Genomic DNA, 65,883 nt, shown 5'->3' with positions numbered 1-65,883 from the left:
CAGTAGAGAAGATGATCCCATCAGCCACAATGTCTTTGCAGGAGGCCTTGGTCAGGCTCCACAGCTGGAAAGCGTTAACAGTTTACTCTTGCTGCATTTCTGCAGCCCAAGTGAAGAGGAAGAATCACCCTGCTTGGTCCTGGCATCAGCTCATATATGTGCAGACCCAAGGAACATAAGGGCCGCTGCTCTGGTGTAAACACTGCTGCCCAGCAACTACCGGCCCCTGTCTGAAACCCTCAGGCAATAGGGCCCTGCCGGCTCATCAGGGAGCTGGGTTCCTTTCTTCCCAAAGGAATGAGCCCTGAGTGAAGCAGACACGGCCCCCGGGGAGCACACTGGAGTCACGTCTAGACATCCCCAGCCTGTCCTGTCTGCAGGAGACAGGTATGACGAAGACTATAGCCTCAGGGAAAGCCAGCATTCGGAGTGGGGAAAATACTAGTACCCAAATAAGCACAGGCAGATGAGAGTCTGAGGCAGGAGTGGGAGGGGGAGGGGTCCTTAGAGAGAGGCAGCAACCTGAGGTGGTAGCTACAGAACACGGACATCACAGGGTGACTGAGCGCGAGGACTGGCTCTGGTCCCTGTGACAGACAGTCAGTGAGTTTTTCATGATACCAATCTGATCAGGTCATGGCTCTGCTCAGGTACCCTTTGGTGGCTCCGCATTGCTTTCAAGATAAAGAACAAAACCTTAATATGGTCTACAAAACCCTATGTGCCCCAGTTCCTGCTGGCCTTCTGAACCTGGCCCCATACCACTCTCTCTCCCAAGCTCCTTGCTCTGGCCACACTGCTCTTCCGTCTGTTCCTCATTCCTGCCACACCCCTTCCCACCTCGGAGTCTTTGCACATGCTGTTCCCTTTGCCTGAAATGCTCTCACTCCCTCTCTGCCTGGTCAATTTCCACTCAAGGACCACTTCCTCAGGGGAGCCTTCCTGGACTTCCCTGACTGTCATGACTTTTTCCTAGTTTTTCATGGGACTCTATTTCTTTTTGTAGAGCTGGTCACCATTGCAATTTTCCATTTGTTGGTGTGATCGATGGGGGTCCCCTCCCTCACTAAACTGTAAGTTCTGTGAAGGTGAGGTCTGTGTGTTGCTCACTCTTGGGTCCCTAGCACCTAGCAAAGGTTTGGCTTAGGGGGCACTCAATAATATAAGTGAGTGCAGGCATAAATGAGTGACTAAAAGGATGCTGTTGTGATCTTGTGCAAGGCAGTTGTGTCCTCTGGGCCTGATACCTTCAATGATGATTGTAGAGTATCCCATGCCCGGTGCTGGGAGAGCACAGAGTTGCCTGACTAGAGGGAGACAGGTGTGTAGAGAAACCGTAATAGCACAGCAGGGCGAGGTTATGCTCGGGGGACAGGCCGGCCTAAGGAAGCTTGTAGCAGAAGCATTTGGTGACAGTTGGGACCGGGGCTGGGGTGGACTTCCCTGAGATGGAAACTAGAGCCCGGTCAGAAGGCTGAGAGAGAGTTAACAGGCAAAGATGGAGACAGGGTGTCCTGGTAGAGGGCAGAGCAGGGCCAAGCTATAGCAGGGAGGAGCGTAGGAAGGCTGTGCTGTTGTGAGGCCAGGAGCTGCACTGGGGAAGTGGGAACAAACCAGCCAGACGGGCCTCATTGGACTTGATCGTGAAGGCGCTGGCGCCACTGTGGGGTTTCAGGCAGAGGGGGCGACAGAGGAATGTCCTTCTGGATAAAAGGAGAGTCTGGGGCCTCTCCTGCTCAGGCGCCTGGGGGTATGAAACCCATGGGGCAGAGGAACGCAGGCTAGGTTAGGAAGGTTCCAGACTGTTGCCAGCAGAAGCCTCAAGGGACTGGTTTCCTCCCTGACGTCAACTTAAAGGTCACACGGATCCCAGGTTTGCTCTCAGGAGCCATTTAGGGCTCCACATTTTATGCTTCTACTCAGATCCCTTTGGGATCCAATGACATTCCCAGGCTGCACCACCTCATGGGGTAACCCGTCCCTTGAGCCTCAGAGGCACTGTAAGAGGCAGGACTTCCTTTAATTTGTCCTAAACTTACCTCGCTCAAGTTTCAAAGGAGGAGGGGAATATCTTAGTGTTTGGGGAGTGAGTGGAGAAGGAAATGCACCAGGAGCTGCCGCAGTGGGAAGGGGAACTCAGGACACCTTTGGCTCCAGGGTCTGTGCATCACATTAGCCCACGAGCTGGATTCTCATCACAACCGCAGACAGGCTGTCCCTTCCTCCCCGCTAAGCCAGGTCCGGCTCAGTGCTTGACCAGCACAGGCACGAACTGATGAGTGAGAGGTGAAAGTAGGCCATTCGACTGACTGCTCACTCCTGCAAAAAGATGCCGCAGCTGGGGGCGTGTCCATTACAGCAGAGGTCCTCAACCCCGGGTCTTGGACCGGTACTGGTCCGTGGGCCATTTGGTACCGGTCCACAGAGAAATAATAAATAACTTACATTATTTCCGTTTTATTTATATTTAAGTCTGAACGATGTTTTATTTTTTAAAAATGACCAGATTCCCTCTGTTACATCCATCTAAGACTCACTCTTGATGCTTGTCTTGGTACGTGATACATTTATCCGTCCCACCCTAAAGGCTGGTCTGTGAAAATATTTTCTGACATTAAACCGGTCCGTGGCCCAAAAAAGGTTGAGGACCTCTGCATTACAAGACCTCGAAGTAACCAGGCTCCTTCAGTGCTGCTGACTGTCCCCCCAGTCTCTTCGTCCAGTCCTGTCTCCATCCGGCCAGGAACCTGCTCCAGCCAGCGCCTGGGCTTGAAGCCGTTCTCCAGAACCAGCACCTGAGAGCCAGGACCAGGCTAGGGCTCCAGGTAAAAAGCTCTAAGTCCTACTTACTTGGCTTCTCTCTGTCTCTCTTCCCTATAAGCAATCCATCAGCAAGGCCAGTTTCACTTCCCAAACATGTCCCAAGTGTGTCAGCACAGCCTCTCCCCTGAACAGCCACCACTGGCTCTTCTCTCCCTGCCTCTGTCCCCCACCCACCCTCAACCTGGCAACCCATTCTCAGCCTGCACCAAGACGAATGGAAATGTAACCTGAGCATGTGCCTTTCCCTTTAAAGCTCCCCAGTAGCTTCCTGGTTCAGTGATGACAAAATTTACTAACCCTACAGGCCAGAGTCACACAGGCGCCACAGAGCAGGCCCTGTGGCCTCTCTCCTCTCTCCCTCTCCTTCATCCACCAGGCCACTCTGACCTTCTTCCTGTTCTCCAAACACACCAAGCTCATTCCCACCTCAGGGCCTCTGCGCCCTCCTGCTCACTGGAACATTCATGCTCCATCCTCCGTTTTAATTATTTAATTAATTAATTTAGTAAATACTTCATGGTGCTTGATTTTATGCCAGGCTCAACTTTTAAAGTTCTAAATAATTTGTTGACTCTTTGCATGGTTGGCTCCCTCCTGCCAGTTCAAATATTTCCTTCTCATGGAGACCTTTCCTGACCATCAGATGATGGGGTACCACTGCTGCCCCATCAACACTGCTGCCCAGGCCCAACAGAAAGTTCCTTTTATTTTTGTCATACCGATCCACACTAGACTGCAAGCTCCAGGAGGGCAGGGCCTGTCTGTCAAATCGAAGCTTATTTTCCCACAGCCCAGCAGGCTGCCTGACCATGAGAATGAATTTATGATGGGCCACCTGGCCAGAGAGGCTTTGAACACGGCCATGCCCTCTGAACCCCGCTGCTGACATGTACAAATTGCAGGATATAAGGGGTGAAATGAATCCCATGGACACTGTTTAGAGGCTCAATCAGGGGATGGGCTTATAGAAGGGGGTTTTAGGTCTTGTCCGTAAATATGAAAATAACAACTGGCATGTTTGTAGCAAAAGGCAATCCACTTTAGAGCTTTCAAAGGAGCTTCACACACATGAACTCAATGGCCTCTCCCAGCTACTCAGTGAGGCTGTCATAGACCCATTTTACAGATGTAGAAGCTGAGGTCCAGAAAGTCAGGACGACACAGTGTGCACATGAGCCAGGGCTTGCCATCATCTTCCATTGCTGTTCTGAAGCCTTTACAAAGGCCTGTATCCAACTGAGCACCTGTGCTCTGTACAATGACATCTATTTCTTAATTGATAGGTTCTTGGAACTGTGGTGAGATGACCTATTACAAAATCAGCTGAGGCTCAGAGAAGTTAAGACACTTGCCTATTATAACACAGTTGGATCCTGAAACTCAGCCAGCAGAAAATCCTGCCACTTAGTAGACACTTCCTAAAATGGCTAGGTAACCCTGAAAGAGCCTCTTGCTGTCTTTGCATCTTAGACTCCGTCTGTAAAGCCTGAGCTCTTACTAGATCCTGTCTAGGTCTGTCTGGCTCTGACACAAGCAAGGGAGAGAAGAGAGTAAATGTGTGGCTGCTGTTCTCTCCTGTGGCCTCTTGCAACATGAGGAAAGGGCTGCCTGGATGCCTTGGAGATGGCAGACCCCACACTGCCCAGGGCAGCATGGACGGAATGTAACCAGTCCAGGGGCACCCAATCCACAGGGCCCTGGCCTCCAGTGTGACCATGGTTGCACTGAAATAAAGAATGACTGGAAGACCTTAGAGTGTCCCCAGGCCAAGAAAGTGACTCATATCCACATGGGGGTTTTAAGGTGGGAAAATGCTATGAGTAACACCCAGCCCCACAATAGGGCTGCTAAAATGAACAGTAGAAATGGATTTCTAGCCTGCATTTCTTTTGGATAATAAAATCTAGTCCCTTCTCTGTATGTCCATGTCTCTCTCTCTCTTGCTTTCTCTCCCTTTCTTTCTTTTCTTTTCTTTCTTTCTTTCTTTCTTTCTTTCTTTCTTTCTTTCTTTCTTTCTTTCTTTCTTTCTTTCTTTCTCTTTTCTCTCTCTCTCTTTCTTCTATCATCCCTTCCTCTCTCCCTCCATCTTTCCCTCCCTCCTTCCCTTCTTCTCTCCCTCCCTTCTTTTCTCCCTCTTTTTCTTCCTTCCTTCCTTCCTTCCTTCCTTCCTTCCTTCCTTCCTTCCTTCCTTCCTTCCTTCCTTCCTTCCTTTCCTTCTTCCCTTTCTCTTTCTTTCTTTCTTGCAAAATCTTTGAGACTGTTGTTCTACAGAAACACGATACTGCTATATAGGTGTCCATTCCATAAGGGGGATGGGCACAGAGGATGGAAGAAAAGTGAGAGTCAAGGCCAGTCCTGAACTCCCAGGGAACACCCCCCCCCCCACACACACACACAGATGAGGAGAGGGAGGGGGAGAAGCTCACGCTTCCCTCCACGCCCAGAAGATCAGGTCTGACTCCATCCCCAGATATAGCTGTGAGGTGGGTGGTGGCTTCAGGGGCCAATCAGTTTTAGGGATGTGGCAGTATCTTCTGTTCTGTCAGGAAGGACAGGCTGTCTCACGGACAGATGACTCCGGAACCAGTCACTCAGCCTGGCTGAGCTCCTCACTGCAGGAGGCATCAGGCTGACACTGGCCACTGGGCTGTTTAACATCCTCTGCTTTGCCTCAGTGTCCGTCCACAGAACTCCTGCCTCCCTGTGACCACAGTAGTGGCTCTGGGACCCCTTTTTGGGGACAAGATGTAATGGGAAGAACCCAGCCATTCTCCATCTGCTGTGCCGGTTGGAACAAGTTATTCTTTTCCTCTTAGAGCCTCAGTTTCCCCAATGGCAGAACAAACAGATTGGCTAGTACCAGAAGATTTTACACTTTGTTCCTAGAGTCAGGGGACACCAGCGGGACACACCCTGGGCCCCGAGAGTCTCTCCCCAATCCACATGAGGACTCTGCTTTTATTTATTTATTTTTTATTTATTTTTTAGAAATCACTCTTTTTTTTTAAATTTTTTTTTAATTTATTCATTTTAGAGAGGAGAGAGAGAGGGAGAGAGACACAGGGAGGGAGGAGCTGAAAGCATCAACTCCCATATGTGCCTTGACCAGGCAAGCCCAGGGTTTCGAACCGGCGACCTCAGTATTTCCAGGTCGACGCTTTATCCACTGCGCCACCACAGGTCAGGCGAGGGGTCTGCTTTTACATTTGCATGAGTTATTTGTTGGACTGCAGGAAGATTCCCTTTGAAGAAAGGTTTGCTCTGCCCTGCCCTGTCCAAGGTGGTCTGGGATGTCCCCTTGGTGTTGCAGTCTGGATTTGGCACCTATAAGGAAGAGGCATGTGTCCCTTTGCCCCTGCAGGACTGGGATTAAGGAGGCTGAAACTCCTTCCTCATTTCTGGCCAGGATGCAGAATTGGGCCAGCATCCCACACAGGCTCCTCACTCTCTCTCTCTTAATGCCTAGCATATTCCTCCTGCTCCTTCCTCTGCGAGGCGGAGGACGCCTGGCAGATGCTGGCATTATAATTATAAGGAATGGGAGCTGGATTCTTCTAGAGTTGGAGAGACTTTCCAAAGTCAAGTTCTATCTCATGCTTGATGGAAAAGGAACAAAGGGCTGAAGTAAGAATGAGAAATGAATGATCTGTATCTGCAAAAAATTAGGCATGGTGGGCACTATAAAAACATGCAACCTCAATTAAGCAAAAGAAAACTCTTTTATCCAGAATGCCACATTTTTAGGAGAAAGGGGCATGTGACTTCAAAAGAGTAACAAAACAGCCCTGTGGTGGCGCAGTGGATAAAGCGTCGACCTGGAAATGCTGAGGTCGCCGGTTCAAAACCCTGGGCTTGCCTGGTCAAGGCACATATGGGAGTTGATGCTTCCAGCTCCTCCCCACCTTCTCTCTCTCCTCTCTCTCTCCCTCTCCCCTTCTCTCTCCTCTCTAAAATGAATTAAAAAAAAAAAGAGTAATAAAACAGAGATTTAAGAAGATTTCTGTGGACTTCCTTTGTTGTTTCTCAGAGCCAATGCACATTCAGTCCAGTGACCCTCCACCCCTTAGTCATCTCCGCGCTCTGAGGAAAAAACAGCATCGCGCACGGGTCAGCACCTCTGAGGGCCAACCAGCAAAGAGCAACGCAGCCAGGGTGATGTTGTCAAGTTCTTGGCACTAGAAGGATGCAGAGACCCACCGATCAGAAACAACAGCAGCCACGACTAATGGGTCAGAGCGCCATGGAATGTGGAATGAGGAGGCGGCCCACCGTGCCCAGACTCAGGAGCCCCGTGAGGAAAAGGCAATGCTTCACTAGAGAAGGACCGGCACCAGGTCCGAAGCTTACAGGGAACTTAAGAGGACACTCCTGGGCATTCTGGAACCTGAGGTGCAGCCTGAAGAGCCATCTGTGCCAGCACTTGGGCAGGGCCGGGAACACATGGCCACTCTGCCCTGTCCACGCTGCCCTCAGGAGGTCTGTGACTATCACAATGTACAAGACCCTCTGTCTAGTATTTGGGACGCTGGAGTCCACTGACAACTGGCCGCCTGCGGGCATGTCCTACTGCTTCAAGCTGGGTCGGCTCACGGCACTGCCTCCCCACGTGGACCAGTGGAAGTGGCAGGCAGGGCTGCTGGAGCCTCTGCCCAACCTCGCCCCTGATGCCAGCCTCTAGGAGCCTCCCTGGGCCTCCACTGGACCGAGGAGCTGGTCTGCTTAGCCATCTCCGTCTCTTTTTGTCGCACCAGAGACATTCCCACAATGCCTTCCCTGCCATACCTGTCACACAGACAGATGGCCAAGGCTGGAGGGGGTGGGAGGAAGCATCAGGCTGAAAAGGAGTTTGTGAAGTGAGCTGAAAGGAATGACAGGCAGGCCTTGAGCCAGCCCGGCTGCCACTCAGCTGCTGGAACATCTGACCCTTCTGTAATGGCTTGCCTTCCCCCATCTGCCCTGCCTCACCCACCTTGGCCAATCCCATTGCCCCATGCAGAGCCACTGCCTCTGCATGGAGCCCTCTGCTGCTTGTCTCTCTGATCCCTGAGCTGGTGCCTTAGGTACAAAAGGTGCAGGCCATCGACATTAGTGTGGTTCTTGACCGGTGTCCCCATCTTGGTCCCTGCCTTGACTGTGGCCCACCTCGCAGGAGCTAGGATCTCTGGGGTTGGGGCACCAGGACTGCATCTGGACCACCTCATGCAAGGCACCTGCCTGCCACCAGCTGCAGGCCCGCCCCACCTGAGTTCTTGGTCTCTGCTGCAGCCACTGCTTTACCTGTGGATCCCTTTACCTGGACTGTGAGTTCCTCCTGGTTTCTTGAGGACAGGACATGGCACAGAGCCAGTGCCTAAGAGCTGTTTGTTGGGTTAGTAAGTTAGTGAAAGAGACAGAGACAAAGGGACAGAGTGAGTCTCCCTTCTGACGCTGCTCTGGTTTACTCCAAGTCAGACCACTTGGTTTAAATAAATCTGGCTCCAGCACCCACTAGCTCTATGACCTTGGCCACATGACATAACCTTTTTGGGCCTCAGTCTTCTGATATATAAAATGAAGATAATAATAGTACCTTCCACATAAAGTAATTATGAGCATTAAATGAGATAATGCAATAAAGTGTTTATACCAGTGCCTGGCACAGAGTGAGCCCTCATTATGTGTTGTTGTTATTATCACTATTAATTAATGTCTTCCGGTCTTATTTGACACCACCTCCTCGGACAATACGGCCACTGCCAAGTCCTTCCCCTCCAAGCTCCGGAGCACCTCCCATTCATGTGGGATCTACGTCAGCAGGACAGAGTTCCTAAGGTGTCTTCTGATGCCTCAGAGCTGGTGTTCAGTCCCAACCCTGCCACTCCCTAACTCTGCATCCTTGAGTGAAGCACTCTGAGTTCCAGGGTCCTTGTCTGGAAAGTGCAGCAATGTGAGTCTTCATCTCAGAGAGATGTTGGCAGAATGAGATGAGATCTGCAAGGTGCAGAGTAGGCAATCGTGCCAGCTGCTGTCAGAGATCATCCAAGCTCCCCTGAGGGTGGAATAGGAACCTATCAGGGAGTAGCTGAAGTTGTGACCAGGAGTGGAGCAGCCAGTGAGAAAGTGGGTGGCTGAGGTGACTGCAGGAGGAGCTGGGAGCTGTGTCCCTATGCTTAGAGCTCCACCTTCAAGGCCCTTATAAGGGACATGGGCCCTTCCTGTTTACTGTTCCCTTCCTCCAAGTAGCACTCATTGTTTCTTTAGCACCAAGGTGGTGGAACTTCCTTTTGGGACCCTGAGGGTAGAATGGGTAGAGACTAGACCAGGGATTCCTTTTCTGAGTCTGAAACAGGGACCCCGTCCCTCACCCTCGGCAGCCTGGGTCAAGCCCTTAGCTCCGCAGCCCATAAGGGAGAGGCGGGGACTCCTGGGCATAAAGTCTCCAGCCTGCCTGCCTCTGGAGACTCCAGCATGGTGTGCCCTGCCCTCTCTCTGCCCTGAGCAGTGAGCTCAGCAACCAGCCAGCTCCAGGGAAGGTTTCCTTCTCCAGGGACAGTGTCAGAACTTCCTTCTCCCCACTCCCCCTTCCAGGGTCCTCAGCACTTCCACAAGGACATCCTGCAACCTGCCCACCCAACCCCTAGCTTGTCCACGGCAGGACCCTACATCCTTCCTCTTCGCCCTACTCCCATTGGCTCTGTCCCTGAGGGCTCTGTGCTGACACTCCAAGCCTGGGGCTTGAGTCCTGGCTCTGTCTCTTAGCCATAGACCTTGGCCTATCTTTGAACATCTCTGAGCCTCAGTTTCCTCATCTTTGAAATGAAGATAATCACAGCCCTACATCACAGTATGCTTGATGGGAATATAAGCAATACTGTATGCAAAGTATGCGGATGATGCCATCTCTTAATATAAGTACAAGCCGTGATCACCCCTTTCGGTCCTCCTGCAGCCATCAGGTAAGCTGCTAATTAGGACACCCAGGAGCTATGGAGGAAGAAGCGCTCTGATGTGATGTGCTTTCTCCTCAGGGTGCGCTGCTGGCAGTTCCGCCAACTCTCTGCGCTCTAGTCGCCCAACCAAACTTGGCCCAGTGAAGCACACAGGCTGGGATACAGGCCAAGCAAGGTTATATCATGTATGAGATTTGTGTGTGCGGTGGTGGCTGCCAACACCCAGTTCCTTAGGGTGTGACCTACAGCCAGTCTGTCCCTTGTGGGTTAACCAGCTACGTTTGCCGGAGTCCCTCAGTCTAATGCCGAGTAGCAGGCTGATGTCACTGTGGGGCTCTGAGAGTCCTGAATTCCCACTGGGTGGTGAGGATTCAGTGTACAAATTCTTTGAGGTTACCCTCACTGATCATTCCGTAAGCCATCAGAGGGAATGCTGACCCCCGATGGATCACTATGCGAGTCCGCAAGCACAGGGAGACGCGAGGGCTGATGTCTGTAGGCCTCAAGACCAAGTCCCACCACAGTGCTGGCGGTCCCTGCTGTGCGGCTCAGAGAAGGCACAGTAAATACTCTCCAGTTCCACCGTTACCACTCATATAATACTTGTAAAATTCTTACCAAATAAACAATTTAGGACAGTCATGGCTGCTTAAATAAACACATGCTAAGATCATGGTCGTTCACCTGAGCTCACAGGCTCGTCATTGCCTTGACTTCTCCTTTGCCCTCACCTACCAGGTGGCCAACATTTGCCAATTTTACCTCTGCAGTTATCCCCTCAGCCCCTTCCACAGGCCACTTTATGTCTCTTCTCAGCAGAGCTGTTGCAGTCTCCTTCTGGCTCCTCTACTGGACTCCCAATTCACCCTCTACGTGGCACTATGCACAGCTGGATGCTGTCACACCCTTCCAGAGAAACCTTCCACGGCATCTTCAGGGCGGTGGTCAACTCTCCACCCCCGACTTTTCATTCCAGACTTATCTCTGACATCCCTCCATGTGAGCCTGCTATTGCCATTCTAGATTATTTCTTCTTTCCCAGAGTGGGGGGGGGGGGGGGGGGAGTAAGAAAGCGCATTCCTTGGGTCTCTGTACTGTTTTCCTTACTACACTGTTTCCTGTGCTTACAATGTCCTTATATACATACCCAGTTCCTGATGTCTAACTTGTTTTCAAGGTCTGCTTCACATGCCACTTCCATGAAGCCTTTCCTGCTTCCTCCCTTCTAAAGTAATCACTTCTTTTCTTGCTTCTGCTTCTGCTTAGCTCTTACCTAGCCCTGGATAGAGGGAACTATTGTCTGGTTCACCTTGTACCCCCACGACCCTGAACATGAGCTGCTGTTAATGCATGGTGGGCCCAAGTCACATGACAACATAGAGTGCAGGCTCCCTGGGGCCCTGAAGAGCACACAGCCAGCCCAGAGGCAGGGCACTGGTCCCGGCCTGTCTTGTCTCGGTTGCAATTAAGGGGCTGGAAAGTGGGAGTTCACTTTGGCCATAGTTTCTGCCTCATGGGGCAGGTTCTAAAGAAAAGGCTTTGACAGGTAAGCATGTAATACATATGTATGGGATTGTCGAGAGTGGATGATCCTCCTGGGACCTGAGGAGTCTGCTCTTTCCCCTGATCCCTTGTGCCGGCCTCTCTGGAAGCTGGACTAACAGAGTGAAACCCACAGTAAGTGCGGCCGTCTACTGCTGGCCTTGCTGTTTAGAGTTAGTTCCTGCAAAATTCAGTTCCTCTCAGCCTCACCAACAGCTGATACAAACATAGCTCCTTCCCCTCGCAAGACACAGAGCAAGGCCCGTTGCCTGCCTCAGCCTGGATGCAGGGCACAAACGTGACCTAAATAAAAGCCCCACTGCCCACGACTCCTACACCAGCTCATAGCTAGAGACAGTGGAGTACAGGGAGGGTGAGTCTTTCTTCCTAAACCAGGTGTCGGGCCCTCTGACCCTAAGTATCAGCAGTACTCTCAAGCATCCCCCCAAGGAGCCAACCATCAACCCGCGTGTGATTTAACACGCCCTCTGCAGCATCCAGGCCCTTTCTTGATATCACAGCACCCCACACAGCCTGCCTCCTATCATGTAACTGGACTGTGGGCAAGTCTCTTTCCTCCTTTCTAGCTTTCATTTGTGTGGTACCCCACAGTTGACCAAGAACTTTTATAATGACCCTGTACAATAGTTATTTATATGCAAATAGACAAAAGTAGGTTTAGTTGTTCATATGGAAAATAATACAAGAATTAATAAATAATAATAATACAAGAATAAACTCTATTTTGCATACTCACAACTTTAAACCTACTTTTGCCCCACCCTGTATGTAAGAGATGGGCTAATCGGAAACTCAGAGTGTAAGCGGCTTTTCCAATGTTGAACACCACACAGAGAGCTGAGATTTTAATGGAGGGCTCTCACTCCACAGCAAATGCTTCAAGGGCAGGCAGGTATCTAACCTACTTTCATCTCTTGCTGTGCAGTGCATTGCATTGTATCCTATAAGTCGATTTGGAATGACTCAGTCTCCAACAGGGCAGAGAAGGAAGTGAGATCAAGCCAACACCCTCTACAGCCTAAGCTACGTCCCCCATTGTATTTGGTGGCATGATGTGTCATCTCTTCAGGATCTTGTAGGCTGGATGCAACTGGATGAAGGCTATAACTTCTCATAGCCCCATTTTGACAGAAGCTCCTTTCCACTCAACATAATTATCATCATTATGGCAATTGACAAATCATTTTGAGCCAAGTATGTGTCAGGTCCAATGAGGTGGACACCGTTATTATCCCTCATTTCACATGAGGCCAGGAGAGTAACTCGTTTACAGTCCCATGACTAATAAGGAGTAGAATGGGATTCCTGGGATCTGACCCAGGATTGTTGGGAGTCAGACTTGTAACTTCTGGGCTAGCCAGACTCTCTGGGTGGGTCAGGTGGACACCATGGCTACTGAAGTTGGGCAGTCACACCTCTCCAGAGAGCCCAGCCCTGAACAGGACCACTGGCCTATAGTGGGAACTCAGAGACATAAAAGCGGATCCTAAACAAGACAAGGACTATGAACAGTAGACATGGAACTCATTTCATTGAATCCTCATCTCTGGTCCCTGGGTGGGCGCCAGCTCCTTCAGCTCACAGTGGTGGAGACAGATACTCAGGAAAGTTAAGGACCTTGCAGGGCTGTCAGCTCTCAGTATCTGGCTGCTGCTCCCTCACCATGGGGCCAAACAGCCCTTGGAGCACACCTCTGAGGGAGCTCAGAAGGAAGGACCACCAGCCGTGCCTGAGAGTCATGGGAGTCATTGCCGGGGTGGTGACACTGACCAGGGCAGAGGAAGGGAAAAGAAGCAACACAGCCTTAGGAAGGGGTTGGGTGTTGGAGCCCAGGGAGCAGGGTTGGGACCAGGGGTCCTGGTAGGGCTGGTACTCTAGCTGGCAACCCAGAGGTGACTGAAGACCCCACACTTAGGATGTAAGCTCCAAGCAATGACCCATCCTGGATGCTTGTGAGGAGTGCCAATCAGGCACTGCAGAGTCAGGCTTGAAGGGCTGTCCAACAGCATCCTCTAATCAACATGCTCTGTCCAACAGCATCCTCTAATCAACTTTAGAACAACAACAAAAAATGTTTTATATATAGTATATATACAGTATTATTTGGTAATAAAAAAAGAATGAAGTACTGGTACATGCTACGATATGGGTGAAGCTGAAAACATTTCACTAAATCCATAGAAACAGAGAGATTAGTGGCTGCCTGGGGTTGGGGGTGTTGGGGAAATGGAGGCTGACTGCTTTTTGGGATGGTGAAATGCTTTGATTTTGATGATGGTTACACAACTCTTGGGATATACTAGAAATCATCAAATTGTATACTTTAAATGGATGAACTATATATGGAATTATATCTCAGTAAAGTTGTTACCAAAAATATAATGAATCTGGCACACACACCATCCAGCTTAATAGTTAGCAATATAGCCAACCCCTTAGGGACCCGTCTCTACCACATCCCCGCTCCGTACTCCATGCATTTCTTTATATCCTGTTTATTCTGCATACATTCCCTGAACAATGTACTGTGTTGTTTCATGTGCTTCTAACTTTATACAAATAAATTGCATTGTAAAAATTCTTGGTAATTTGCTTTGTTCCCTTAATAGGATGAGATTCACCCACAGTATCGCCCGGTCTGGGGATCAAGTTCATCTGTGCCGACGGCATACGACATTTCATTTATGGAGGTACCTCGGTTTAATACCCACATGTCTCCACTCTTCCGCTGACAAGTATTCAGGCTTCCCTTTCCTTTCTTAGTAACACACACACCGCCGCAGTGAACACACTGGGCTCTTGTGCGTGCTGAGTGTTTCTCTAATACACACACCACCACAGTGAACACACTGGGCTCGTGTGCATGGCTGAGTGTTTCTCTAATACACACACCACCACAGTGAACACACTGGGCTCGTGTGCGTGCTGAGTGTTTCTCTAACACACACACCGCCACAGTGAACACACTGGGCTCGTGTGCATGACTGAGTGTTTCTCTAACACACACACCGCCGCAGTGAACACACTGGGCTCGTGTGCATGCTGAGTGTTTCTCTAACACACACACCGCCACAGTGAACACACTGGGCTCGTGTGCATGGCTGAGTGTTTCTCTAATACACACACCGCCACAGTGAACACACTGGGCTCGTGTGCATGACTGAGTGTTTCTCTAACACACACACCGCCGCAGTGAACACACTGGGCTCGTGTGCATGGCTGAGTGTTTCTCTAACACACACACCGCCACAGTGAACACACTGGGCTCGTGTGCATGACTGAGTGTTTCTCTAATACACACACCGCCGCAGTGAACACACTGGGCTCGTGTGCATGGCTGAGTGTTTCTCTAATACACACACCGGCACAGTGAACACACTGAGCTCTTGTGCGTGCTGAGTGTTTCTCTAATACACACACCGCCGCAGTGAACACACTGGGCTTGTGTGCATGCTGAGTGTTTCTCTAATACACACACCGCCACAGTGAACACACTGGGCTCGTGTGCGTGCTGAGTGTTTCTCTAATACACACACCGCCACAGTGAACACACTGGGCTCGTGTGCATGCTGAGTGTTTCTCTAATACACACACCGCCACAGTGAACACACTGGGCTTGTGTGCGTGCTGAGTGTTTCTCTAATACACACACCGCCACAGTGAACACACTGGGCTCTTGTGCATGCTGAGTGTTTCTCTAACACACACACGGCCACAGTGAACACACTGGGCTCTTGTGCATGACTGAGTGTTTCTCTAATACACACACCGCCACAGTGAACACACTGGGCTCGTGTGCGTGCTGAGTGTTTCTCTAACACACACACCGCCGCAGTGAACACACTGGGCTCGTGTGCATGGCTGAGTGTTTCTCTAACACACACACTGCCGCAGTGAACACACTGGGCTCGTGTGCATGGCTGAGTGTTTCTCTAACACACACACCGCCACAGTGAACACACTGGGCTCGTGTGCATGGCTGAGTGTTTCTCTAATACACACACCGGCACAGTGAACACACTGAGCTCTTGTGCGTGCTGAGTGTTTCTCTAATACACACACCGCCGCAGTGAACACACTGGGCTTGTGTGCATGACTGAGTGTTTCTCTAATACACACACCGCCACAGTGAACACACTGGGCTCGTGTGCATGCTGAGTGTTTCTCTAATACACACACCGCCACAGTGAACACACTGGGCTCTCCACAGTGAACACACTGGGCTCGTGTGCATGGCTGAGTGTTTCTCTAATACACACACCGCCACAGTGAACACACTGGGCTCGTGTGCATGCTGAGTGTTTCTCTAATACACACACCGCCACAGTGAACACACTGGGCTCTCCACAGTGAACACACTGGGCTCGTGTGCATGGCTGAGTGTTTCTCTAATACACACACCACCACAGTGAACACACTGGGCTCTCCACAGTGAACACACTGGGCTCGTGTGCATGCTGAGTGTTTCTCTAACACACACACCGCCGCAGTGAACACACTGGGCTCGTGTGCATGGCTGAGTGTTTCTCTAACACACACACCGCCGCAGTGAACACACTGGGCTCGTGTGCATGGCTGAGTGTTTCTCTAACACACACACCGCCACAGTGAACACACTGGGCTCGTGTGCATGGCTGAGTGTTTCTCTAATACACACACCGGCACAGTGAACACACTGAGCTCTTGTGCGTGCTGAGTGTTTCTCTAATACACACACCGCCGCAGTGAACACACTGGGCTTGTGTGCATGCTGAGTGTTTCTCTAATACACACACCGCCACAGTGAACACACTGGGCTCGTGTGCGTGCTGAGTGTTTCTCTAATACACACACCGCCACAGTGAACACACTGGGCTCGTGTGCATGCTGAGTGTTTCTCTAATACACACACCGCCACAGTGAACACACTGGGCTCGTGTGCGTGCTGAGTGTTTCTCTAATACACACACCGCCACAGTGAACACACTGGGCTCTTGTGCATGCTGAGTGTTTCTCTAACACACACACGGCCACAGTGAACACACTGGGCTCTTGTGCATGACTGAGTGTTTCTCTAATACACACACCGCCACAGTGAACACACTGGGCTCGTGTGCGTGCTGAGTGTTTCTCTAATACACACACCGCCACAGTGAACACACTGGGCTCGTGTGCATGGCTGAGTGTTTCTCTAATACACACACCACCACAGTGAACACACTGGGCTCTCCACAGTGAACACACTGGGCTCGTGTGCATGGCTGAGTGTTTCTCTAATACACACACCACCACAGTGAACACACTGGGCTCTCCACAGTGAACACACTGGGCTCGTGTGCATGCTGAGTGTTTCTCTAACACACACACCGCCGCAGTGAACACACTGGGCTCTTGTTCATGGCTGAGTGTTCTCTAGAACGTGCTCGGGAGAGGGGTGGCTTTGTTGGGGGCCATTCCATTCTTTACCAGGTCCTTCCATATTGTTCTTTAAAGTCATTTGTCTCTACAAGTGAGAAAACTGAGGCCCAGAGAGGGAACAGTGACCTGCTCAGACTCCCGCAGGGTCTGGGACCGATCCCCAGTCCCCGCGTCTGGCCCCAGCACACGGCCTTTCCGGAACCGTCCATTTCCTTATTTTTATTTCTCTACAAATCCCAGTGACCACCCGGGCGGGTGTTATCAGAGCTGATCTAGGAGAAACACATTATCAGCAACGTCCAGGAGGGCTGGGGATCTGGAATTGCTTTTGGGAGGAAATAGGGAAGAAATTATTAACTTTAGAGAATTCCCCAGGAGGCACTCAAGTGCAGAGCAGAGGGCCTTGAGAGAAGAGGCAGTGCCAAGGGTAGGCGGGGGCGTTTGGGGGCAGCTGTGGTCTCTGCTGCCCTGCTTGCCCTGGCTCCTGCCCCTCTTGCCCATGAGGGCTGGGTGCTTCCTTATGTCCAGGGCCCTCTCCAGGGTACGAGCCAGCCCTCCTCTGTGGCAAGCACGTTGCCTGAAATAGGACCACAAAGGCCACAGGGTGTGCCTTCATTTGGAACCCAGGATCTGAACCTTACTGGCTGTGATTTCTAAAGCACACCACCCCCACGCTGGTTCGGCTGTCGCTTCCTTCCCCTACAGGCTCTCTGCTCCGATCACTGCCTTCAGCACACAGGCGGCACTAGGCATCCCAGGTGTCACTTGGCACGCAGAAGGGACACCTGGCAGGAGGGGAGGACTGAAGTGGCAGTATGCCACTTTATCCTAAGTGTGATGAAAAGCACTAAAGCGCTTTAACTGGAGTTATGCATTAATTTTAAAAAAACCGTTCTGCCTCCTGGGTGAAGAAGGGATTGTAGGAGGCTGGTGGGGGGGCTCCTGCAGTGAATAAGGTGGGAGATGGTGGCAGCCTGAACAAGGGTGACCATGGTGAAGACGATGGGGATCAGCGGGGGTGGGTACCGGTGGGCGCGGTGACTGATGGGAGGTGAGCGGAAAGGCAGTGTCCAGGCTCCCTCCCAGGTCCCAGCCCAGGCGCTGGGCCTCTGTAGGGATGGTGCCACCCCCAAGACGGGAATGCTGGGAAAGGGCCAGGTGTGGGGAAAAGATGCTGGCTTCCGCCGTGTGCCCTTGGAGGCTGGGCAGCCTGTGACACATCCAGGTGGAGGCCTCAAGGATGCTGCCCAGGGTGGGTGTAGGTGGGAAGGTTCTCCCCGGCTGGAAACCCACACAAGCTCCTCTCTGTGTGAGAGCCTCATACTGGGCTTTGCTGTCAAGCGCCTGTAGAATTGAAATCAAATGGTTTATGTTCGTGGCCAAGGAGAAACCGTCGCAGGTGTATACATTTTGGTCTGTTTTCCCTTCTCATTTGAAGACAAATTACTTGTCCCAGTAGGTGGTTTTGCCTGGATTATACATCGAGCACACACCAAGCATTATGTTAACATCATAACCAAGCAGCAGAACTAATGGGAAAGGCCATGGTGGGAGAGGAGGGTGGAGGTGGCTGCAAGGGCGTGTAGCAGCCTGGGGGGGGGGGTAGTGAAGAGATCATCAGGTAGAAACAAAGAACAGGTATCAGAAAGCATGAGCGAGGTGCACAGGTGAGACGCTAGGGTGTGGGTGTGGGTGGGGCAGCTGAGCAGCCCAGTTTTACTGAGAAGAGTATGGCATAGGGGCAGGTCGGTCAGAGACCAGACTAGTGAGACAAAAGTGGGCTTATTATTGGGGTGGGGATGTGTCTGAACACTAGGGAGTCACGGATGGTGTTTGAGCAGGAGTGGACTTGACAGGACCCAACAGCAGATGGAGTGCAGTGGCTGAGGGAGAAGGAGGCACTGATGCGACCACTATGGGTGGGTGCTGGGTGTCTGGGAGGTCAGATGGGCTAAGAGTCAGGACTGCACAGTCAGGAAGAGGCAGTGGGGATGGAAGGGGGGATGGAGCTGACGCAGCATGTGAAAGCCCATCCCTTTGGCTGAAGCAAACCAGGGAGATTCTGAACTGAAAAAGAGAGTCTCTTCCGAGGCTGCCCTCAGGGAAGCAGTTTAAGGAATAGCCAGGAATGACTCAGAAGTACCCCATGATTATTTGCATGCGGAATTTCTCAGGCACCTTAAAACAGTATTTCTTTAGTTTACATGTTCTCCCTAAAACAACCATCAGCTCTGCAATCCCTGTCTTTATTAATGGCACCAAGGGATACTTTGTTCTGAATTCTCCCCTTTCTGGGTTAGCTGAGTCTAAAGTAAGGAGAACCACAAAGAAGGGGGGCTGTGGGTCTGTTCTGCTGTAGCCCAGGGGATGAGAGAGGGCCCAGGTGGGGACAGAAACTCTGGCCATAGGCCCTGTCCATGTAAATGCAATGAGTGTGGGGGGCAAAAGCTGATGCCAGGGCCCCAGGGCAAGGCTGGACAAAGAAAGGGCTTCGGGATGTGTGGACACCAGCTCTCACTATCTATGAAAAATAAGCAAACCCCAAGAGGCAGTGCAATAGGAACATAAATAGAAACACATGGGAAAACAGAGCCCTTCTCATAGAATCTCAGACTTCTGTTGCTGCATGGGGCTTTCTTTCTCCAAGCCATTGTCCACATCGCTGCTAGTGATAGCTCTAGACTACAGACTGGATCTGGTCCCATCCCTCCTCCCTGAACCTCCTCTGATGCAACGTCATCTCCTGTGGGCTGACAAAGCCAGAGGCTTTGCTGCCGACCACTAGGAATCCATGCAGACATCAGTAAGTGGTTGCCATATCTTTTGCTACCCTTGGATGCAGCCTCAGAATCAGACTCAGCACAGCCGTCCAGGGAGCCATTACCAATCCATCCCTCCCAGGGTGAAAACCCCTTGCCTCCCTTTGAACAGAGAGAGCTGAGCCGGACTCCTCAGCCTGGCTGTTGGCCGTCCTCTCCCACCCTTATTTCCCATCATGGCTTTGGTGCTCCAGGTCCCTTCAGCTGCTCGCCATTCTCAAGGAGACCTACCCTTTGCTCACTCTCAGAGCCTCTGTCCGTGCTAGTGCCTCAACCTGGAATGCTCTCTCTGCAGACTGTTAGTTGTTCCTAGGTCTCTGCTCTCCCACTTCCCACCCAGCAAGAAACACTGCGTGGCCTGCCTTGGCTTGCGTGGCCTGCCTTGTGTCTGCGTAACCATGTGACTCAGCGCTGGCCAATTGGAAATGAGCAGAAGTGATGTGTCAGGTTGTTTTTCTTCTAGTTTTGCTCTTGAGGGCTTGGACACGTGCTCTCCGGGGCCTCCTCTTTTCTCGTGCTGACCAGCGGGATGCTGAGAATGAGGCAGAAGACAGGAGCCCAGAGGGGAAGCCATCTGATGACAATGGCAGGGCCACCCTCCTGTCCTGGACCACTGTCCTCCAGCCTGCCAAGGAAGACGCCTCCCTTCTCCCTTATTGGAAGCTCTCCCACTAACCTGGCTGAAGGCCACTTGTCTCCCCTCACCCACCCTCTGTACCAGAGCTGGCTGCAGTACTCATGCACACACCTGGACGGACCACCTATGTCCCGCTCCTGCAGTCCAGCCTCTCGGCCTGGCGCTCAGTGCATGACTCTGTCTAGCCTTCCCCTTGAAGATGGTGCCAAGACCGTGAAGAAATTTGCTCCAGCAGCTCAGTGGGTCCTGGCTCCCGCCGTGTACACAACCATGTCCCATCTCTCACACTGCTGGACCCACCCAGCCCCAGTGCGGCAGCCCTGAAGTAGCTGTTTCCTTGCTGACTGGAGCCTATATTGTCCTGCTCTTCATTTGTTCCTAAGAACAGAAAAAGAGACTGGGAGAGTTTCCCTGATCTCTGTGTTCTTTTCAAGTGGCCTAGGAAGTCTCACGGTCTGTATCTCTGTTCCCAACACCCGTCTCCTGTCCCACCAGGCCCTAGGCTTTGTGAACGGCCCACACTTCTTCCTCTGAACTCCTGGCCACCAGGACCCTCCTAATGGAGGCCCAGCCTTTGGCATCCTGCGCCAGACTACAGCCCATCACTCCCCTGACAAAGAGCGCATGCAGCCCAGAAGCAGGATACAGCCAAATTTCAGCCAGTACGTGGCTATTTTGGGACAGGGAGGATCCTGGGAGGATGCTGGCAAGGTCAGGGTAGGAAGGGAAGGAGGTGGGTTTTCTGCCCTGCCCACGATTATGTGTCCCAAGCTCTTTGGATGCTGCCCAGGACCCAAGGCTGCCACAAGGAAGAACACACCCACCACAGGACTCCCACCTCAGCCCAGCGGCCTCAGAACCACACTGGGGGCAGGCACGGGTTTGGGGCTCTGGAGTCCAAACTCAACAACCACAGTGGGCAGGAAGACTATATGTTTATTTGCTGTGTCCCAACAGCTGTGACTTCAGTGTCAGGCAAAATTTAGAATAGTCTTGAAGTGGGGGAGGTGTCAGAAACAAACCGGAGGGAAGATGAAGAACATAAGAAAGAATCCCATCACCCAGAACGATCAGTTATAGAACATTCCTTGAGCATCTTCTGTGTACGGGGCCCAATATGAGATGCTGTCAAGACAAAAGGGATTAATGCTTTGACTCTGTATGTGGCACTTACAATTGTCTAAGTCTTTCTGTAAGTATCGGGAGCTGCAAGTGGTTTGTAAACTCTGAAATATTCGAAGGTGCATGATTTAGGTATAAGAGTGAGTGTGGTGTTTTACTCACGAGTTTGGAGATTTGCAACATTTCAGAATGTCGAAGCTCTACTCTGCCTGTTCGGAGAAGGTCACCCATCACTGTGAAGTGCTCAACACTATGCCCAGCACATAGTAGGTACTCAATTAGGGGCAGTGGCAATAACTGCTATTACTCATAACAGGTTGGCAGCCACATGGCCTGCAGGCTTCAGTGTGAAGGAGATAACTTTACTGTGGGCGAGAAGCCTCAGGTGGTACAGCGTGGGCAGGCCCAGGGACACTGCAGGACCTAGTCCATTTTAGCAGATGCATTTACTCTGTAGTTCCATTGTCGGAAACAGTCTCTGCCCTTCCAGTCCTTCTCCACTAACTCCAAAAAGCTGGGAAAGCATCCCAGTCTCCTTCCTCTTTTGCCTCAATTTGGGATCTTCTCTTTTAATTCTCTTGGTGTTAACTCCCTGGCTCTGACCTATACACTGCCCTCTGGGGAACTCCCTAACACACTGAACACCCCTCCCTGCAGCCTGGCCGACTCAGAGCCTGCTGGTGATCCCTGTCACAGAGGACCTACATCAAGCCCTCCTTTTCCCCACCCCTCCCTTCACCCCGATGTGTCCCTCTCCCCCGCTATCTCTGAGCTGCTCACACTGCCTCCCGTCTGTCTCCTCCCCATCCAGGACCCCTGGGTCCCACACAGACTCCCAGAAGGCGGGGAGAGATGAAGCACCCTTCACCCTGATGTGTCCCTCTCCCCTGCTATCTCTGAGCTGCTCACACTGCCTCACGTCTGTCTCTTCCCCATGCAGGATCCCTGGGCGCCACACAGACTCCCAGAAGGCGGGGAGAGATGAAGCACCCTTCACCCCGATGTGTCCCTCTCCCCCGCTATCTCTGAGCTGCTCACACTGCCTCACGTCTGTCTCCTCCCCATCCAGGACCCCTGGGTCCCACACAGACTCCCAGAAGGTGGGGAGAGATGAAGCACTCTTTCGTCCCCCTTCCTGCCACATCTTTCCCAGCACCCAGCCTCCCAGGACCCCAGAGCCAGACTCTCCCAAGCACAAAATTGACACCAATTGGTTGGGCACCCATTTCGATGGTGGGCAGGGAATGTGAAGCCCAATCAGGCAGGAAAGAGAGAAGGGTGAGCCTCTGTCTTGCCACAGATGTACAGCCTACATTGCATCAGGACACAGTGCTTATTGAGGATTTGTAAGCATTTTTTTTGACATTTTAAAATTTTTGAAATTAAATTTGATGGGGTGACATTGATCAATAAGAGTATATAGGTTTCAGGTAAACATCTCTATAGCATTTGAACTGTTGATTGCATCGTGTGCCCATCACTCAAAGTCAGATTTCTGAGCATCTTTAAAGTGCAAGAGGAATTGGGGGTGGGGATAATTGCTTACTAGGAATCAGGAAAGGTGGTAAGTACTTCCCACAATTATCTCACTGAATCGTCATCATATATCAGCAAGAGGGGTTTTATCCTCATTTTTCACATGAGGCAACTAAGGCAGAGAGAAGTTAAAGAATTCTTTGAAGGTCACACAGCTGAATGTCAAACCCCTGCCTTCCATGGCTCCAAATCTCCTGCCCTTCACCAGCATTCTGTACTTTGAGTAAAGAAACCAACTACAATTGACCAGAGTTATGGAGACCACAGCCATTATTATCTGAAATGCAGACTGATGCTGCCTACAGTTGCTCTGCCCAGCCCTGGCACCCCACCCTTTCCTTCATCTCATCTCATTAATCTTGGCATTTTTCTCTCAAATGCTTTCCCAGATCCCAGGGCTCAATCTCCTGGGCCCCAAGAAAGGGAGGAAGCTTCCCAGGGCTTCTGTATACCCTTCTAATTAACCTGGACGACCCTCTTCCAACTGGGCCAGCTGAATCCCATCATGATGTCACCATCTCCCACAGCAGCCCCCTGAACTGTGACTCCCACCTTAGCCCACTCATGCTCCAATAAATGCAGTCTCTTCGTTTCCCATATGCTCAACATCTGTCGGCCTCTCTTCCCTGGCTTGGGTACCATGGTTGAGAGCTACTAGGGCCCTTTGACGCCTATGTCCATGGAAGGCCTGCCAGAGAGCCCAGTGTCTTGCCAATGCTACCTGTGCCCACGACGGGTATCAAGGGACCACACTCTGAGCTGGCAGAGGTCCAAGCAGGGCAAAACCCTCTGCAATTACTTGATTATTTTCTCCCTCAACCCTTTTCTGGAGCTTCCTTTCTTATTCCCCTAAAAGTACTATATATTTCAGTTACCATGAAAACAAGTAAACTTGCTCATCTGTCATTCTTATGCCTTAATAACGGTCAGCAATCTAGAGAAGTCCACATTGACTGATTTATCATTATTATTAACTGTGAACAATGAAATTGAGCCCAACATGCAGCATGGTGCCTAGCAGAGAGCAGGCACTCAGTATATAGTTGTGACCAGATGAGCAGACCCACTGAGGAGCAGGTCATGAGATACAGAGGAAATAACGCTGGAAAAGGTACACTTGGAGGCGATCTGCCCACACAGGGCTAGTCAACGGCAAAAATAGAATCTGAATCCAGATTGGACTGGTTAACTTTGTTAAACCACATCACCTTCCAACCTTGAGCTTATATGCAAGGGGACATTTGGACAGGTAGTCTAGATACCATACAACACAAAGCACCCAAGCCACCTAGCAAGGGCAGGAAAGTTTTACAATAATGAGGCAATTCATTCATTCCATTAACAAACACTTCTGTACACTTACTACGTGTCCAGAGCTGGAGACACAATAGTGACCATGATGATGAGCCTGGTCCCTGCCCTCTTGGGCTTATCCTCTCTTCAATGCTGTATAACACTTTAGAATTGGCAAAACCTAGCCATGCCCATTATCTTGTCTAGTTTCACAACCTGGGGCATATAGTGAAGGCCCATAGAAGAGTTTCTGAATGAATGAATGCTTGAATAAATAAATGATGGATAGGGGGTGGTTAGGCCAACCAATGAGTAGATGAAAATGTCACAGATATTGTCATTTCCCACCTTTCCAATGAAAAGTGATTCCCTGAGCAGGGTATGGCCAGAGCACAACCACAGAGAGGCCTCTAGTGTGTGTCCCCGTCCCAGCCACCTGTTCACTGGGCTCCTTACCTGGTGGGCAGTGACATCCTGGAGACATCTTTGGGGCCTCCCGGCGCCTCCGAGAGTGGAGCTTCCATTTCTGCACAAGGAAACAGAGGAGAGGAGTCACTGGGAGACCTGGTGGTCAAGCCTTGAAAATCGTCTGTGGATGGCGGGGGGGGGGGGGTAGGTTGGGGGAGAGGAGCCACTTGGGGGCTGGCAGGAGGACTGCTCCTGAATCAAAGACTGGCCACTGGACATCTGGGTAATAAGAAACAGACAGAGAGGTGCCATCTAGGCAATCTCATGATCTGATGTCTTCAGAGTGCTCTTAAAGAAACTAACCCCAGTTGCAGGAGCTGATACACCAGTTGTGGCCTTCTTGCACTGCACACTCATGGGCTCAATGATCTACTTTTCCCAGCTCACCGCTCTTTGTTTCCTAGTAGGTCTGGGCTCCTGTTAGATTCTGGGGCAGGGACAGTGACTTCTGTTCTCAAGAAAACTTCATGTTGATTCACATCAAACTAATATCTGCTAAACCCCAATCTGTACTGGCATTGAGCTGGGTACTTTTATACAGAGAACCACATCTATTTTTCCAATCTAATTCCAAGGTACATTTAACAATGACCTCATTTTTTTACTTAAGGAAATTGAGGCTCAGAGAGGCTGAGTGATTTATTGAAGGTCACACAGCCAATATGTGGTGGATCAGGGACAAGAGCTCAGGCTTTTTGATGTAAAGTCCACTCCATCCTGCTGGAGAAAGGTTGTGTACAAATGACCCCAGGAGAGGGAACACAGTGACAGACAGGGTGAGGATTCTGCAGGCAGAGGGTCAAAGCAGAAGACAGGCAGGTGAGGAAGAGAGGAAGGCCCCAAAGGGGAGCCCCTCACTCAGAATGGGAGACTGGCACACAAATGTTGTGAATGGGTGTTGAGGCTAGGCTGCAAGTGGGCACAGAATGGCCACTGGGCAAAGAGGTGACCTCCTGGGACAAAGTCTGGTGACAGATCCCAGGATGCCCAGCTCTGAGCCCAGTTCACTAATGCCACTTTCCATCAGGGAATGTACCTATCTAGTCCCCTTCCCACCAATCACCTTGGGTGGGAAGGTTAAGAGACTTATTTGTGGCTGTTCCTCACATACAGTAGGTATGTGACAGAAGTCTGTTAAGTGACAAAGCCATTCAGTGACTATCAAGCCAAGGCCCGCTGAGTTTGCAACATTCTGGCTACAGGTTGCACTATTAGGGTTGTCACTCATTCAACAACAGCAAGATGGCAAACACAGGCTGGGCCCCGGAGATGAAGACTGGGACAGAAGGTTGGAGGCTGAGACCCCTCTCTGGAGGCTGTCACAGTCGTCAACCCAACTGAGAGACAACGGTAGTGTGTGTATGGTGCGGCAGCAGGAGGGAGAGAAGACAGGGAAGGAGGTACAGGAAGAAGAGTGGGCGGGGCACAGGACGAACTTGTGGGAGAGAGGGTAGGGACCAGGCTCTGCTATGGGTACCCCAGATACCGCTTTTGGGACAGGACAGGGGCAAAGGCTTGTGGGAAGATGACAAGTTTGCCTGGGGACAAGCTGAGTTTGAGGGCTGTCTGTGTGGAGGAGTCCAGGTGGGCAGGGGCACATGTGGTTCCCGAGCTCCAGAGAGGGGCCTGGGGTAGAAAGGTGGATCCGGGACCTAGGGGTACCCATTCAGAGGGGAAGGAGACATCTGACACAGAGATGGAAAACTGACTAAGCTCAGGGTGTGGGTGTGTTTTCTTGGCCTGCCCAGTGTTTATTTCTGGAAGTATTAACTCCAATATCGCCCCTTCCAGGGTCTGGGTTTCAACCCCACCCCCTGACCCTCCTCTGCAGCTCACTCCCAACACCTCAGCCAACATCTCCTTCCAGCCGGGGGACCTGTTCTCTGCGGCGGTCCCACCTCTCACTGTCCCTTGCCCACCTGGTTTCATGTCCCTCCTCACCCAGCTCCAATTCTGTGCTCAGTGACTGGAACCACCGTTCTGGCTACAAGCCGGCTGCCAGGACACCCTCTCCCATCAGCACGTTCTCCTGGCTCAGCCACAGGCCGAGCAGACTGAACACTCCCACCTACCCATGCTGGTGCTCATGCTGGCGCCCATGCAGCAAAACGGAGCCGGAGAAAGCACGTGACTTGGCTGGCTGGCTTCACTTCAGGACGTGACCATTATCTCAGAGGAAGGCCCAGCAAGTTCCTCCATCTTTCTGCCTTAATAGTTCTCACAACTTTCCTCCCCAACCCCAAAACCATGACCTCAATGTCACTGTCACCTAACAAACTTGAGAAAACAGAAACAGCCAGAAGAAACCTTCCACAGGCTTCGCCACCATGCGTACCCACCCATTGCGTCCGTGCTGGCACGCTGTCCCTTCTGTCCTCTTTCATGCCCGTCTGTGCTCTCAGTTGAAGGCCAACCCTCTACCTGCTCACCAGGTCTTCCCTCTCCAGTCTGCCTGGGGCATCTTGGCAGCAAGTCTCCCTCCCACCTGTGTCAGCCATTTCCTCCCTTGGACTGGGCCACTTACAGCAGTCATCAGCAAATGCTTCCTGTGAGGGCCAGCTAGTAAATATTTCAAGCCTTGGGAGCCATGCATTGTCTGTCACAACCACTCAACTCTATTGTGTAGGCGAAAAGCAGCGATAGCTCAGAACAAAATAAGCATGGTTGTGCTCCCATAAAAAGTATATTTATAAGAACAGGCTTTGAATGGGATTGAGCTGTCCTCTGTCCACTCCTGATGTAAATCATTACGCAAGCATGCTATTGTTCTTCCCATCATAAAAAAAGAAAAGAAAAATCCTCTCTTGACAAAGCTGTTTTTTTAAGAAAAACTCCTGGACCTCTCCTACTATCTCTTCCCTTCCCTCCCCCCAAGAGCTTCTCCATGTAGCCCCCCATGACCTCCCGTAGCCAAGCCCAGAGGGCAGTCCCCCCCCCCATCTCAGCCAGCCCCAGCATTTGCTCACTGCTCCTTCTCTTTAACACACTTTCTCTCCTCGGCCCCAGGGCACCGCTGCAGGCTCCCCTCCTAACCACTCTGGGTTCCTTCGCAGAGTCCTGGGCTGCTTCCTTCCTGCCCACTTGACTTTGCAGTGTTGAAGAGCCACACGGCCCAGTCTCACCTCCCTTTCAGCTGCCCGCCTGACATCTCCATTGATAGACATCCCAAAATTATCCTGGTAAGGCTGAGCTCCTCACCCTCTCTCCCTGAGCCCCAGGTCTGCTCTTCCCTCATCACAGGGAATGGCAACTGTGATCTCCCAGTCCAAAACCTTGACATTGTTACTGATGCCTCCTTCTCTCTCACTCCACATTCACTCATTCAGCAACTTCTGTTGTGTACCTTCCAGACAAATTCAGGGTCTGGCCCCTTCTCACCGGTCCCCCCAGTACTCCCAGGTCCAAGCCTATCACCTCTGGCCTGGCCTGATGGCTGTGATAATCTTCTAATGAGTCCCTTACCTCTGCCCTTGCCCCACAGACCACTCACTATGGCAGCCAGGACGACCTCGCAGCCCTCTTGATGGGCCTGCATGTGCCAGGCTTCCTCCTACCTCAGGGCCTTTGCACTAGCTGCCTTCTCTGCCTGGGATGTTCTCCTTCTAACCACATGGCTCACTCTCAATATGGCCTTCCTTGTCCCTGGTGCCCTGCAATATTCTTATTATCCTCCTTTCCTGTCTTATTTTCTTCTTAAGATGTTATTATTGTTGCCTTAATTATCTTGCTTAATGTCGCCCCCCCCCACTAGAAAATAAGTTCCACAAGAACATGGATATTTGGTCTGTTGTATTTACTGTTATATCTCCAAGTGCCTAGATCAGGGGTTGGGAACCTATGGCTTGCGAGCCAGATGTAGCTCTTTTGATGGCTGCATCTGGCTCACAGACAAATCTTTAATAAAAAAAAATAACATTAAAAATATAAAATATTCTCATGTATTACAATCTATTCATTTCCTACCGCTCATGTTCATGGTTATGGGTGGCTGGAGCCAATCACAGCTGTCCTCCAGGACAACACCAAATTTTTATCGGATAATGTGTAACGTACACGGGTCGTTGTATGGTTCTCACAGAATTACATTTTAAAATATGTGGCGTTCATGGCTCTCTCAGCCAAAAAGTTTCCCAACCCCTGTCCTAGAACATGGCCTGGTATATTGTAAATGCTCAATAAATATTAGTTGTTTATAAAACAGAAAGTTTCACGTAAAGGTTAGATTTCCAACGTCATTGACAGGAGGACTGGCGACACTGGGCCATGGTAGCAACTGGCAGCACTAAATGATGACCACCTCTTTCAGGTGGGTGTGTGCTGTCCAGGCACCACAGTGCCCTTGCCCTGGCCAGCTTCACCTACTCAGGTTACCACCCTGGCGCCCTCGGGCTCCTGAGTTTGAGTTAGAGACTGCTGGAAAGAAATCCCCAGGCTGAGGCTTAGGGGCAGGTGGGTAACTTTTCGAGGCCCTGGGATGGGCTGTCCTGGACAGAGAAGCCTTCCTGCTTTGCCTCTATGGGAAGCCAGGGCCTCCTGGAATGCCCGTGTGCCCACAGCTGAAACATCACCCGCCCGATCATCTCAGCTATTAAGATGCCTGTATCAGTATCAAAGGGAAAACGCCAAGCGGCCACTCACTCTCCCCAAAGAATGCAGTTACAGCGTGGCCTTGGGTTTAGGGGCCACTCCCTCCCCATGCTCAGCCCTGGGCTCTGAAAAGGCTCAGCCTCAACCTAGGCCTCTGTCACATGTGGGCGGGTCCAGGTTGTGGTGTGGGGACTGGGAGTCCAAAGGCAGAGGCCAGGTGAATCCTGCACTCACAGTCATGACCTTGAGCCTGGCACTTCCGCCCTGGGGGGAATGTGCAAAAGTGTTGCTGGGGAGCACTTGAAACCCTGAGGCACTTACCATGTGAAATTACTAAATGAGCTGGTATCAGTAACAATAGCTACACATATTGAGCAGTATATACCAGGCATTGTGCTAAGTGCTTTAGGTGGAAATGTCACTTAATGATTAATTTTTATGTATGTATGATTCCTAGTAGAACCCACCTGGCCCTGGAGGCGGCTATGGGACCCTACTTTGGGTGAGCACAGATGACCCCAAGCTCTGCTGAAGTGCCCACCTCACGAGGGCTGAGCAGGTTGACCTGTCCCTGAGCTACATTTGGGAGTGCCCGGACCTCAGGAGCCAGCCCCAGCGCTCCCACTCACTGTGTATTAAGCAAGAGAGAGAACCTCTCTGAACCTCAGTTTCCTCATCTGTAAACTGGGGATGATATTAGTTATCTGCTGGCCTACCCCGGGCAGTTACAGGGATAAAATGAAATGAGGTCAGGAAAAAAAGGAGGTGTCTAGATGTAAAGAAAGGTGAACACCTGCTGTGCCAGCTTGTTTTCTTAGTGGCCAGGTGAAGGCCACTTCTTTCTTGAGCTGGTGCCAGGCCTGCCTCCTCACACTTGCCGGGGTGAGGCTGGCTCTGCCTCATACACTGCTGCAGGCATGCGGACACAGGGCCAAGGTTCCTGCCGTGCCCCTCCCCTCTGGGAAACTCAGACTCCCTCTGCCTGCTAAAGGGGAGGTGAGTGGGGCTCCTACCTGCAGGCCCTTCTTTTGACCCTGAGAACTAGCAGTTGAAAGGAGTGCCCATTGAAATGACCACACTGGGCAAAGCTCTGGCCCCTGTGTCAGTGTCTGATTACAATGCTTGGCATGGAGTGGGCACTTGATCTCACCTGCTAGAGCCCTTTTCATCACCCTGAGCCAGCACTGTTACTGGGCCAGCATCCCGCTGGAGCCTGAGCCAGCCTTTGAGGGCAGGGCCCGGTCTGGTGCCTCTGATCCACACTTGAACCAAATTACTTACTTTGAGGTCTGTCCCCTAGAGCCTATCCTTGTGGTCTCAGGAGAACATGAGCTTTGGGCTGGACTGTGACAGGATTTGGGTAGAAAGAGATGGGGGTGAGAGGACATACCGGAGAAGAGCAAAGGCACAGAGGCAGGACCCGGGCTGCACAGTGCTAACTCTGTGGGCCCAGCCCCAGGGACCGCAGGAGGTGGTGGCCCACAGACCCAGCTTGTTAAGGCAGCAGGCCCTGTGCGGCTGCGTGCCCCAGGGCGCAGGGAGCTCAGCAGGGTAAAATCAAAGCGGAGGAAATCTAGACACTCATCCCACACCCACCAGAACTGGACTCGCCTGGTCTGCTTGGGGTGGGGGAAAGGGGGCTGTGTGCTGGAGCCCTGGAGGGGGTGACGTGAGGGTGGGTATTTTAGGAAATTCCTTCTCTTCCCTCCACAGCTCTCTTTGTGCAATGGACTTGGCATCTGATCACAGGCTCCCAGGGCCAAAAAACAGGGGCCCGAGAGTCCTCCGGATGCCTCTACCTCCCTGCTTTACCAGAACCACAGACTGTTGTGGCACCAAGCTCTGTGAATTAGAAAACATCGAGGGAAGGAGGTATACACCCCTGTGAATTTTCCAGCCTTCATGGGAGGAACTCCTTTTGTCCAGCTAACCTAAAGCCCTGCTACTTCCTCAGCAGAGTCAAAGAACTGGGCTGTAGAGCTATGTGGATGTGAGTGGGAGCAGGGTTAGCACTGGGCCAGGGACTTCCAGAGTTCCAGGAGGTCTGAGGTTATCTCTGGGCTGGGCACAAGACGATGCATGGGTCCCCTACAGCAGAGTGTGGAGGGGCTGGGATGAGAGTGCTGGGATGAACGTCAGGTGCCCCTTCGTTCCTTCTCTCCCTTCCACAAATGGGTACTGAGCATGTATATGTGCCAGAGCCAGGCAAGATGCTGGGAACACACGTCAGAGCAAAGCAGACACTGGGACTGCCCTCACGGAGCATACTCTCTGTGGAGGGCACATAAGAGTCTAAAATCATGCACATCGACATGAAGCAACCACCGTCATCAGAGCTAGGGCTGGAGGGCAGGGTGCTGACAGCCTGTCCCATGGCGTGGACTAGGCTGGCTCGTCCTTGGATGTGACAGGTGGTCTGGGATGGAAGATGAGCAGCAACGAACCAGGTGAGGGATCCAGGTACAAGGAAAGTACCTAGAACTGATACAGCAATGTGTTTCTTATGAACCAGGGAGGATCTCACATATATTAATTCATTCAGCACTGATAACAACCCAGCCATGAATGAGGAAACTGAGACAGAGGGCAGGGAGTTAACTCGCATTGATGGCACACAGCCAAGGGCAGAGGCAGGATTTGAACCAGGAAACCTATCTCAGAGCCCAGTTTCCTCCACCTGTGACCCGGGGTGAGGAGGAGAGGCTTGGTTCTTTTTAGGAGATTGAAATATCACAAAATCACAGTTCTATTACTAGAATGCCAGGCCCTGCTCAAAGCATTTGTTTTAAGTTGTTTAATCCTGAAAACAACACTCATAAGAAGAAGGTTCTTCTATCATCACCCCCATTTTACAGAGGAACAGCTCAAAGTACTGAGAGGTTAAACAACTGGCCCAATGCTGTATGTACAGCCAGTGATTAGCAGAGCTGGATCTGAACCCAGCAATATGGCTCTAGTCTGTGCTCTCAGCTATGACAGTGTACGGCCGTGTGGCTGGACTCCACAGGGAGGGACGTGAGTCATGCGGCTGGTGAGGAGGGCCAGGGCCGGGCCCTGCTGGCCTCTTGGACTACATTCAGAAATGTACTCTCTTGCCTGAGAGCAACAGGATGTCATTGAAGAGTTGCAACCAGGGAAATGTGGTGGTTGTGTTGAGTTTTTCAAAGCTCACCTTGGTTGCTGTGTGGATGATAAAAGAGGAGGTAGGCAGAGTGACTAAGTGCAGACAGGTTAGGAGGCTCTTGCCATGGTCAAGGAGAGCCAGGGCAGCTCAGGTGTGCGAGGCAGGCAGTGATGGAGAGAAGAGGACGGATTTGCAGGAGATGAGAAGGTGCGACCAGCAGGGCCTGCAGCAGGAAGCCGGTGCATTCCTGAGTGAGGGTGTGCTGGGGAGGGCCCGACTTCCTGCTCAGTTTAGACAGGTTGAGTTTGAGTTACTTTCAAGCTGTGTTGGAGGGTTGGGATAGTAGATATAGAGGTGGGTCCAGAGCTCTGATGAGATGAAGAATACATAGGACATTACAGCCAGAGCTGTGCAATCATGGAATGGTCACCTGTGTAAGATAGTGAGCTCCCCATCACATAGGGTGTGTAAGTTAGAGACCCAGAAATGTTGTGGGAGATTCCTGGTATAGAGCATAGCTCTCTCCCTTCCAGCGCTCTGGTTCTATGGAGTGGGGAGTGACTGGAGGCTGTACGACCACCCTTTGACCCCCCATGTCGCCAAGTCCCCCATTATGCCAGGAAACCTCAGGTTCCAGCACAGGCAAGTGCACTGAGGCTGTCCTTGGAAAAGCCCCAGTTAATGCTCCTTTAACCAGCCCCCTTTCTGCGTCCTTGTGCCCAGAGGTCGTCCTTCATGGCCTTCCCTACAGGCCACCTGGTCAGAGCATGACCCAATGCAGAAAACCTCAAGTGACGTCTTAAGAGGCACCTTCAGAGGCATGTACAGTGTAACAAACAGGTGACTGCAGGTAAAAAGCTCCCTGGTTGGCAGAATCCCAGGCCCGGGGGCAGGAAGGCAGCCCTGTTGCTTACAGAATAGGCAGGAGGGTGAGGAGGACGAGAGGGCCTGCGCAGCACAGCAGGAGGGGCCCAAGCAGGAGAGGCCAGGCTGCGGTGCAGGTGCATGGAGACCAGCGAGGCTGGGGCAGGGCGGAGAGCAGAGGAAAGGGTGCCGAAGAGGCGGCCAGGCCCAGCCCGTGTGGACTCTAGCCATGGAGAGTTTCTGGAAAGCCCTCAGTAGCCTCCAGGAAGGAGACAGGGGCCCAGTGTCCCCCTGGAAGGCCATGCCCAGCCTCAGGCAGGCAGTTCCGCCCCTTTGTGCTGGGCTTGCCCTTGCCCTTTGAAAGTCCAGAGGAGCCTCTGCCGCCAGCAGCCTCATTCTGCCCCTTGGTCACAGGGAGTTTTCTTCAGGGATGCCACCACCCGGAGCATGCGGCCCACGGCTGGGAGAGCGGGATTGTCCGTATGGAGCTGCTGCTGGCATCTGCGAGCAGCCCAGATGACACCCGGGAGAGCAGAACACAGCACCTGCCCAGCTCCACCAGCCCCTCTCCAGACCTAGCCTCAGTTTCCCTCAGAGGAGCCTGCTGACTTCCTTTACTTATTGAGGACTCAGCAAGCTGCTTCTGGGAGAGAAGAATCCATGCAGAAGGTGTGGGAGAATTCCTAAGGCTTCTCCTCAAACTTCCTTTCTTCGAGATGGCAAGCTTTCAGTTGATTTAAAAACAAAAAAACAAAAACAAACAAAAAATCAAAACCAACCTCCACCCAAAAGAATGTATTGCTTACCCATCTTTAAACCTCTCAGACTTTCAAACTGTACAATGTACAGTAGGACTTTTACTGATCTCATTGTGACCCTCATTACTGTTACCATCAGCCCCTCAAGCATTGTTTGGGACACAAGAGAGGGGTTTGGGTCAATTAGACAGGATATTCCAGGCATGGGGCACGGAGAAGCTCTCTCCTCGGCATGAGGGTCTGCCAGCCATGCAACTTGTACAACACCCTCTTCCTGGACCTTCCCCCCAGGGATTCACATCAAGATTTTGGGAAATGGGTCAACTGGTGTCCTTTTTTTTTTTTAAAGACTTTATCTTAAAAAATTTTTTTTTTAATTTTATTGATTTTTTTTGTGAGAGAAAGGGAGAAAGCAAGAGAGAGACAGGAACATCAATCTGATCCTGTACGTTCCCTGACCGGGGATCAAACTGATAACCTCTGCACTTCAGGACGATGCTCCAATCCACCAAGCTATCCAGCCAGGGCAACCTGGTGTTCTTTAAATCTTCCACTATGTAGTCAGCCTGTCACTGGATCAGAGCAGGCCTTTGAGGGTATATATATATATATATATATATATATATATATATATATATATGAGAAGGAGGAAAGAATAAAAAAGTTTAGTTACTATAGACCTTTTAACCCTACCGTGTTACAAAAGGGGACATTCAGGCAGCTGCAGAGACAGACAGATGCCCATTATACAGTGAGGCAACAGGAGATGAGAGGGAAAAATAAAGCCAGGGCAGGGTGATGAAACAGAACTCGGAATGGGGCTCTACAGAAACTGCGGCCCGAAGGACTACGGCGTAGTCACTGCGCTGTGCCACGCAGTGGACCCAGATTCGGTGCTAAGCTTCTTAGGGGACAGCTCAATGTCCAAGAGACAAGAACCAACCCTTTCCTCCTGGGAAGCTCAGGTATCCTAGAAACCAAGGATTGATACAACAAATGGCATCCTCCATGTCATTTTTACAACAAAGATGGCATTGTGGGCCTGATGCCAAGTCAGTTCAGTAAATGCCACCTCTGTAGAACCAAACGGAACCAAACAAGTCCCCAGCCCTTGGCCGATGTGACCTGCCTTAGCTGACTTAGTGGGATATTGGTACCTTATATTGGTGGTATATACTAGTGGCTCAGAATGCCAGCTCTGGGGTGACTTCCTGAGTTCAAGGCTTGGCTCTGCTATTTACTAGCTGTGTGACCTTGAGAAAATTACTTAACTTCTCTGGGCCTCCATTTTCTTTTCTGTAAAAAGGAAATAGTAAAAATATAACCATTTCACAGGCTTATTGTGAGAATTAAGTTAATTAATAGATGTAAAGCTCTTTAAACAGTGCTCAGTGAATATTAGCTATTAATAAAAGTGAATATGGTACAGCCGGTCTTATCTCCTCCGATGATGAGGGAGGTAGTAATGTTGCTATTAATAGAATGATTTCATTTAATCCTGCAACCACCCTGGGAGGAAGATGTTGTTATCCCTAGTTTTTTTCAGATCAAGACACTGAGGCTCAGGTCACACGACTAGTTAGTAGCAGAAAGATGTGTGGTTTTGCCCACTTTACTGCTCTGCACCAACCAAAACATGCCAGGCAGCCTGGGCAGGTGAGGTGAAGGTACTGAACCTCAAAAGTGGGAGACGGCAGGGGTGGGTGGAACAGCTGCTCTGTCTAGGTGGAAACATCCTATCTAGCCATTTCCTCTCTCTTAGCCAGCACCAGGGTGCAGCCCTGACTTAGGAGTTAATCATCTCACCCTGTGCTGGTGGCCACAAAACACCCATCTCCAGGGCACCATCCCCCCAGCAAATGCTGAGCTAACAGCTGGGTCTGGGGGTGTGGGTGAGGGGAGGACAGCTGACTGAGGTGGCTTCACTAGCCTCCTGCAGGGGGACCTTCAACCCAGCAGCTCATTGGTGAAGGCTGCTCAGTACATGCAAAGTCCCTGGCTAGACTGTCAGGGACTCCAAGACTAGTGAGCCTCAGGCTGCCATCAGATTGCACGCAATCAAATGAAGAAACCGGGTATTTAAAGGCAGCAGAGAGGAGAGCACACTGCACAATCTGGGCTGAGCCAGGGACAGCAAATAGATTTCATCTCGGCCTTTGACTCGCAGACCGGCAGCAGCAGCCTGCTGCACTGTGTTGAGAAGGATCCTGAGGACTATCTAGGTTCACTGGGAGTGCTGAGCGATTAGTCATGGCTGCTGTGGTTCTGGGATAAGAGAAGTCAGCACATGCCATGTTTTATCTATCTTCCTTCTCTGCGCTAAATGTTTGGCATGGCTAGGAAGACCTGCAGGAAGTCCAAGCAGGGAGAGCCGTTTGGGTTGGAGTGGCTTAGGAAGGCTTTACAGATGGCATTGGGGCAAGTCTAGAATAAGGGAAAAGGGCATCTTTCTCAGAGTGTCACCTTGTGAAACTGCTTAATACAGACGGCATTTTGTTTCAGCTGCTTTAACTTTTTCCCACCACCTTCCCATGAGGATTGGCTACTTAATGAGGTCCTCAGTCTGGCTTGGAGCTACCTGCTAATTTTAAGGCCATTAGAGAAGCTGTAAAACTTGGGAAACTCTCCCTAGCTTTATCTACAGTAAATATTGCCCTGTATTTTAAAAAACCTTAATTAGAGTCATGAAATAGCTCTTTATCGTGAACACCAACTCACTAGTTAGTGGTAGCTTCCTGAAAAAGTATTGCAAAGGATGGAGGCAGTATAAATTCAATGGGGAGTTATACTACAATTGATTAACAATGTCTGCTGAGGGCCAGGGAACCCAGAGCGGAGCACACAGGTACCAGGTCTTTGCCACTGCTCAGCCAATTAACTATCATTTGAGAAGGAGGAGAGATGTATGCAGGAGCCGGGAGTCTATCCCTGGCTTCTCTGATACCTGGTTAGCAGCCTTCAAACCCGTTTTCTCATCTGTTGGGTGAGGGCACTAGACCAGAGGGGCTCTGAGGACCTTCCCTCTGTTAACACCTCACAAGACTAGTCATTTGCTCACAACATGAAAGGAGGAGGGGTTTTAGGACTGACATAGTAGAGTCTGTGCTGCGTATGAGGCCACCTGGCTCAAGGTCTGTTCATTTACTGGGTGAGGCAGCTGTGATCTCCATAGGACACTACATAGGCCACACCCCTCACTGTGTCATACACATACTTCCCCTTTAAGAGCCTGCTCCCGCCCTCATCCCAGCATTTCAGTCCTAGGGGACTCCATTCAGAGCCCCAGTCTCAGCCGCTGCTTTGATCGCTCCCCTACATGCTTCCCTGGAAAGGACTCAATAAAGGGCCCCTGTACACACCCTATAAATGTGAGACATTCCTATTACATGGTTGTTCTTATTATATTTAGGGACAAGGGAGTCTTCCTGGGGTCCCTCAATATTCACCTTGAAGGTTGCTGCTGACACCCCTGGCCCCCCTTGGCCTACAAATGGGTTTGGCTATTTTAAATTCCACTCCCTCCTCTTTCACCGCACACCCTCTGCCCAGCCATAGGTGACATCTGATTTCCTCCATTTGGGACATTCCAGTTTCTCTCTTCACAGCAAGCACATCAAGTAACTGCAGCTGGAGTGCTCATTAAGGTCTCAGACCAGGAGAGAGTTGATGATGGGGGGAGAGCTGGGGCCCGAGGCATGAAAGCCACACTCCCAGCTCCCCATGAGCGGGGCCCCCGCCCCGTCCTCCTCTCTCAGCTCTGACCCTCCCCTCCAGCGCTCGGCCCTTCTGCTCACACCTGCCTTTGGTACGCCTCAGTCTAGGCTTCTCTCCTCCTGGGTCCCCTCAGCCTTCCCCGACAGCCCCCTCTGCCTCCTGCCTCAGAGATGTGGTCTGTGCCCAGCGCGGCGTGGGTGGTGTGAAGGTGCCCCTAGACGCCTGCCTCTAAGCCACTGTGTAGGCTGTGTGCCTCACAGGTGCCCTGCTCAACGCCCTTCGTCCATCCTGCAGGGAGTGGCCCGGGCCCACCTGCTTCCGGACTGATGGCCTGCCCCAGGTCCCTGGGAGCCCTCTGCAAGCATTCCTGTGGTCCTGAGCATGGCCGCTGGTGGTGGCACCTTTAAGGGCATTCTTCCATCTGCCATTTCCTAAGAGTGTCACAGCATCCCCAAGAGGGAGTCAGGGCCTGGATCTACAGAGGAGGGATTGAATGCTCAGGGGGCGGCAAAGCCCCGCTGGAATCCTAGGCCTAGGTGCCAATATTCACAGGGTGTCTGTGTGCCCCTTGAGAGCAGGAACCCTCCACACATCCATTTCATGGGTTCATCCTTTAACCAACCATGTCCTTCTCTCTTCTCCGCATTTTCTTTTTTCCCAGGGGTTTCTACCGGTTCCAGTTTTCCCTTCTCTGCCTCACTCTTTCTTCACCTTTGCCAGTTGCTCCAACCTGGAAGAACACCTCAGAAAGGAAGGCACTGGGGTGGAAGAAGGGCTCCAGGTGCTCTGGGGACACCTTTGCTGGCCCAGAAGCATCGTGCTCCGGACACAGCACTGTCCCTTAGAACCTTCTGACTGGTGGGTGTGCTCCGTATGTGCTGTCTACTCACGACAGGTGTCTGCTGAGCACTTACTAAGATGTGGCTAGTGTGACTGAAAAACTAAATTTTAAAGTTTATTTCATTTTAATTAGTGTAAATATAGTAAGTCATATGTGACTAGTGGCCATCATATTAGACAGGATGGCCTCTAGAGTGCCCTTCATAAGCCCCTGGACTGCAGGCCCTACCCAAGAGATGTCCCTTAGGGCCATCCACACAGGCTAGGCCACCCAACCCTGCTCTCCACAGGACAGCGCTCTCCCTCTGGTCCCAATGCCCTTTGCTACTGACCTCAGGTCCCACCACTGCAGCCACTGTTGCCATTTACTCCTCTCTGACCCCATGCGCAACCCTAATCTGGGTCACAGTCCCCTCTGGTTGCAATATCCTCTTGTTTGGCCTCCCTGCTCTGCCTTAAGTTCCTGTTCTAGGGTCATTACTGCCCCCCTCCAGACCCTTCTGTGGCTCCCCACTGCTCTCACTGGTCTAGTTGTCTCTAAGGCCCCTCTTGACCTAAGCCGCCTGTCTCTCTCCAGCCATACCCTCTACCACTGCAACCTCCCAGCCCTCCAGGGTCACGGACTTTCTCCAGTTCCCCAAGGCAAACCTCCCCCTCTGACTTTCAGCCTCCAGAAGCTGTTTCTTTTGCTCCTAAGAACAAGGCCCCCACACTCATCCACTTTGCCTGAAAAACTCTTATTTACCCTTTAAGACTTTGCTTGAAAATCAATTTCCCAGGAAGCCAGCACCATCAGGTATGTGGCATGTTAATACATTCCCCAGGCCTCCTCTGCTTCCATTATCGTAACACTTTCCACACAATATGGTCACTGCCCGCTTTCTTCTTTGTGTCCTATTTGCCTCTACATTTAGGAGGCAGAAGTGTGTCCACGCCGCCTGACCCACAGCTGGCTCTCAAGAAACATTTGCTGAATTATTGAATGAGAATAGACAAAGGTGGCAGGACATTGTGGAAAAAGCACTGGAAGCAGCAGGGTCAGGATTCTAGTCCTGGGTCTCACCATGTGATGCTGAGTAACCTATTGCCCCTCTCTGGGCCTTAGTGAGATGGGTTTGGTTCAGAAGCTCTGCAGATGAGAAGTCTAGAAGTCAATGGGTAAACACTAAACTGCAGTTGTGAGAGGCAGTATCAGCATGTCAGACAATACTGTCAGCCCCGAGACCCTGAGAGCAGATGACTTGGCATGGCTAAGTCTTAGACAGAGGAAGCAAGGATCTGGGAAAGGGCTGGGGCATGTCCTGGCCAACAGGAGGGGCAGGAAGGGTGAGAGGAACTGAGTGAAACTCCCAAGGTCTCATGCTTGACCCTCAGCAACTAGCACCCCAGAGGTACTGGGAGAGCCCTAGCTGCCCTCATACCCTCTCCACTGCACAGCCAGTCCTATGTGCACTCTCGGCCCGCCTACAAAGGCTGCCTGCTTGCATTGCTGAGCTTAGAGCCCTCCCCCTAACCCCTGCCTCCCAGTTCAGGGGACAGTTGCAGCCTGACAGAACCCTCCGAATTCCCGAGTGCCTGGCAGAGCATGGGAATGAGCTGACAGCCACAGTCATGAGTGAGCCATTAGCAGCAGTGAACTTGCCCTGTGACCACCCTTTCTGCTTTGGCCACATGGCTTATCTCTCTTCGACCACTTTGAGAACTGCTTTGGCAGGTACCAGCTTCTGCCTGGTAAGGGCACCTGAGAGGCACCTGGCTATAGAAAACTGGTGCATCATTCCAGAATGTCTACATTCCAGAATGGCCTACAGTTCGAGCTGGGCTCTAATGCTAGCCATCATCACCACCATTTTTGTAAGCTCAGAGAGGTTAGGGTATTTGCCCCAGGTTGCACAGCTTCTGAGCAGCAGAGTGGTAATAAAACTGAGGCCTGCCTGATAGTTCACCCGTTCCTTCACTATTCCACACCACTTCTTACTAAGAGGCCCTCTCAGTTTTTTCTGTGGAAACCCTCCCTCCATGGCCAGCCTCTGTCAGGACCTCTTCTCAGACTGCTACACCCCTCACCTGTGTGTCCTTCTCTTCGTCTGGGCCCTGGATACCCTGCGCTGCCCAGACTCCCATAAGTTGCCAGGCCTCTTGTTGTCACTGCCCAGCCTTTTCTCTGATGGCACCCGTAAGACTGCATGTCCCTCCTTCCTAGGGTTGGTGGGTCTTTTTATGTACTCCCAAGATTGTCATGGCAAAGAGATACTAATGGCTTTTAAACCACTTGGGTTCCAGAACATTTTGGGAATGGAAGAAAACTCAGTATCCTTTTCCCAGAAAAACACAGACACAAAACGTTGGGGGACCACCATTCCAGAGGGCAGGAAATAAGAAACCCAGCTTAGGAACAAGAGAGTATGCAGAGCCAGGGACACTCACATCTGGGTCCCATTGGTCTGGGGCAGTGGGCAGGGACCAGGACACCACCAGCTGCAAGAACTGCCCCCTCTCATCCCCTCAGCCCCTTGATGACTCTACTCACTCCCTCACTTATCTTCCAAAACCAACGTTGGCAATAAAAGGCTCTACCGATCTTCGATCCTCGAGGGATAGATGGGGAGGGCCGTGGGGGACCCTCGGCCCCGGACCACGGGTCACACGTTCCTCCGCGTGGGCACTGGGTGGCTCTCACAACCCCCTGGCGGAGGTGCCCGATGGGAGAAGTGGAGCTTGGCCACCTCCGAGCGTCTCTGCGCACTGTGCCGTCCTCCACCTGCCCTGCGCGCTCAGGGCGCTCCCGGCCTCAGAAGCAGAGGGCACCTGCCAGAGGCGGGATTGAGGGGTCCGGTGGAAGTCGCTCGGGTCCTCGGGGTCCCAGGCAGTGCAGCAGCCGTTCCCGCCCCAACTCCTCCCTCAGACAATTCATGCGAATCCCGGGGCGCACCGCGCAGCGCGGATAGAAGCTCCCACGGGCACCGGCTGGTGGAGAGTTTGGAGGCTGCGCGAGGGGGCGCCGCGGGGAGGGATAAAAGCCAGCAACAAAGAGCACAGACCTCATCCAGCAGTTGGTTGACTCGTCCCAAAATAGACGTCTCCATTTGCTGTTCCCCGCACTCCGCTTCCAGGCGTAGAACCCGGGCCTGCAGCTCCGCGGTCCGAAAGTGGGCGAGCAGGCTGAGGGCCAGCGAGCACAGGGCCAGCGCCAGCAGCCCGCACGAACCCGGGCTCGGCAGCCGAGCGCAGCGCTCCGTCTGCGCCACCGCCAGCGCCACAGTCCCGGGAGCGCCCAGCTCCCCAGGGCCCCGGGCACCCGCGGCCGCCGCTTTGCGGGCGCGCTCTGCTACCATCCCCTCGCGTCTTGAAAACCAATAAATAAATAAATAGAATAAATAAAGGCGAAAGCCGCTGCCCCAAAAGGCTCGATCCAAGCTGAGGGGCCGCGGGAAAGGGCTTGTTGTCTCTGGAAAATGTCCCTTTCCTTTGCTCCCGGCAAAGAAGATGGAAAAATAAGCAGCAGGAGGGGGAAAGCCGAGAAAACACACCAGTGGTAATCGGGGTCCGCCCAGGTGAGAAAAAGTTACTTCGAAGAACGTTCCAAGTCCAGGAAAGCTCGGAGGATCTGGTCGGCACTCCTCTCCGCCGCGTCTTTCCCTTCAAGTATCTGCAGAGTCCTCGAGTTGTTTCTGCCCCGTCGGCGCTTCTTGGTGTCTCGCGTCTCCCGCGCGAGCCAGTTTCAGTCCGGGAGCAAAGGGGCGCACGCAGAGGGCCCCATGGGCAGAGGTGGGTCGTGGCTGCCGCCGAGGAGCGCTGGGGCCGATTCCGGCGCCTCTGTAACTTGACACACTAGCCGCGGCTGCACGGATCGGATGAGCAATCCGTGCTACTTCCCAAACTAATCTCTCCCGCTCCTCCTCCTCCTCCTCCTCCTCCTCCTCCTCCTCCTCCTCCTCCTCCTCCTCCTCCTCTCCTCTCCTCTCTTCTCCTCTCCTCCTCCACCTCCTGCGGGCCCACGGCTTGGATTTGTTTATTTATTCAAACTCGCCCGGGGTGGGGGGCGTGGTGTGCAGGGGCCACTGCCCCAAGCCACCAGCCCCGGGAGCAGCCTCTCCTGCAATCTGTCCCCTTTGAAGTGACACGGGGTTATTTATAGGCAGGAAGGGGGTGTGGAGTAGAGCTGAGGCTTCATTTCTCTCTTTCTCGGGATTCACACTGAGGGCCCTCTTCGCCTTCCGCCCAAGTCTTGGTGCCGGTCGTCACTCTGCTTTCCGATAAGTTGGCAAAGCTGTCCTTTGGGATCCCACGGAGAGCCCGACTGAGTTATAGTCTGGCATCTAGATGGAGCTCCATGTGAGCAGGAAGATCAGAATTTCTTTGGCTGAGTCCCCCACTCTTGTCTCATCCCTTTCCTGACTCCCCAGACTGGCTCCACCGTGGGCTCTGTGCCTCCTCAGTCCTACAGCCTCCCCAGCGCTTGGTGGAGCTCATTCCGCCAACCACAACTTGACTAGAGGGTGACAAGTCAGCCCTCCAGGGGGCAGCAGAACTGGTGCCCTCTTCTCTCTCTCAGGACTCAGACTAACAAGGGACGGGGACAATACTAACTGAGCAGAAAGGTTCATTCCAGAGCATCTGAGAGGCAGTTTGCACTGCCTGCCAATGCCAATCCCTTATTTTCTGCCATTGAGCTCAGACCCATTCCATCCCCCTGCCGCCAGACCAGCATGCCCCAACCATCCCATCCATCAAAGGTGAGCAATTCTCACACACACTCATACTGCATCCCTGCCAACCCTTCCTAACTGCTCCTTCCTGCCGTCATTTCCTATACCTAGTAGAGAAGCTGTTTGAAGGGCGCTTCCTAGTTTCCTCTTTTCTTGTCACTTCTCCCACTTGAAGTAATATTTGTATCCCAAGAGACTTTATCTCCTTGGGCCTCTTGACATTCCTGCAAATGAGGTAGTGGGAATGAGTTTATGCAGAAAGCTTCTTCCCTGGAACAGCAGGCAAGGGGTAAAAGGCTGGCCCTTGAAATGTGAAATGGGGGTAGGGGCAACAGATGTGTTATGATTCCATTTTATAAAAACAGATGGGTGTGCCATCTTCACATTTTATATATCGACCTGATCTGGCACATTTGAAAGAGTAACATAATACTTATAAATAATGTGTTATAACATTGCCTGATGAGTCAGGCAGTCACTATGGAGGACTACAGGGATAGAAGGTGATGTTGTGGAAAGGGCTGAGTGCCAGGAGCCACGTGGGACACGGGGTGAGTGCGCCTCTGTTTCCCCCCTCTGTGTTGGGGTATCCCCGTTGGGCTGTGCGGAGTAATCTGTGAAAGCACACAGGGGCGTTGAAGACCACCAGGGGGCGCCAGAGAATTTCTGCACTGAGAACATGCCTGGAGAGTCAGGGACTTTGATTCAGCCATCCCCACTCCTCCTCCCTATCTCCCTGCCCCCCTCCATTCCTACAAAGGTAGTGGGAATGGAGGAACTGAACTGGGGGGGGGGGTAGTTTCATCCTTCCAGACAAGCTAGTCTTTCTACTTTCAGGGCCTTAGGAGCCCTCAGTAATGCTAAGGCAGTGAAACCTAAAAAGTTTGGGGCTGGTGCATCGTGATTGGGAGCTGAAGGAGCAGGGTACAGGAACCTGACTACAGCATCAGAAATGACTGTCCAAAACCTGGGACTTCCAGGCCGACTGGCATAGAGAGACTTGAGTATATAAGTCACAGTCTGTCAATGTCTGAGTTACCTGATGTCTATGAGCCTGTTTTGTCAATTACAAAATGGAAAAAGTCAAGCTGGGGAGACCTATTAAAGTAATGCATACAAAGTACTTAACAGTGCCTGGCGCAAAGTAGGCACTCAATAAGTGGTATCTGCTTCGTTCTTTAGGAACTCATGGCTATTAATTCCCACTAAGGTACAGCCATCTCTGGGCTCCCAGTTGTGAAACAGGAAGAGGTTTCAACCCTAAGGGAAAGCAAATGAGCCACAGCCTACTCCCCCCTAAAAACTAACAGCTTTTGGAAGACAGGCCTTAGCCTGGGTCAGGGGCCCTATTCCCAGATGTCCCTTCCCTTCTTTAGGCACTGGCTGAAATTCTTACCCTGGAAACTTGTCCCTTCTGTTTAAGCATTGTCCACCCCCGGAAACTGTTACAGGGTAACTGGACTTATCTTGAAACCTCTTTCAGCAGAAGTGATGCCTGGGACTCAGAGGCATGGAAGTGAAAAGACCCTTTTTTTCCAGGAGCTCAAAGTCCAGCAGGAAAGATAAGATACGTTCAGAAACAGGCAGAGAGTGAAAATCCACAGAACAGACTGAAGCCCACAAGAAGGTGCTTTGTGGCTCCCAGGAAGAAGGGCAGGGATCCTGTGACTCAGGAAAAGTCCCTAGGAAATAGGATTTCTTGTTTTCAACAAGAAGACAGAGACTTCCAATGCTAACCTGAAGAGCTGAACCCATCTGTGGTCATGGTTATACTCCTAGATAGAAATGGACGTTCTGGGTACCAGAATGGAAGCTAATGTTCCTCCCTATGCACACAGGCAGTACTGTTCCTCAAGTATTTTCTATGATTTTCTGCTTCCACATGTTTGTCCCTGCTGGACTGTCTGCCAGGAAGTTTGTCCTTCACTCACCTGTTGTCTGTACCTTAAAATCCTGCCAATCGCTCTAAGCCTGGTGTTATGGAGTGAAGCCCACTTTTCCTCCTCTCACTGTGACTTTGACAGCAGTGACTTCTCTCTTCCCCAGACTCTTACCCTCGCAGCCCCTGAGACCCATTGCCACATGGACTCCTGTCTCTCTTGTCTGATTTCCAGTCCTCCCTGAAGACTCCTTTTTCTCTTCCCATGTCAAAATGGCAGTCACATCTTCTCAGAACTCCATCACAGAGTCTCCGCAAGGCTGTTCTACCCACAGCTCTTAACCTGACTACATGTCAGAATCAGCTGAAGAAACCACAGAAGCATTGTATGGCCAGTAGCTGCGGCCACTATCACAGCCGCCTGGCCCATGCAGGTTCGCATTGGATTCGGACAGTCGGTAAAGAAACAACGGAGCCAAAAACTGGTGTCCATCATCTTTAATCCTAGCTTGCACCTGGCGGGCAAGTAAAACACACACTGGGCTCCAAAATCCACTCACATTCAGTGCTCACAAAGCCACTAACTTATCCGAGTTTCCTAGAATCAAAGGTTTCTAGCTCACCAGACTTATTCACCTCTGTTCCCCATCTCCTTCCTTCTCCCTGCACAAACTCTGCACAAACTGGCTTCTCACTCAGCACTCTGCCATCTTGGCTGCTTCTCCTGGCCTCCTCCACATGGCCTTTCTCTGCTCTCCTTTCTGCTCTCTCCTCTAATGATAATCTCAGGAACCAAGAGAGCAAGCTCCCGTTCTGCCCCCACTTTAGAGTGTAGAAATCAAAACCTTTAATCCAATATATAAATAGGGAAGTCTCTAATACAAAGTCACTTATCTGGGGCATGATGGGATTGTACCATCCCACATCAAAAAGGGTGGGAAAGGCTTAGTCCTAAAACCAAGCCCCAGGCTAAAAGGATCCTGCCTGCCCACAGCCCACAGAGACACACATTAATATCACCTGGGCAACAGCTTTCACGTGGGCAGCGCCATCTTTAACAAAGTGAGCATAATATATTTTATCTGCCCAACAAGCATGGACACTTGTCATTTTACCTTCCTGGAGCCCATTCCCCCTTCTCCTCAGAACTGTGGCTCAGTTTCCTTGGGGGACCCCCTTATCCTCAGTCCATGTGGCTTTGATGGGGTTGACCCCATACATGGCTCTTGGGAATGTGAACTATCTAAGTATCTCTCCTGGCTACAGTACTTGGCCAGAGATGGGCGTGTGGCCCTGTCAGGCCCAAGAGGATCAGGCTGGAATGATTGGGAAGGGATAACTTTCTTTGCAAAGGGCTTTGTGAAAGAATAGCAGCTGCTGCCGACATCATGTCACTGATCTTAAAGATCCTGCTCAAGCATGAAACCAAAGCAGGAGGCAAGCCAAGGTGGGGACAGACTGAGTCCTGAGGACATTAAACTCTCGGATCACACTGTGCCTGAAGCTCATCCAAGCCTGCACTTTTCAATTATACAGGAGTCATTTGTGCATAAGCCAGATTGAATTGTTTTTTTTCTCTTGCAAGTAAAAGAACCCACAGTCACAAGTAGTCACCCCCATCTTACTGAGTCAGAATCTCTTTGTGAGGGGAGCAGGAGCTTAGGGAAACCCAGGTTCCATCCTATTTTTAGAAGCTTCCAGAGGGACTGGACTGTACATTAAGGTCACTGCACAGTGCCCTCTCCATGGGGTAACTGTCCTCCTCAGCTCAAGTTTCTGTCTCTCTGATGAGGACTCCTGTGCAACCCATAGCCCACATCCCTGTCCCTGGTACCTCCTGCCCATGTCTCCAGTGCTTCCTGGGAGCTCCATTAGCAGCTCCCCACCCGCAGCCGCCCCTTGCTCTGCCTCCCTTTCCTACCCTTGGCCTATGGCACTGGCATCACCCTGAGGCTCAGGCTGGATGACTGCCCTGTCCTCACCCTGACCTCCTTCATTCGGTTGGGACCAAGTCCTGTGGATTCTGCCTCTTTAGTTTCTCTCAGGTCTGTTTTTTTCTTTTGGAATGCCCTGCTTCCTCCTGCTGCTGGCCCCATGCCTAGTCTTTGAACAGGCCCACCTCTCCCTCATGGTAGCCACAAGTGGGAGACTCTGCCTCAAGAAGCCTAACCCCGCCTGACCTGTGATGGCACAGTGGATAAAGCGTCGACCTGGAAATGCTGAGGTCACCGGTTTGAAACCCTGGACTTGCCTGCTCAAGGCACATATGGGAGTTGATGCTTCCAGCTCCTCCCCCCTTCTCTCTCTCTGTCTCTCCCTCTCCTCTCTAAAATGAATAAATAAAAAATTTTAAAAATATATTAAAAAAAAAAAAGAAGCCTAACCCCTGGACCTGTCAGAATGCTCCAGGCACTGTGGACTCCCAGTCTTCTTTCTCCCTCGGGACTTTATAATCATTGGCCTGACAGCCCTGCCTCTCAGCTCTGCTGCTGACTCCTGCATATAATAAACAACAAGATAGAAGAGGCCTGGACTCCTGGTGGCTTTCTGGAGTTGAGTTGCCAGGCAAACCAAGACTTTTATGTCAATGAAAAGTAACCTGTCTCATTTGAGCCACTGTTATTCCATGGCCTAACTGAGATCTATGTTTGTCCCCTCCCCTAAGTTATGAGTTTCTAGAGAACAGGGGATGGCTGTGTTTGTGTCTGTGTCTTCAGCACTCAGCACAGTGTAAATACTCCAGAAATGGTGGTGTGAATGAATGCATGGTTGGATGGGTTGTAGTTCTGGCCCTTTCCCAGTTATATTACTTAACCCGTGTATCTACTTCCACTTAAGTAAGATTTAGAGATGACGTCAGAGTAATGGCACAGTAGGAAGTGATACCGATAAATCTCCCCCAAAACTCAACGAGATCTTCAACCAGAAACAGAAAAACCTATCCTTGGAGTCTCCAGATGTTTTGCAATACACCCGAAGGTATGGTCAAGCGAAAAATTGGCTAAATATATAATCAAACCCCGAAGGAAATAGGGAGTAAGAAATGCTCCGCCTTCCTTACTAACCTAAACAAGGCTGCTTTCACTGGGAACTGAGAGTATAGAAACTGAGGCGGGCAAAGGGGGTGAATAGATCCAGGCCTCGGCACAAACGGCCGAACCAGGCTGTGACACGGAGATCCAAGCCGAGGAAAAACTGTGTCTGTGGCAACCCAGTCAATACAAGCTAACACTCACGCCAAACCTAGACAAAGAAAGACAAGCGGGGCAGCCGTTTTCCCCGATCTCCAGGTTGGCGCGCACAGATAGTGGGCGAGAGATTCCTTCGAGTGCATCAGCAGTGGGCCAGCTAGTGTTACCCCACAGAGAGGCAGAGTCAGGGGCCTTTGTGTGCGGAATCTCCGGGCCACCCCAGCACCCTGAAAAAACTGTGCACAGGGAGGGAGCGAGAGCCAATTCCAACGCTGGAACTTTTCCGTGCAGTTGGGGGTTTCACTCAGAGGGTGAGGCGGCCGACCTGATATCCTGGTCTGCACGTGCGGATAGTGAGCAAGAGATTCCTCCCAGTGCCTCGGCAGTGCACGCCCGTGTTATCCCACAGAGGGGCAGAGTCAGGGGCCTTTGTGTGGGCCAAAAGTGGAATCTCCAGACCGCCCCAGCGCCCTGAAAAAGCTGTGCATGGGGAGGGAGCAAGAGCCAATTCCAACGCTGGAACTTTACCGTGCGGGAGGAGGTTTCACTCAGAGGGTGAGGCAGCCGGCTAGATATCCTGGTCTGCATGCGCAGATAGTGAGCAAGAGTTTCCTCCAAGCACCCCGGGAGTGGGCGCCCGCCCATGTTACCAGACAGAGTGGCAGAACCAGAGGTCTTTGAGTGGGTGTAAGCCCTGCCTGATTATGCTAGCAGCTCTGACTGACTGAGCCTTACCCAGAGCCCGGTGCTGAGTGGGAATAGAGTGGGGAGTTGCCAGCTCTTTGAGCCTCTTACTATCCAGGCAGAGGCAGCAGCAACCCCAAAGCTGGATTATCAAGCTACTAATTGAGGAAGGAAAAACTAGGAGAGAGGCTCCAGGAACACGGACTCTCTCACTGTCGGAGCCTATAAATGCTAATGAGCCTCAACTGCCAACGAGACTGAAGCACAATACATGACATTGCCATAAAGACTTATCAACTGCAAACCTCTACCTGAGAGTGCCAAAGGGGCAGAACCCGGGGTACAGAGTCACTGACCAGAAAGAGGGAGAGAAAAGAAAAAGCAAGAAGATAACCTCTCGAAATCAAGAATAATCCGCAGACTTTATAACCTATCCCATTTTATTATATTTGTTCGTTTGTTTCTCTTATCTTCATTCTTGATTTTTTTTTTCCTCCTCCAATTTGGTCATTTAACTCTCTGCTGGTCTTACTCTCTCCTCTCCTTGAACTACACTACCCATAAGTGTTACATCTCCCATTATCTTTTCTTTCCTCTTCCTTTCTCTCTATGAGGATTGCACTCCAAAACCCTTAACTCTCTCTCTCTCCCTCCTCTTTTTTCTTCTTTTAGTGGTTCCCTCTTTTTTTTCCCTCTCTCTCTCTTTCTTTTCTCCCTCTATATTAGTTTCCTTTCTCCTTTTCGTCTCCTCTCATTCAAACCTCAAAAATGAACAAATTATCTTATCTGGGACTCAAACTTATGTTTGTGGCATTTTGGGGGGATTTTACTTCACCTTTTAAACTCACTAGCAGTGCTCCCATCCCTGGCTCTCCATTTTATCTAGTTCTTGTTTCACTAAATAAAATAGTAACTTTTTAATTTGTCCCCACATTTTCCTATTTCCCTCTTATTCCTCTCATCATAACTCTTAGTCAATCAACACCTAAAAGCAAATCATTTTATTCTTGACCCAAATTTTTTCCTTATTTTCTTTTTGTGGGTCCATACCTCCCTTTTTTGTTTTTTTTTGTTTTTTGCCTCTTTATTACTTCTCCCCAATTCAGGCCCTCCATTACAGGCATTGTTTGTTCTATTTAGTACAATATAATTCACAGTTCACCACAAGATTTTCTCAAGAAAGAGGGGAGAGGTGAGGAGAGGAAAAAAGGAGGGGAGGGATAATTTCCTTTTTTAAAATTTTTATTTTATTTTATTTTTCTTTATTTAATTATTAATTTTTTAAAAAAACAACAACTTTTTTATTTTTATTTTTTTAACTTTTTATTCTTTATTAAATCTCATTAATACTATCAACAAAACCACTCTCAGATGCCATTAAGGAAGAGAAAATTGAATATCATGGATACAAAAGAAAGAGAGGTAACACAGATAGATGAGGAAAAATCTATGAAGATAAAATTTAATATATTGGAAACCTTGGAGTTAAACGACAGAGAATTTAAAATAGAAATCCTAAAAATACTCAGAGATATACAAGAAAACACAGAAAGGCAATTTAGGGAGCTCAGAAAATAACTCAATGAACACAAAGAATATATTTCCAAGAAAATTGAAACTATAAAAACAAATCAAACAGAGATGAAAAACTCAATTCATGAGCTGAAAAACGAGGTAACAAGCTTAGCTAATAGAACAGGCCAGATAGAAGGTAGAATTAGTGAAATAGAAGACAAGCAACTTGAGGCACAACAGAGAGAAGAAGAAAGAGACTCAAAAATTAAAAAAAATGAGATAGCCCTACAGGAATTATCTGACTCCATCAAAAAGAATAACATAAGAATAATAGGTATATCAGAGAGAGAAGAGAGAGAAAATGGAATGGAGAACATACTCAAACAAATAATAGATGAGAACTTCCCAAGCCTGTGGAAAGAACTAAAGCCTTAAATTCAAGAAGCAAACAGAACTCCGAGTTTTCTTAACCCCAACAAACCTACTCCAAGGCACATCATAATGAAATTGGCACAAACCAATGGCAAAGAAAAAATTCTCAAGGCAGCCAGGGAAAAGAAGAATACAACATATAAAGGAAGGCCCATTAGATTATCATCAGATTTCTCAACAGAAACTCTACAAGCTAGAAGAGAGTGGACCCCAATATTTTAGTCCTGAAAGAGAGGAACTTTCAGCCACAAATACTATATCCATCAAAGCTATCCTTCAAATATGAAGGAGAAATAAAAACATTCACAGATAGAGAAAAGATGAGGGAATTTATCATCAGAAAACCCCCACTCCAGGAATTACTGAAGGGGGTTCTCCAATCAGATACAAAGAACAAAAAACAAAACAAAACAAAACAAAAAAACAAAGCCACAAGTAAAAGCTCCAAGAAGAACACAATAAAACCAAATTTAAACTGTGACAACAACAAAAAGAAAGGGGGGGGGGAGAGGATGGAGATTAACAGTAGCAAAGGACGATGGAGTGCAAAAGTACTCACAAAATAGTTCGCTACAATGAACAGGGTAGGAATGCTTTTCATTACTTAAAGGTAACCACCATTGAGAAAACCACCACAGAAGTACATGATTTAAAACTCAACAACAAACAAACAAACAATCCAATAAAAAAATGGGAAGAGGACATGAACAGACACTTCTCCCAGGAAGAAATACAAATGGCCAACAGATATATGAAAAGATGCTCATCTTCTTTAGTTATTAGAGAAATGCAAATCAAAACTGCAATGAGATACCACCTCACACCTGTTAGATTAGCTATTATTAACAAGACAGGTAATAGCAAATGTTGGAGAGGCTATGGAGAAAAAGGAACCCTCATACACTATTGGTGGGAATGTAAAGTAGTACAACCATTATGGAAGAAAGTATGGTGGTTCCTCAAAAAACTGAAAATAGAACTACCTTATGACCCAGCAATCCCTCTACTGGGTATATACCCCAAAAACTCAGAAACATTGATACGTAAAGACACATGCAGCCCCATGTTTATTGCAGCATTGTTCACAGTGGCCAGCACATGGAAACAACCAAAAAGTCCATCAATAGATGACTGGATAAAGAAGATGTGGCACATATACACTATAGAATACTACTCAGCCATAAGAAATGATGACATCGGATCATTTACAGCAAAATGGTGGGATCTTGATAACATTATATGAAGTGAAATAAGTAAATCAGAAAAAAAACAGGAACTGCATTATTCCATACGTAGGTGGGACATAAAAGTGAGACTAAGAGACATTGATAAGAGTGTGGTGGTTACGGGGGGAGGGGGGAGAGGGAGAGGGAAAGGGGGAGGGGGAGGGGCACAAAGAAAACTAGATAGAAGGTGACAGAGGACAATCTGACTTTGGGTGATGGGTATGCAACATAATTGAACTACAATATAACCTGGACATGTTATCTTTGAATATATGTATCCTGATTTATTGATGTCACCCCATTAAAAAAAATTTAAAAAAAAAGATTTATAGATTGATGAGCATGAAAGGGAACAGAGAACTGGAATGTATAAGGGCCTATTCAGCTCAAAAATTCAGCCATTTAGCAAATCTTTATGGAGCACATTCTAGTGCTAGGCCCCGAGCTGGTGTTGAGGTGTTCACAATGGTGAACAAGGCAGGCTTGTAGTAGAAGCCAACGGGGTGCTACAATGCAGGACATAGAGGGTTCTTGGGGAGCACAAAGAGGAGCCCCTATAAGCTTGGGGGATGAGACCTGAAAGATGAGCAGAGTTAATTAAAGGAAGGGGTACAGGGAAGGCATGCCAAATAGCGGAACCTGCTTATGCAAAGGCTTGCAGGTGAGTAAGAGCATGTGCTTTGGGGGGAATTGTGAGTGGCTCACTGTAAAGGGAAGAGGTAGGGTTTATGCTAAAGTGGTGAGCAGGGACAAGGTAGGATAAGGAGCTTGGATTTTGTCCTGAGGGCAAAGGGGAACTATTGAAGGGGCTGTGCTCTTATGCTGTGTGTTGGGAGCTATTGACTGGCACCAGATGCAGAGCCCAGAGAGCGTGCACGGAGGCCAGGCTCGAGGAGAGATGCGATGAGCAAGGCAGATATTGTCTTGGGCACAAGCTTGCAGTCGTGCCTTGGTACAGGCTCTGATTTTCAATTCGTTGGTCCCAGGTCAAGGACAGTAGCATACAGTGTCTCTGGGGAGAGTCCTTTGGGATGTTGGGGGCCAGCCCAAAGCTCCTGTTTGGAGATGCAGATCAGACGATTAAAAATGCTTTCCCTGAGTCCTCATTTCCTTCCCACTCAGCCTTGCCAATCAGTCCAGTGGTTGGACTCTGCAGAACAGGGGACGGGGGTCGAGGGGCAGGGGCTGCAGATGTGTGGGGAGGGACACCCTGGCCAGGAGGTCCAGGGATCCTTATTAACTGAGGCCAAAACAAACTCTCTCATTAAGCAGAGCCAAGTGTGGAGGCTGCGCAGATGGAAACGCCGGGGACCTTGTTCAGCAGGCTGACGGGCTTGGAGGAATTTGGGTGCTGTGGTTTCAGGGCATGTGTGGTTGTGTGCACGTGTTTGTGGATGTGACACTAACTGCCATCTATCTAGTGTCTCACTGCATGTACTTCCCTTTGTCTGCTTTTGTGTATTGGTACACATGAGACCATACATGTTTCTACACACACGTCCTAGCAGGCACATGCAGGGGAGGGCAAAGGTTGTAGCTGACCAGGGCTGCTCCACAGTACAAGTCGGCTGGCTCTAAGCTACTCCCAATGTGTGCGTGTGTATGGAGGTGTGGATCTGTCCAGAAAGGCACGCTAACCTCTGTGTGTCATCTGCTTAGGTCTAGATGTGTATTCAACAGTAAGTACAAGCTTCTGAATGGTCAGGACCCCAACCATGTCTAGGAGTGATAGTGGCAGTAAATAGGGGCAGTATTTCAGTCACCTATAGCTGCCCCAAAACTTAGTGACTTAAACAGAATGACTTCTTATTTTTTTCTTTTTTTAAATTAATTAATTTATTTATTTTTGTATTTTTCCTAAGCTGGAGACAGTCAGACAGACTCCCGAATGCGCCCGACTGGGATCCACCCGGCACGCCCACCAGGGGGCGACGCTCTGCCCACCAGGGGGCGATGCTCTGCCCCTCCGGGGAGTTGCTCTGTTGCAACCAGAGCCACTCTAGCGCCTGGGGCAGAGGCCAAGGAGCCATCCCCAGTGCCCGGGCCATCTTTGCTCCAATGGAGCCTTGGCTGCTGGAGGGGAAGAGAGAGACAGAGAGGAAGGAGAGGGGGAGGGGTGGAGAAGCAGATGGGTGCTTCTCCTGTGTGCCCTGGCCGGGAATCGAACCTGGGACTTCTGCATGCCAGGCCGACGCTCTACCACTGAGCCAACCGGCCAGGGCCTGACTTTTTATTTTTCACAATTCTATGAGTTGACAGGATTTAGCAGAGTGGTTCTTCTGTTCCAAGTAGCGTGGCTGAGGTCACTCATGTGGCTGCATTATGATAGCTTGGTTGAGGCTGGGACATTCAAGATGGCATCTCACCTATCAGGAGCCACTCTAGGTGGCCTCTCATAATCCCATGGCTTATCCTGATCTTTTTTACTGCATGATGACTTTCCAAGGGAAATCTAAGAGGCAAATCTCATTGAGCAAATGTTTATAACACCTCTCTTTCTGTGACACTTGCTAATGTCCAACTGGCCAAAAGAAATCACATGGCCAAGCCCAGCTTCAAGTACAGGGAACTATCCAAGAACCTGCTGTGTGCTACACTGGAAGCCAAAGATGTAACTGTCTACCCCAGACTGAGAAGAATGCCTGGTAGGGTAGGCTGGGGGACCTGTATACAGAATCACTTGACCCTGAGGAGTAGGATTTGGGGAATATTATGTTTAGCAAAGCCCATGCCCAGTGCCCAGATCCTGCCCAGTCCAGCTCTCTCCTGATGACCTCTTGCAGAAGCAGCTGGAGGCCCCACATAACCCATAGCCCTCTGGTCTCAAGTAGTTCAAGAATAATTCAGTAGGAGTTTCAATCTTGGCCTTCATCAGTTTGTTTACTAGCTGTATGATCTAGGACAAATTATGTAACCTCTCTGAGCTGATTTTTGAAATCTGAAATATGAGGAAAATAATCCCTATTTCCTAGGGCCATTGTGAGGACTGGATGCAATGATGAATGCTCAGTACCATGTCAGTACTTAAGGTGAGGTCGCCATTGCCATTATAATAACTGCAGAGACTGGAGACACACAACAAAGGCCAAAGAATTCATGCTCCCTCTCAAGCCCTGTGTTCCTGACTCTGAGAAAGGGGACAGGATAGGTCATTGATCCACCAATCACTTTACACCTATTATTGCACTGCTGGCGGGAGCAAAACCCAGAGTCAGGGGCTCCCAGAGCTTGCAGCCCCATGGGGTATCTGTCGGGACCCATGTACATTGCCGGAGAAGAGCAGTGCCAGGCAGCATGAGCTGAGGGCCAAACAAACAGGCAGGTGAGTAGTGACTCAGGACTTAAGGTGAGTAGAGAATTGGAGCTGAGGTGAAATGCAAGAAGGCTTCCTGGAAGAAGTGAGTCTTGAGCTGAGCCTGCACCATGGTAAGATCCTGACAGAGGAGAAGACTGAGAGAATAGAGCAGAAGTTACTAATTGTGTGGTCCATTCTTGCCAACGATATGTCATGTGATGGTCATGATCCCAATAGCCCAACCATCCGTACCTTTCATTCCTCTCTTTTCAGATGGCACGGTCTGGTCGTGTTTGGAATACGTACCAACACTACCATTCCCACATCACTGACAGACTTTATTAATCAATTGCAGGACTCTCCCCTGTCCCCCCCCTCCCGCCCCCAATACACACTTCTCAGTCTTCTCAAAGCAGGATGCTATTAACAATCTATTGAGGTTAGCACTTGAGGTGAAACTATTTTGCTGACTCAGGCTGAGTTGAAATAAAGCACCATCTTTGAAACCAAAACTGGTCTCTCCATCTGCAAACTCTATGCCTTTCAGTAAGTGTCCTAACCTCTCTGGATCTCAGCCTCCTGCCTGGGATAGGGAAATATTAATTCCTACTCGGGAATGCTGAGAGACTCAAATGAGATCATGTGTGTGAGGTCCTAATAAAGTACAAAATCCAGAAGAGATGATGGTGATGGTCCTGATCTAGCCAGACATCAGAACGCTTGAGCAAATGTATTCATTAGGGTCCCATTTGCAGCTATTTGGAGGAAGAATAGACAGTTCAGGAGTGAGAGTGAGAGGCAGACCTTCCGAGCTGTCAGCCTATGGAAATAGGGCTCGGAATCTGGGCTTCAGTGTGGAGATGGTGGAAGGGCGCCCCGAGAATGTGTTTAAAGAAGCAGCCCAGGACCCGAGCTCTGCCTGACGGGCAGGAAGAGCTGTCGGGAAGGCAGGCAACTGTGGGTTAAGACAGATGTTTTTGGCTGATGACAGACGGGTAATGGAGAGCACAATTAGTTTACCGAAGCAGATCCCTGTTGACCAGCCTCTGGGAACTCCAAGTTCTGCTGGGGTGTCTCTGTGTGCTCTCCGCTCTCAACCCTCTGTTCTCCCCCACCACTGTGGAGGATCTCTTTGTCTTGACCTGATGCTCAGTCTTCAAGCCTCATCTTAAGAGCAGCTCTTCTGGTTTGAAGTAGGGAGAGTCCCTATCCTTGTGCACAGAACCTTTATAAATCCTCCCAGCCTCTACGGGTATATACACCTGCAGAAACTGAGCACAGAGAAGTCAGAATGTGGTCCGAGGTCACATAGCATACTCGCAGCAAAGCCAGATCCGGGCCAGGTCACCCTTCCAGGCACTCTACAGCCTCCAGGCTCAAGCTGAGCCCAATGCCTGGACTGTGGCCAATGGCCAGTAAACCCAGAGGAGGCTGTGCTCTCCCAGCAGAGCTCAGCTTCCTCCAGTCCTTTTGCTAGCAGTAACTGGGAAAGCAGAACTGCCTGGAACACTCCTGTCAACCTCATCACAAAGGCTTTTCCTTTCTTTTTCTCCTAAACGCTGTTGTTTTGTTAAGGTCATTTCTAAGGTCAAGGCAGGGAATGCCCTGTTTGTCTTTCCTACACACCCTACCTCCCATCAGGAAGTGAGGGGTCTTGCTTTCCCTGATGGATGGTTCCTGACATTAGTTCGCCACTGACAGTTGGGTCTGCTGTAGATATATTAACTTGAATCTTCCCTCAGCTTTATAAGGCTCTGGGACAACATCTGGAAACAAATGTTTGCTCAAAGATGGAGCAGGAGCAGGAGGCATGGGGCCAAAAGCAAGCCCCAGCCCGCTGGAGGAGGGGGCAGATATGCTGACGGCTCAGGCAAACTGTGGGGAGCACAGTGGGTCAGTGCTCACACTGGGCTAGTGCTCTGAGGTGCTGGACACTGTCCCCACCACAGCATGCCTCTTTGCTTCTATCACATGGCCAAGGACTAGTAGTCCACCTCCTTGGACATGTCAACTTTCTTGTTTTCCAGAGATGGAAAATTCCTGAAGGACTGGAGACTTCATCAAATTCAAAGTTGTTAAAGTTCCAAATATGAAGCTCAGAGCTGGGCACATTGAAATTCTCAGGAAAAAAGTGATAATAGTGGCAGTGGTGGTGGTGGGAATGGGGGTGGGAATGGTAGTGGGGATGGTGATGGGAATGGTAGTGGGAATGGGGGTGGGAATGGTAGTGGGGACGGTGGTGGTGGGGATGATGATGGTGGTGGGGATGGGGGTGGGAATGGTAGTGGGGATGATGGTGGGGATGATGGTGGTGGTGGGGATGGTGGTAGTGGTGGGGATGATGGTGGTGGGAATGGTAGTGGGGATGGTGGTGGGGATGATGGTGGTGGTGGGAATGGGGGTGGGAATGGTAGTGGGGATGATGGTGGTGGGGATGATGCTGGTGAGGATGGTGGTGGGGATGATGGTGGTGGGATGATGGTAGTGGGGATGGTGGTGGTGGGGATTGGGGTGGGAATAGTAGTGGGGATGGTGGTGGGGATGATGGTGGTGGTGGGACAGTGGTGGTGGGGATGGTGGTGGTGGGAATGATGGTGGTGAGGATGGTGGTGGGGATGATGGTGGTGGGGATGGTGGTGGTAGGGATGATGGTGGTAGGGATGGTGGTGGTGGGAATGATGGTGGTGAGGATGGTGGTGGGGATGATGGTGGTGGTGGGGATGGGGGTGGGGATGGTAGTGGGGATGGTGGTGGGGATGGTGGTGGTGGTGGGATGGTGGTGGTGGGAATGATGGTTGTGGGGACGGTGGTGGTGGGGATGGTGGTGGGGATGGTGGTGAGGATGGTGGTGAGGATGGTGGTGGGGAAGATGGTGGTGGTGAGGATGGTGGTGGGGATGGTAGTGGTGGGGATGGTGGTGGTGGGGATAATGGTTGTGGGGACGGTGGTGGTGGGGATGGTGGTGGGGATGGTGGTGAGGATGGTGGTGGGGATGGTAGTGGTGGGGATCGTGGTGGTGGGGATGGTAGTAGTGGGGATGATGGTGGTGGGGATGGTTGTGGTGGGGATGATGGTAGGGATGGTGTTGGTGGGGATGATGGTGGTGGGGATGATGGTGGTGGGATGGTGGTGGGGATGGTGGTGGTAGGGATGATGGTGGTAGGGATGGTGGTGGTGGGGATGATGGTGGTGGGGATGATGGTGGTGGGGATGATGGTGGTGGAGATCAGTGGTGGGGATGGTGGTGGGGATGGTGGTGGTGGTGATAATGGTTGTGGGGACGGTGGTGGTGGAGATGGTGGTGGGGTTGGTGGTGAGGATCGTGGTGGGGATGATGGTGGTGGGGATGATGGTTTTGGGGATGGTGGTTGTGGGGATGGTTGTGGGGATAGTGATGGTGGTAGCGATGGTGATGATGGTGGTGGTGGTGGTGGCAGTAGTAGATGAGATGGTGAATGAGATGGGTGTATACAATCTAAGGTATCCATGTGCTCATCAAGTTTCTCCCCAACACATGTCTGTGTTGGCACTTGACCAAGCTGGGCCAACTACAAGAACACACATTTCTAGCCATTGTGATTGACCCAAAGGGTGAACAAGCTGAACCAGTCAGGGAACTTCCTCAGGATTTTTTAATATGAACTTGGGAGATGGAAATTTTTTGCTTTGGGGTCACTATGTAGCCAGGATGTAAAGCTCTGAAGCTCACATGGACTGGGTTGTACAGAAGGAGAGAGTTAAAGTAATAGCAGAGAGAAGGAGAGATAAGAGATGAAGAGAAAGAAAGCATCCTTTTGGTGTTTGAGTGTTTGAATCTCTTAGGCATAGTTATCCCTAGGATGGTCTTGCCTTCTCCAGTTTGGGTATATAAACCAAGACCCCATTTGTCTCTCTTTTTTTCCCCTTTAAGCTAGTTGACTGGGGTTTTCCTCTTGTGCTACCAAAGGTTCTGACTGACCCTGAGCAGAAGGTGATCATGGAGATGTAAAAACGATTATGTGAGAGGGAGTCTAACAATGATGACAGTAGAGATGAGAATAAAAATGGCAAAGACAACACTGGTGATGAAGATGGTTATGGTGATGCAATGGTGGTGCTGCCAAGAATAAAGGTGGTGGTGATCATGGTTTAGAGTAGATGGTGAGGCCCTGGCCAGTTGGCTCAGTGGTAGAGCATTGACCTGGCATACAGGAGTCCCGGGTTCAATTCTCGGCCAAGGCACACAGGAGAAGCACCCATCTGCTTCTCCACCCCTGCCCCTCTTCTTCCTCTCTGTCTCTCTCTTCCTCTCCCACAGCCAAGGCTCCATTGGAGCAAAGTTGGCCCGGGTGCTGGGGATGGCTCTAGGGCCTCTGCCTCAGGCGCTAGAGTGGCCCTGGTTGTAACAGAGCAAAGCCCCAGATGGGCAGAGCATCACCCCCTGGTGGGCATGCCGGGTGGATCCCAGTCGGGCACATGCGGGAGTCTGTCTGATGTCTCCCTGTTTCCAACTTCAGAAAAAAAAAATTAGAGTAGATGGTGACATTGACAGGAATGATATTAGTGATGGTGTTGGTGACCACATGATTGATTATGTTGAAGCTGATGACTTTACCAGCCTAATCTGGGTATATGTCTTAGAAACAGGGCCAAAAGACCCAGGAAAGGATCATAAAAAAGAAAAGATGAGGTGGAGCAAACAAATCCTTGAGGAATGTCAGATGCTGTCATTTTTCTTAGCTGGATCAATTCTAGCTAAATCTAGACATGGAGAAAAGGGTCACAGATGGTACCCCATAGAACTTTATAACTGTATTAAAAATATCTGAAACAGAAAGACCCAGGTTCCTCAACCCATTGGGTCCTTTGGAGAATGCCAGGTGGCTCCAGGGATTCAAACATCACGTATGATGAACTTGAGGCAAGACAGCAAACATAAAGCACTGCATCTTGTGTCTAATCATTTATACTTTGTGTACATCTGTTACTATTTGTTCATCATGATCTACTTAGTGAAAATAAGATACTTCTGGAGAATAATTACAACAAATTTTTGTTAAACATTTACTAGGTGCCAGGGACTGTTCTCCTTGCATGATGAAATTATCATAACTCTAGGTATTACAAACATGGAAACTGAGGTAGAGTGAGGTTTTATAACTCATCCAGGGTTGAATGTTGTCCAAGGTGACACAGCATACTAATGGCAAAGCCAGGTCTCTTCTCTACCAGGCACCCTGCAGGTTCAAGCTTAGCCCAATGTCTGGACTGTAGCCAATGGCCAGAAAGATTACTTTTCTGCTAAAAGGAGATTCTTCCCCTCTAGGAAGAAAGAATCAAGTGGCAAGAGAAATACAGACCTGACTTTAATACAGAAGGGTCAGTACTGACCCCTGTGCTGTCTCCTCCCTCAGAAGTTATAGACCTCTGTAGCTGGATTTTAAAAAGTAAATACATGCCATTCCACAATGGAAAATTTTCTTTAAAAAAATAAAGAAAGAAAGTAAAACATTCTCCTGTCATCTCCCTTGGCCAAGGAGAACTAAGAAAGATAAATGAAGCCTTTTACACAGATGCAGGAGGTTCCAACTCGGAGCTCCACCCTGACATGGTTCTGGCTTTGTTAGAGCTTCCTGCAGCTTCAGGAGCACCCATTCCAGTTCCTCTGGGAGGCCTACAGGTGCTCTGACGTGGGAATGTGGTCCTTGGGAGCCAGGGTCCCATTCTCTTCATTTTAGCTTTTCTTCTCAGTAGTGACCCCTGCAGGCAGGCAGCACCACTGCACTTGCTAAAGCTGTTCATTTATCTAGTTTACCACCCGTTGGGCACTGCTCCCACACTGAGGCCCCAACGGGTGAAAATACTTGTCCAAGGTGACTTAGCAAGTAAATGGCAGAGCCAGGACCAGAGGTAAGGGTTCAGTTTTCCAACCTGAGGACTTTCTTTTATACCTACCACTGTGCCCATCAAAGCACATGCTCAGAAGTTCTGACATCAATCTATTGGTTGGGGATGTGGTGAGAAAACCTCTGAATTTGGATTCATAAGCCACCAGCTCTTTTCAGCCCCACTTTTAGCCCTCTGTAATGCTATAACTTAGCTTCACTTCCCTTGTGGTCCCAAGGGAACTGCCCCCAGCTCCCACCACTATATGTTTTCTCATTCATAGCCTGCCAAAGAGAAAGAGCATTTTGTCTTAGCATTACCAGCAAAAGTCCTGAGAGTCATCCTAATTGGACTAGCTCAGGTCACATGCTTACCTCTGGAGCGATCCTAGTGGGCAAAGGAAGGAAAGTGTTGACTGGCTTCACCCCTGGGGTGGAGTGAAATTAGCATTCACCTCCCTGAATCACTATCCCCAGACAGAAACCAACAGACAGAAAACAAGGCTACTGGGAGGAGCACCTGGGTCTTGGGCAGCAACCAACAAATGTTCACATGGTTGATGGTGCTGGGACCCCTCAACCTCTTTATCAGTAAAAACACATCTAAATTCTTTAATAAAATATAAAAGTTAGTTAATTCTTCACAACTGCTGTAGAGATGTGAATGCTCTGAGGACTCTGTTTACTCAATGTAGCATGGATTATGGGCTGCTGGTAACATGGTGCTCTCTTCAGTTTATGGTAGATGCTTGTTTATATTTCAGCTCATGATCTCTTTACCCTTTTCATGGCACCAGCACCTGCAAATTTTCGTTGGAAAACTACTTGTCCCTCCCAATCTCTGTCCATGTAATTTGAATAGAACCATGTGACCTAGGTTGATCTTGGAACCAGTGACCTAGAATTAGCCAATCAGTGCAGTCCAATGCACTTGGCTTCAGTGATTGGTTCAGGAATAGACGCATGACCCATTCTGGGCCAACAGTTTTGTTTCTCTTTGGAAGCAACCCTCCTTTTTTTCTGTTGAGTTTGCATCTGGGAAGGTATAGCTTGGAGTTGCTGACAGCTGTCTTATCACAACTTAGAGCTTGAAAATGAAGACAACCAGAAGAGAGGAATGCAAATGGGCCAATATGGCTTCCTAGTGACTATTTGAACCCCTAAAACAAGTGATATTTAAAGCTAGGGCTATCTTGGATTTTTCAGAAATATGTTCCAAGAATTCTTTTTGCTTATGCCTGATGAGTTGGGCCTTCTGTCAGTGTACCCCAAAGTATCCTTACTGGCAGAATGTGTGTCTGAGTTACTCCCACCCTCACCCACCCTGGACTACAAGCTCCTGATTCATCATGTGCAGAGCCCAAGCTTCCAATAAAGAAACTGTTTCCCTGCCAAATGATTCTGCTTGGGAGTGTCAAAACACGGGGCCTGTTGAGAAAGAACAGTCGTCTATAATGATTCAAAGCCACACTGTCGGGCCATCATTACTTTGATCATTACTGTGAAATGTTGGAGAAGGAGGTGCTCCAGAAGAGAAAGGCAGGCAAGGTCCAACCCTTCCAGAGGCACCATGGGGACAGCACCGGGTCACTCCCTAGGGAAATTAAGTCTGGCTCTTGGGAACGTTTCCCAAGAGAATATACATGGCTTTGCTGCAAATTCCCACTCAAATCTTTCCTCAAATGGCCAAATAATCCGAAGAGCTTTGCTATGTATTTTTCATTCCACATACTATTTGCTCTGCCTGCTTGTTCCAGCCAGCTAAATTTAACCCAATAGAGATATTCTTCTTATGGAATTCAAGTTCATGGAATCCCATAACCCTTGGGACAATGTGTCAACTGTTCCACCATGTAGTTTTGATTATGTCCAATCTCTCAGATGTCACCGAGCATCTTCTACCAGGCTCAGGTTCGGTGGGGCCCTCATGAACACTGGTATTTGATGTAACCCCTGCTTCTCAAAGATCTCAGGGGTGGGGAAGGTAGGCTATGAAAAAGACAAGCTGTTACTCAAGGCCCAGAGAAATAAGGTTGAGTGACTGGAGTTAGAGCCCTGTGTTTGGAGAATGTGGGGGAGAAGGGGTACAGGGAAGCAGGCATGGCAGGTATCACTGGACCCTTCACCTTTAATGGTGGGGGACCCTCACACTGGGAACAGTGGGGCAGAGACATAGGATGATACAAGGTGCACGTTTATATTTTCTCCCATCTTCTTAGGCTATATTTCTGCATCTAAAGCGCCAAAAAGGGCATATGAAAACCATACTCAAGGGGTTAACTGTTAAAACTGAGACTTCATAGTTACATTATGACCCTCAATTAACGTCTTGCTTTTTTGGCCAGGAATCTCATTTTTTTGAGCCAATCTGGAAAGCTTTAAAGAAAGCCAAGAATTGTATGTCTTGTAGCATCATGGTGGTATCTAAACCGGCCTTCTACAGGAAAAGCCACCCACAAATATTACGGTTACAAACTTTATCTGTCACAAATTGGCCATATTTCATCATGAGCAGGTGGTTGTTACCATTTCCATATAGTAGAGGTTTGGTTTTTGAGTACAGAGAACATTTGAGAAGAGGGGAGGAATGAGTCTCTTTCCAAAAAAAGGTGATGATAGGGTGGGGACGGGCTAAATGAAGATGTGGCCCAGAAAAGAGTCAGTGGCAGAGCGGACATGGAGCTGTCTGGGGTCACAGACATTGAATATTCATTTGAAGTTTAGTAGTTCTGTTGCCATTTAACCTCTCTGTGCTTCATTTAAGAGAGTAAAATAATTGGAGCCTCTAATAGTAGGTGATGATGTATTAGTGATCAAATACTGCATGACAGGTCATGCAAAACTTGGAGGCTTAAAGCAACGATAATCATCTATTGTCTCCCACAGTTTCTTTGGTTCAGGAATTCAGGAATGGGTTGGCTAGGCAGGTCTAGCTTGTAGTCAACTGTTGATTGGAGCTGCATTTGTCTGAGGGCTTGAGGATCCACTTCCAAGGTGGCTCAATGGCTTCTGGTGACAGAACTCAGTTCCTTTCCATGTGGGTGTCTCCAAAAGGCTGCTTGAGTATCCGCATGACATGGCTGCTGGATTTCCACAATGCAAGGGATCCTAAAACCAAGGTGGAGTCTGCAATGCCTCACATGATCTGCCCCTGGAAGTCACATACTATTACTGCTATTGTGTTCCATTTGTCACAGTCCTGATTCAATGTAGGAGGGGACTACCAGAGGTATGAATATCAGGAGGTAAGAGACTAACTACCACAGTGCTCCCTCTGGACCCCAATGATGCCAGACCCTCCCACATGCAAAAATAAACCCATTCTTTTCCTGGATTTCCAAAAGTCTATTCTATTAAAACATAGGCTCCAAGTCCAGAATCTCCTCATCTAAAGCAAGTCTGGGTGTGGCTAAGCCTCCTCTGGGGTGGTTCTGTATGTCCAGTTCAGTTAATGATGGAGCTAGAGGAGCTGGCAGGGATCTGGAAGAGGGTGGGGTGGGGAGCAAGGACGGGGGACTATGTCCATGCTGTGTGTGACAGGGCAGAGGAGCTCACTCCCCACACACGAGGCTGAGCGTGGGACAGCTGGCATGGCTGGGGAGAGGGAAGCTGGGAGAACGGAAGAGAATGGAAAGAGGGGGTGCTCTGGCCTTCGGTCCTCGCTGACATACAGACAGACCTCATTTATGCCTCCAAATATATCTTTCAATTAGCTCATGTTTATTTCAAGTCCCCTTTAGGAGAAAGAGAAAAATAAAACAATAACTGAAAGTTGCTATGAGGAGTGTATGGTAAAACCGCCCCCACACCCCGAAGTGCCGAGACTCCTGGGGACAGGCACACTGAACAGGACGTCAGTGCCCACAGGGCTAATCGAGGGCTCCACAGTGATTCTCCAGCATTGAAAACAGTTCTTGACGTTTGCTTATGAAGGCAGGAAAATAGGCTCAGACATGTGGGGAAAAGCCTTCCATAGCACAGGTGGGAGCAGAGACCCTTATCTAGATATGCGGTTGGCTAGGAGCTAAAGAGCAGCTATTTGGGAACTAGTCCTGTGAACTGTTTCCTGGTGACAGAGAGGAGGGAGGACACACAAAGGACTTGGTGAGCACTGGTCTCCCGTTTACTGGCTGTGTGACCTTGACATCTCTCTGGGCTTCAGTTTTCTTCTCATCGAAGTGGAAACACCACCAGCCCCACCTGCCTCACGAGGCAGCCTGTGAGATGCAGTAAGACCATGTCTGCCACCACTGCTGTTACGTGTGGGTGGGCAGGTTGTTCACTAATACATGTGCCTGGCCAAGCCCATCCGTGGGCCTCCTTCTCAAACCCCCAAGGCGCTGCAGGAGCCAGTGGCTATGTTTACAAATGCTGAATCACAAGCTGTGTGAGGTATGGATCGGCAGGGCCACTGGCATCCCCTGCTGGCTCCTCCTCTACTTGGAGACTGTAAAGCCAGAAGCCACGGCCACTATCACAGCCGCCTGGCCCATGCGGGTTCGCATTGGATTCGGACAGTCGGTAAAGAAACAACAGAGCCAAAAACTGATGGGCCATCATCTTTAATCCTAGCTTGCACCCGGAAGGCAAGTAAAAACACACACTGGGCTCCAA

General features: G+C 50.2%; 1 protein-coding gene and 1 pseudogene across 1 annotated transcript; one reads left to right on the top strand and one right to left on the bottom strand.

The window, feature by feature from the left end:
- The first annotated feature begins 7,315 nt into the window (after positions 1-7,315).
- LOC136313650 (large ribosomal subunit protein eL15-like) lies at positions 7,316-10,377 on the top strand (annotated as a pseudogene).
- A 7,034-nt stretch (positions 10,378-17,411) lies between these two features.
- Positions 17,412-42,359, bottom strand: LOC136313649 (collagen alpha-1(XIII) chain-like). The gene is made up of 4 exons (XM_066244145.1): positions 41,516-42,359; positions 24,576-24,645; positions 20,469-20,546; positions 17,412-17,497 (listed from the first exon to the last, which is right to left on the bottom strand). The coding sequence occupies exons 1-4, from the start codon at positions 41,807-41,809 to the stop codon at positions 17,412-17,414; spliced, it is 528 nt and encodes a 175-aa protein (XP_066100242.1). The 5' UTR covers positions 41,810-42,359.
- Between the last annotated feature and the right edge of the window lie 23,524 nt (positions 42,360-65,883).

The sequence above is a fragment of the Saccopteryx bilineata genome, chromosome 9 (assembly GCF_036850765.1).
Source record: "Saccopteryx bilineata isolate mSacBil1 chromosome 9, mSacBil1_pri_phased_curated, whole genome shotgun sequence".
NCBI classification, from domain to species: domain Eukaryota; kingdom Metazoa; phylum Chordata; class Mammalia; order Chiroptera; family Emballonuridae; genus Saccopteryx; species Saccopteryx bilineata.
This window is presented reverse-complemented; position numbering and strand designations above follow the sequence as displayed.

Bases quoted from the DNA above. Each gene is read 5' to 3' on its own strand.
- LOC136313649 (XM_066244145.1), bottom strand. From the start codon at position 41,809: ATGGTAGCAGAGCGCGCCCGCAAAGCGGCGGCCGCGGGTGCCCGGGGC. The intron at 24,646-41,515 runs GTCTGTGCTCTT...TTCCTTGTGCAG, and splicing joins TCAACCAACTGCTGGATGAG to AAATGGAAGCTCCACTCTCG. The intron at 20,547-24,575 runs GTAAGGAGCCCA...TTCTGTTCTTAG, and splicing joins AGGATGTCACTGCCCACCAG to GAACAAATGAAGAGCAGGAC.